This window comes from Camelus bactrianus, chromosome X (assembly GCF_048773025.1).
Source record: "Camelus bactrianus isolate YW-2024 breed Bactrian camel chromosome X, ASM4877302v1, whole genome shotgun sequence".
Classification (NCBI taxonomy): Eukaryota; Metazoa; Chordata; class Mammalia; order Artiodactyla; family Camelidae; genus Camelus; species Camelus bactrianus.
The window spans coordinates 104,042,147-104,113,238 of NC_133575.1; the positions used below are offsets into that span (position 1 = coordinate 104,042,147).

At 44.3% G+C, this 71,092-nt stretch overlaps 3 protein-coding genes and 1 long non-coding RNA gene across 8 annotated transcripts in view; 3 read left to right on the plus strand and 1 right to left on the minus strand.

The window, feature by feature from the left end:
• ZNF75D (zinc finger protein 75D) overlaps positions 1-5,369 on the plus strand; it is a 13,424-nt gene extending 8,055 nt beyond the window's left edge. For all 3 annotated transcript variants that reach the window (XM_074359791.1, XM_010949995.3, XM_045512853.2), the window contains one exon: positions 4,429-5,369. In XM_074359791.1, coding sequence (XP_074215892.1) covers positions 4,429-5,138 — 710 coding nt within the window. In that variant the 3' untranslated portion in view covers positions 5,139-5,369. The remainder of the gene's footprint in view (positions 1-4,428) is intronic.
• Positions 5,370-8,305: 2,936 nt separating this feature from the next.
• On the minus strand, positions 8,306-29,262 carry LOC123615349 (uncharacterized). The gene is made up of 5 exons (XR_006722915.2): positions 29,151-29,262; positions 27,684-27,835; positions 19,035-19,218; positions 18,133-18,230; positions 8,306-17,499 (listed from the first exon to the last, which is right to left on the minus strand). It is a non-coding gene; the product is annotated as an uncharacterized LOC123615349 (long non-coding RNA).
• Positions 28,654-48,951, plus strand: ZNF449 (zinc finger protein 449). Of its 3 annotated transcripts, none has more exons than XM_010949996.3 (5): positions 28,654-29,491; positions 31,683-32,132; positions 33,752-33,956; positions 45,285-45,398; positions 45,588-48,951. In XM_010949996.3, exons 2-5 carry the CDS (start codon positions 31,779-31,781, stop codon positions 46,472-46,474), a joined length of 1,560 nt encoding a protein of 519 aa, XP_010948298.1. In that variant the 5' UTR covers positions 28,654-29,491; positions 31,683-31,778; the 3' UTR covers positions 46,475-48,951. The 3 variants fall into 3 exon arrangements, with proteins under 3 accessions (XP_010948298.1, XP_074215893.1, XP_045368810.1); XM_074359792.1 differs by lacking the exon at positions 28,654-29,491 and adding an exon at positions 29,525-29,961; XM_045512854.2 differs by lacking the exon at positions 28,654-29,491 and adding an exon at positions 30,651-31,052.
• A 15,276-nt stretch (positions 48,952-64,227) lies between these two features.
• The window catches only part of LOC123615351 (small integral membrane protein 10-like protein 2A), a 7,203-nt gene continuing 338 nt past the window's right edge, over positions 64,228-71,092 (plus strand). The window contains exons 1-5 of the mRNA XM_074359230.1: positions 64,228-64,920; positions 66,522-68,909; positions 69,012-69,379; positions 69,782-69,939; positions 70,223-71,092. The exon at positions 70,223-71,092 is cut by the window's right edge and continues 338 nt beyond it. Of these exons, the coding sequence (XP_074215331.1) occupies positions 64,330-64,566 (237 nt within the window). The 5' untranslated portion in view covers positions 64,228-64,329 and the 3' untranslated portion in view covers positions 64,567-64,920; positions 66,522-68,909; positions 69,012-69,379; positions 69,782-69,939; positions 70,223-71,092. The remainder of the gene's footprint in view (positions 64,921-66,521; positions 68,910-69,011; positions 69,380-69,781; positions 69,940-70,222) is intronic.

The window sequence follows — 71,092 nt, forward strand, 5'->3', positions numbered from 1 at the left end:
TTTAGAACAAGGGGAAGAACCCCAGACTCAAGGCCCCCAAGAGTTCTAGGACAATCTTGGGGTAAGTTTATACATCAGAAGAGGAGAAAATTCCTTGATAGGAACCTTTACAGGGGATTACCATTTTAAGGTTTTGTTCCTGAATTTTTTAAATTAAACTTTTTATTAAGATAATTGTAGATTCACTTGCATATTTAAAATGTAGTACAAAGAAAAAGCATGTGCATTTTACCCATTTTCCCTCAATGATAACTTTTGCAAGAGTATATAACATCACAACCAGGATACTGATACTGATACAGTCCACTGACCTTATTCATATTTCCGTTTTCCCTTTATTCACTTGTGTGTGGGTTTGGGTGTGTGTGTGTGTATATTTAGTTCTGTTAAGTGTGATCACATGTGGAAGTTTGTGTATTCATCACCATAATCAAGATACCGGCCAGTCACATTACCACAAGGATCCCTCCTGTTGCCCTTTTGTAACCGCACCCACTTCCCTCCCACACCCGACCCCATCACCAGCCTAGGCCAACCACTGATCTGGTCAGCATTTTTAAAATTTTGCCATTTCAAAAATGTTATATGAATAGAGTCATCAAGTATATAGCTTTGGGGGATTAACTTCTCATTCAGAATAATTCCCTGTAAATTCATCTAAGTTATTGTGTGTATCAATAGTTCATTCCTTTTTACTGCTGAGAAGTATTCCATGATATTGACATACCACAATTTGTTTAATCATTCACCCATTGAAAGATATCTTTGCTGTCTTCAATGTTTGGCTTATTGAGGATAGAGTTGCCATGAACATTCATGTACAGGATTTTGTGTAGAGATAAGTTTTCATTTCTCTGGGATAAATGCCTTAAGAGTACAATTGCTGATTCATATGGTAAATACACATTTAACGCCAAACTGCTTTTCCCAGTGGCTGTACCATTTCACGTTCCCACCAGCAATGTGTGTGATCCAGTTTCCCCACATTCTTGCCATTGTTTAGTAGTATCACCATTTAAGAGATTTTTTTTTTGCCTTTCTGTTAAGTGTGTAGTGTTATCTCAGTGTGGTTTAGATTTGCATTTTTCTAATGGCTAGTGATGTTTTATTGCTTTCCATGTGCTTATTATATTCTCTTCAGTGAAATATCTTTCGCCTGTATTTTGATTAGGTTGTTTTTTAACTGTTGAGTTTTGAGAGTTCTTTATAGATCCTAGCTTCTAGTGCTTGCTTGGATATGTGGTTTGCAAGTAGTTTCCCAAAGTCTGTGTATTATTCTTTTTATCCACTTTCCATGGGTTTCCACAGAGTAAAAGTTTTAAATTTTTAAACTTGATGACCAATTTTTCATTTTTCCTTTTATAGATTGTATTTTTGATATCAAGGCTAGCAGTCTTACCAGCCATAGATCCTTAAAATTTTCTGTTTTTCCTAAAAGTTTTATAATTTTACATTTAAGTCCATGATTCATATTGAGTTGATTGTTAACGTAAGATATGAAGCTTAGGTTTTGGGTTTTTTTTTTGCCTAAGGAGGTCCAATTGCTTCAGCCTCATTTTTTGAAAAGGCTGGCCTTCCTCCATTGAATTGCTTTTGCACTTTTTGTCAAAGATCGGTTGGGCATATTTGTGTACACCTGTCTTGTTGTACTGAGTTGTGTGTCTGTCCCTCTGCCAATATTGCCCTGTAGCGATATAATATAGTTAGCCTTAGTATTTATCAGGTTGAGTGGTTCTTCCCACTTTATTCTTCTTTGTTAAGATAAAATTTTATTTTAGCTATTCTAGGGCCTGTTCCTTTCCACATAAAGTTTAGAATAAGCTTACCTATATCTATAGGAAACTTTGTTGGAATTTTGCTAGAAATCACATTAAAACCTATATATTAGTTTGAAGAGGATTAATATCTTTAGTATGTTGATTTTTTTCGATCAGTGAACACAATGTCTATTTATTCAGGTCTTCTTTGATTTCTTTCATCAACTTTTTATAATTTTCAGTGTACAGGTCCTCTACACGTTTGTTAAATATACATGGAAGCATTTACTTTTCATAGGAGCAATTGTACATGGTATTTTTTTAAATTTTGGTTTCTGTATGTTCATTGTTTTCATATAGGTATGCCACTAATTTTATGTTTTGTTCTTTTATCCTGTGACCTTATTGAACTTGCTTATTAGTTCTAAGAAGTTTATTTTTGTAGACTTATTGGGATTTTTATACATAGAAAGTCACATCATCTGCAATGCCTTTTCTTTCTTTTTCTTACCTTGTTGCAATAGCTCCAGCTTCTGGTACTGTGTTAAAAAGTGGTGAGAGCAGACATCTTTGCCTTGTTCCCAGTTTTATTGTGGAAACGTTAAGTCTTTCGCTATTACGTATGATGTTAGTACAGGGTTTTTTGTTGCTACTCCATCAAGTCAATATAATTCCTAACTTTCTGAATGTTTTTTATCACGAATGGTTGTGAGGTTTGTCACAACCACTCATGATACTTTTTTTGTGTCAGTTAATAGAATTATGATCTTTCAAAGCTTGTTGATATGGTGGGTTATGTTGATTGATTTCAAATGTTGAACCAGCTTTGCATACCTCAGTAAATCCTGCTTGATCACGCTATATGATTCTTACATATTGTTACATTCAGTTTGCCAGTATTTGTTGAGGATTTGTGTATTTAAGTTCATGAGAGATGTTAGTTTGTAGTTTTCTTTTTTAATACTGTCTGTGTATGACTTAGCTATCAGGGTAATTACTGGCCTTACAAAATGATTAGGGTAGTATTTCTTCCTCTTCTCTTTTCAGGAAGAGATTTTATAAAAGTGGTGTTAATTCTATAAATATTTGATAGAATCCTCCAGTAACATTATATGAACATGGAGATGTCATTTTTGGGGGCAGCTTTTTAATTATGAATTTGATTTCTTTAATGGTCAGAATGCTATTCAGATTATCTATTTCATATTGGCTGAATTTGTACTTTGTAGATTTTGAGGAACTGGCCCATCTTTCCTAACTTTTAAAATTCACGAACATAAGTTATTTATAGTAGTCCCTTATTACCTTTTTTAATCGCTGCAGAATGTGTAGTGATATACTCAGTTTCCTTCCTGATACTGGTGGTTTGTGTCTTCTCTCCTTTTATTTTTGTTAGTATTGGTACAGGTGTATCGATTTTATTAATTTTTTTAAAGAACAGGCTTTTTGTTTGATTATGATTTCTGCTCTGATCTTTATTATTCCTTTCTTCAACTTGTTTTAATTTTATTTTTCTTCTTTCTAGTTTCTTGAGGTAGAAACTTAGATTTTTTTTTTGAGACCTTTCCTCTTTTCTATTGTAAGCATTTAGGGCTGTGCCTTTTCCTCTGAGCATTCCCTTAGCTGCATGCCACATTTTTTTGATATATTGTAATTTCATTTTCATTTAACTGTGCATTTTTTAATTTCCTTTGAGACTTTCTCTTTGAATCATGGATTACTTAGAAGTATACTGTTTCTTTTCCACATATTTTTAGATTTTTCTGTTGTCTTTCTGGTTTTGATTACTAGTTTGAGTCTATTTTTGTCAGATTGCCTTTTCTCGCTCAAGTTGTGATTTTTTTTTTTTTTTTTTTGGTTCTAGATCTGATGGGTGATTTTTATTGTACCCTGATCATTTTGTCTGTTATGTTAGGAGAGTCTGGGTCCTACTTAAATATTTTATTTTAATAATCAGTCACTCTGGTTTAGTTTAACACATAGGTTCTTTCCTACTTTAGTGGAGTATGTGTCCAGTGACAGTTTAATTTTCAGAGCCTTTATGGTGTTATTTTGGTCTCCTTGGCTTGTATGGTGCTGCTAGGATCCCCATGTATCTCTGCTGGTACTGCCTGAGGGGGAGGAAGATACTTACCCAGGCCAGAGTGTCTCTCACTGGGACTCTGACCCATAGGGGTGAAGAGGCTTCCTGGGCCCGGCCACTCGTGGTGAGGTCCCTCTTGCTAGTGCTGCGTGCCCACTTTGGTGTCTCCTAACTGGGGTTCTGATGTTGTCAGAAAACTTCCCACTCAGATTGGGGAAGGAATCGGCCTCTCCAGGCAGCCTTCTATGGCTAGGTTGAGGTTTGGAAAACAGTGGATCTGGGTTGCCTTCTTTCTTGGCTGTGGGGGTGTAAGACACCTGCTGTGTTACTTTACTAGGCCTAGGATCCCAAACCATTTTGCCTTCTTACCACTTAGAATTCTCTGTTGGTTGTGTCTTGCATTCTTTAATGGATTTGTTGGGCCTATCAAGGAGCATCAGGAAGAAATGGGTCTATGCAATTTTGTCCAGATTGGACCAGAAATCGCTTGTTCCTGTATTTTTAAAAGAGTCATTGATTTTTGTCTTCATTCCTATAATTTTCTTGTTCTGGTACACAGATGGCTGATTCTTCTGTTTATTCCAACAGGGTTAAAGCTGAAAAATGACACTGGAAATGACCAACCTATATCTCTTTCTACATTAGAAATACAAGGATCAGGATGCAAAGTATTAAGAAAGGCCAGAGTGAAAGTTGCCCAGAAAACACCGGGCAAAGAAAATCATGGTGGTACACGCAGGGTTCGGAAGCGGCATCGGGCTTTTCCAGGGAAGAAGAGAAGGAAACTTTCAACTTGTAAACAAGAGCTTCCAAAGCGTATGGATCTTCATGGGAAAGGCCATGCAGGAGAGAAACCTTTTAAATGTCAGGAATGTGGAAAAAGCTTCAGGGTTAGCTCTGACCTGATTAAGCACCAGAGAATTCATACTGAAGAGAAACCTTATAAATGTCAAGAATGCGATAAGAGGTTTAGATGGAGTTCAGATCTTAATAAGCACTTACTGGCACACCAAGGAATTAAACCATATAGATGCTCATGGTGTGGGAAAAGCTTCAGTCATAACACAAATCTACACACACACCTCAGAATTCACACAGGAGAGAAGCCCTTTAAATGCTATGAATGTGGAAAAAGATTCATTCAGAACTCCCACCTTATTAAACACCAGAGAACCCACACAGGTGAGCAGCCTTATACTTGTAGCATATGCAGGAGAAACTTCAGCAGGCGCTCAAGCCTTCTTAGACACCAGAAACTCCACAGGAGAAGGGAATCATGTCCAGTGTCTCCAGTCTGAAGAAAGTCACCATCTCAAGCTTGCCCCTTGAGGTGACAAAAGAGTACAGAGTGCTGGGGCCCCCGATCCTAGGGCTCTGTCATCAGCCACATTTGGGAGGGGCACATGTCACACTTCACCGAAAGGAATCTAAACTCTCTCTTTTATTCAGCATTGTATCTTCAGTGCCCAGCACTAGACTGATACATAATGAGTGCTTTATAAATAAAAGAATAAAATAGCTCTCATGTATCTGTAGTCAGCTATCTATCTGTATCTGCCTGGTTACTCAGCCTCCCTACCCTCCGGGATCTAAATTTTTCAGGTATCAGGTGCTCAGCAAATATATGATGGCCACAGGTCCTCCTCATTCTTTCTCAGGAGAGATGGAAAATAAGAGTATACAGCTCCTCAGAAGGGAGCGCAGAGACAGCTACTTACTAAGTTACAGGCAGTTTCTATGTCATCCTATCTACATGAACAACCAAGCCCAGAGTTCAGTGAACTTTATTCTGGAACAAGAAGAGAGGGTTGAATGTTTGTCCCAGGAGAAGTACTTCCATTCTAGTTGCCTCTCCCCTGAGCACTCACTATTGCATTGTTTTCCGTCAAGGAATTCCGAGCAGCAAGCAGAGGCCTGAATGCCCACACAGACCTAGGGACCGTGAAAGCACTAGGGACCTTTCTTCCTGCTGATCTCAATTCTGAGGTATTTAGAGTGAAATGATGAAGGAGGATACCTTCATCCAAGTATCTGTCCCTGTAAAAGGCACAGGGCAGTGGTGAATGGCCTTTTTTGACCATTATGTGGACTGGAAGGCTTTCAAGTTGATGTCATACTGCTCTGGGACCTAAAGGGAGACCCGTTTTATGGCTGTTCAGCCACAGCTCCATACACTTGGAGGCTTTGCAGGAAGGCCTGCAGTTTGGAAACTGATTTATTGAGAACAGAGAGGAGAGCCCTGTGGCCTCAAGGCCTCATAGCCTCGGTGAACATTGGATGCCAGGAGCGGACGTCCAGTCAGAGCAGAGTGAGGCCTGTGGCTTAGAGTCCTGGCTCAGCGAGAGCGAGGTCAGACAGACATTTTTTCATGTTGGTGGTTCCTCTTCCTTCCCCACTGGCCTCAGTGAGTGCAGTCAGCCCTCCATATCCACAGGTTCCATATCCATGGATTCAACCAACTGTGGGTCAAAAATACTCCAAAAAAAGTTCCAGAAAGGTACAAAAAGTAAAACATCAATTTGCTGCACACTGGCAACTATTTATGTAGCATTTACATTGTATTAGCTATTACAGGTAATCTGGAGGTGATTTAAAGTATATGGGAGGATGCACATAGGTTATATGTAAATACTACACCATTTTGTATAAGGGACTTGAGTGTCAGATTTTGGTATCTGCAGGGGGGCGAGGGGTGTCCTAGCTGTATCTCCTGAGAAGACAATCTGATGTTAAGGGAATGGCAAGGAAGTTGGAATACATGGGTCTATATCTATGTCAGATCCTAGTTTAAGATGTTGTCCAAGCCTTCTGTATACTTACTGTTTCATAAGTTGTTTCATATTAAACATTAAACAAAACTCCACTGTTACCAAATTACCCCGAGATGACCAACATTCACTCTTTTAGAATAGATGTCATCAGATAGTTTTTCCATCGAGTCCTGTCTAAGTTTGTTTTCATGCTTGTAGAATGGAGAATTACTATTCCTTCCTCTCAGGACTGCTGGGAGGATTACGTGAGACACGTGAGCATGCCTAACACTGACTGGCCACAGAAGATGGTCCATAAACATGTGGAACATTCTTCATCTTTCCGCTGATTATTTTAAAAAATCAGTTTGTCTACTTGTCCAGCTTTTAAGCATCCATAATGAGTTTTTCATAATTTCCAGCTGTTTTTTTAAGCTGGCTAATGATGGTCAGAAGGGTAGCCTTCCGGTCTGACATTCCTTTCTAGAGATGCTACTCTCTAGTCAGTGTTAAACAATAAGCCAGTGTCCCCATTCCGCCAGGTACACTGCTAATGAGTAACAGAACCACGATATACAAGATCCCCTGAACTTGGGATGCTTGAAAAAAGGACAAGTGATGGCTAGGGGTGGAATTTTTGTGGACAGTATTTATGTCATTAGGTATATCCTCAAACTCACGAGAGAGGTGACTGTAGAACAGCCACTAAAAAGAATGAAAGAGCTAGCTCACGGGAGGAAGTGATCTGGAAGAAAAGGAGCCCATTATATTCCTAACTATCTGGGATTGTGCCCTTGGAATTAAAGGGAAATGCAACTTTCTACAGAGGGCACTCTGTGTGAATCCATGTTTTGTAGCACCCATCATGCTACCAAAGGACATTTTATTTGTGTAGCATTTAGGAAGAAAAGATTGACTCAAAAATTGAAGGAGGTACTGCATCAATGGAGCCAGCAGTCACTGCCCATTCAGGAGATTCAGCGAAGTTTCTGGAAACAGGTCAGCCAAAGGGCACTCGGTTTTCCCCAAGCTGCCATCCCCAGTTACAACACCTGTGAGCTTCAAAGCCCATCTTGCAGGTCCTCGTCTATACTGACCTTGCCAGGAGAGGTCAAAAACAGGGAACATGGGTCCTATTTCAGAGGTCAGTTTTTTTAAGGCAAGTGGCAGGAAGACCTTTAGATGTGAATGGGCAGAAACAGGAAGAGAACTGAGGATTCCTGGTTCCAAGTTCAGATACTCTGCTTCCCTTTGAATACAAGGGCTCCAGGAAGAAAGGGCGTTTTTGCCCCCACTGTTGTGGGAAAGGATGGAGATGTCAGGGCTCCTGGCTGACTCATTAGTACCTAGTCTTCCCTTTCAACCCTCATGCAGCCTCTAGAGGCCCCATTCCCCATGCAGCCTGACCACTCATATCAGCCCTCACGAGCTCAGAAAAAGGAGAGATGTGGGCACTAAGGAAAGAAATAGCAGAACGGAATAAAGGGGAAAGATATCATTCTGCTGCGTCCTTGCCCACTCCCTCCTCAGCATATGGAACGCAATGCTCCTGTGAGGACCAGCAGGAACACATCATACAAAAGCCCGAGGACCAGAGAAGCAGCTGGAATATTCATTCAGGGGACAGAATGAAGAGGCAGAAAGCTCCAACTTCAGATCCCACAGGTGGAGACAGCTCCGAGGAAACGAAAGCTGAACCGAGCCAGGTGTGAGGGGTGTGGGCTCATATCCCCGACCCGGGGCTCCTGCCCTCAGTGAGTGAGGGACATTTAGGGAGAAGATGGGCTGAGCAAAGAGGAGGAGATCGGAGAAGGAGGAGGAGGCGAGAAAGCAGAGGGCAGCAGTCCGTTTGCATTCGGGTCTGCATTTGTGATTCTTGAGCTTGGAGGTCAAGGGAGTGTGGCTGCTTGCTGGGGAGGAGACACCAGAGCACGGTGGGCCTGTCCATGCCTCTGTGTGCAGGACCAGGTCTTCATCTTCTCCTTCCCAGAAAACAATGGCATGGCTGCTGCCCACGAGCCTGTCTGGGTCCCTCCCAGCCCTTCCTCTACCCCAGACAGCCTCTTCCTCTTTCGCCGCCTGGCTCCCTCTGCACCAGGCCACCCCTGCTCCTGCCACTTTGCCAATTCTGTTCCCACAGAACAGGAGAGGAAGAGGTGCCCAGGAATGGGGCCTAGTGGGTGTCAAGCGAGTCGGGGAGGCTCTCCCGGGTCAACCATCGTGAGGATATGGGGGGAGGGCAGGAGCCAAGGTGAGGGGAGCAGTGGTGCCCACCAGGACATTCTCAGATCTCGGGGACAGCCCAGGGGAAGGAGGCAGGGAGGGCGCCAGGCTCCAGGTTGGGATTTGGGGAGGAAGTGGAGAGGAAGGCGAGGAAATGCCAAGGAAGTTTTCCCTTGTCTTTCCTTAGGCTCTATATCTAAATTCTTTAGGCAGTTAGGGGAAAGTCACAGGTTCTTCCTGAGTCTTCTAGGCCTTGATTTGTTTTCAGCTCAAAATAATCTGCATGCCAGAGACATTTGGGGGTGGGAAATTTTTGCTCCCTATGTGCACAATATTCATGGCAATATGTTAATGATCACTGAGTTTAGATGCTGAATATTTGGGCATTCATGACACTATTCTTTCCATATCTCTGTATATTTAAAAATTTACATATCATTTTGAATTTAAAAATCAAAAGGAAAATAGGAATATAATCGTGTGAAGGGACATGGAAGTTACTACTTCCCTATGGGAAACTGTCAGCCTAGTGAAGTTCGACATCCTTATCTAACAAGGTGAAAGAAACCAGAATCACACAACACGGGGCTTCTAACTCTGCCGGAAATGATCTGGGCCCCCAAGTTGTTAGACTCAATGGTTTGTAAGAACAAGAAGTGGACTTAATACTGGGTGGAATTACAGGTTAGTTTCAAATACCCTAGGTTATGTAGGGGACCTCAAGTTTTGCACTTGGTTTTCTTGGACCTCATCTAAAATGACCCCAGGCATCTGGCAGAAACAAATGAAAATCCTTTCTGGACTAAGATGCTCAAATTCTAGGTCTTGAATTATTCTTATAAATACATTTGAAATGCAATGGACAGCAGGTGTGCAAGGATACGTGGGCACAGAAAGAAACAAGTCTCTGTGAACGCAAACCCACAGAAACAGTCACTTTGCCCATTTCGAGAGGCACTTGCTGGTAGGTTTTGTTTTAGTCTGTTCAGGCTGCACTAATAAAATATCATAAACTGTGTGGCTTATAAACAACAGAAATTTATTACTCATAGTTCTGGAGGCTGGGAAGTCCAAGATCAAGGTGCCGACAGATTTGTCTGGTAAATGCCTGCTTCCTGGTTTTACACAGGGGTCTGCAGACACTTCAGCTCCTTATAAGGGCACTAAAGCCACTCATGAGAGCTGTATCATGACCTAATCACACCCCAAGGGCCCCACATCCCAGTACCATCACACTGAGGGGTTAGAATTTCAATATACAAATTTGGGGTGGGGGAACACAAACATTCAGTCCATAACAAGTTTGTTTTGTTTACTCTGTGGAGGTCTTTTGCCACTAACATTCTATTTTCTCATTGTGGTATTCTGCTTCTCAGCAAATAATTTGCATGGTCAAAGAAGGAATTACTTTGATGACTAAAGGCTGTTAAAAATGCAAATTTTAAGTAGGTGAACATCAGGTGGATCTGGGTGGGCCATATTCCAGGCCTAGTGAAATCCACCATTAGACAAATTCTAAAGAAGGCGGAGAAGAAAAAAACATTAGGTAATAGACTCCTAATTCCATATTAATTATATGTTGATCATACATAGTATTTACTATACCTGGAAAACATCTCCAAAAGATTTATGCTGTAATGACTGAACAGTACTGATTTGGTTAGTGCTTCCATTTGCAAGAACATATCTCCAATACTAAATAAGATAAGCCTGTTCTAAAATTTTAAGTTATAACTAATATTTTAGGAAAAATTATAGTTGATTATACTTACCAAAAGAACATTTTTCCTTTTGTGTTAAATATGGGAAGATTTAGTCTTTTACCAAAAAAGGAATTAATTTGATCAAAATAATTAATTCCAACCTTCCTTTTAAGAGAAATATGTAGGAGAATCAACTAAGAAATTTAAAAAAACTAAATGATAAATGTTCAAGAAATTCTATAAAGAATTGATTTAATGAATTACATGTTTAATTACTATTTTACTATTTTTTTGAGATTGTCAGGAGGGGAAAAAGGAACAACAGGAGGAAGATTTGCTGAGTCGGGCATTTAAAGCAGGCAATGAGAACAATGATTGGATTTTAAAAATCGCATTGTGAATATAAAATTTTATCAACTCGTTACTCTCACCCTTTCAGGTATATTGAAAACATGTTAAACAGAAAAAAAATGAGGAAGTTTTAATATTTCAAATTTTTAATTGGGTATGAAAGAATATAACAAAAAAGCCTAACCCCCAAAATTATTGCATTCAAAGGCTAAAGGTATGACCAGTATGTGCAGACTGAAGACTCAATGGTCTTTACAATAAGATCTCTACTTTTAGTTTGTTTCTGTGATAATTCATTTTAGCTTTATGGAGATTTCTGACCAAATTGAAGAACTCTGTCTTTTGGGGTTTGTTTTGGGCTATAATCTAGTTTTGTTGTTTCTTGTTGAAAATTTTAAATGTGGCATTTTGGTATTATTTTGTATTCAATGATTTATGATTATGTCTTGTTAATTATATATAGTTATACCAAAATGTTGCTGGAAAATAAATCATGACAAGATTTTTAAAAGCCAATTAAAAAGGAGATGAGAAAACATTAGATGCAGGCAACAACAACAACAAAATAGAATGACTATAATCAACAACTTATTCCAGTAAAGGTACAATACATATTAGGTGACAAGGGAGACAGAATTCTACTCACTTATTTCTCTGGTCATTCAACCAATCTCGGAAGAGCTCCAGTCCCAAATCAGGCGCTGTGATAAGTGCCTTAGGACTCAGTAAACAAGAACAAACACAGGTCCTGCTCTCCCGGAGCTGGCCGCCAATAGGAGGGCAAAGGTCTTTACCAAACATTTATTCAAGTGGGTGTAGAGTTTCAAGTTTTGACACTTCCGCTTCTGACGAACTTGGAGTCATACATAGGGACTGAAGTTAGTCTCTTCCACAAAACAAACGAACAAACAAAATCCAGGTGAAATATACAAAAGAATTCTTTTCAGATATTTATTATCAGACAGTGCAAGACAGTGCTCGCTGAGAGAGGGGAAATAAACCAGGTGAACCCTGGTTTGCCCCCAGATTACTGGCTTGAGAGGATTCCCAAACTGCAGTGTGAAGTGGGGCAACCAAGTAGAGTCCAGTATTTCCTTTGGGCTGAGAAGACAGACCTGGGGGTCTAGGGAGGCCAAAGAGACTAGAATAGGCAGGGCAGAGCAGTGGAGAGGAGACAGCTATGTTTGGGGGGGTAGTTTTAGGGATGTGTAGAGGGTTCCTGTAGAGTCTTCAGTTGAATACTGAGTAGGATATGCATGCGAAGCAATTAAGTCTGATGGACAAAATAACCACACAAGAGGAATAATAGTAACAGTCCGCAGGCTTCACATTGGCAACAGGTATTCATGGGGCTTCCAAGGAGAACCATGGGAACTGGTTCAGCTGAGAAAGAGGGTGTGGGGAGGGCCCCCAGAAGGGAATGAAGGCCACAGTTCCAGGGGCACGTCCACAGTCTGCAGAATCCTCAGATCCATGCTACAGTGGCCTCTGCTGAATCCCAACAGCAAACCTGATCCCTTATTCTGTGTTACTAGTTGCTCAAAGGACTGCAGTTTGTGCTGAACCAAGAGAAAAAAGTCCTGGGACATTTGGAAAAAGACTTACCAAGCACTTAGACAGGCCCTATTCTAGAGAAGAGGCCTCGATTAGATTATGGACCTGCTCGAGACTTAGGTCTTCCCATGAGGCCATGGTCTGTCTGTGAGGAAAGTTTTGGGCTCCCTTTTCACCAACAAGAGCAGTGGAGTAAACCTGAGAAAGTAAACTGCTTGCTGACTCCAGAACTGCAAAAGCACAATCTGCATCCAGGGTCATCTGATATCAAACCTTTGATCACAATTCATTTACCCATGGCCCCAGAGTCCCAAGGTCACCCATACAGGGTTGAAACCCAAACAGGGGTCACCAGAAAATTCCTGGCTGGAGGAAAATGAAATCCTATTCGTGGTTTGGTACAGGCTAACATGGGAACTCCAGGCTCAGTTTCTGGCTGATACTGTGAGGATCGTGAGCTTTGCATTACTCCAAGACCTCTTCTTTGGAAATGGGATGGAGAGGAGGGGAACAGTGCCACTGGGGAGGTCAACTTTGAAGGGATTGAATATACAGTATAGCCAACTGAGACTGAGCCAAATCAGAGAGGTTGGCTGAGATGACCACCATGCTGAATGTTAAGGTCATCTGAGCACTCCCTGGGTGCTAGACACTGTTCTGAGTGCTTTAGAGTCACCATCTCAGTCAATCCTCACAAACTCCTAAGGGAGGAAGTGTTGTCATCCCCACTTCACAGAGGGGGATCCTGTGGATCAGAGAGTTTAAGGGACTTGCCCGAGATTACACAGAACTGGGATTGGAAATTAAACAGCCTGTCTCCTGAGCTTGTACTCCTAACACTTGTGTGTGCAGCAGCATGTTGCTTATGTGGGCAAATGTTAGCCCTTTCACATAACTATTCCCCAGCAGGGTTGGAGTTCATCAAGCCAATTCATTTTGTGATGGCAGATAAAGATGCTACATTAGCTACATGTATCTGAGTGTTTTCCCCAGACCACAGGAGTTATTCTGAGAAGCCACATTTCTTACAAGAGTAACAATTGGTCTGGAAGAGAGAGCAAAGAAGGGGAGAAAAATTTTTCTTTTTCTCCTTCTCCCACTATCTTTCTCTAAGTCCCAGGACCTGATTGGTTAGGCACCAAGAGGAGTCATGGTAGCTCACAATGGCTGTCAGAACCTTGTGGCCACGTGCAATGGCAAGATCTGACAATGGCTACCACCACCTGGGTTACTCCATGATCAGGGCTGAATACGATGAATTAGAGGCACTGGAAGCCATTACCTGGGTACCATTTATGTACCTGTTCCCTGGACACTCAGCTATTTTGTCTCCGAGCCCTTCCTTGGCTTGACAAAATCTCTCTATTAAAAGTTCTCCCAATGGGAGGAATTACAAAAAGTGTCCTAAAACAGTGTTCATTGCATTTCAACAGGTCCACTGGGTAATGTCAGTGATTGTGGTCTCAAGACCCAATTACCCAGTGAAAATTGCAAGGCAGTTCAGTCCAGGTAGGATTCTTGACACTTCCTTGATCTCTGGATCCAGCTTTGGCTATAACTCTCAAACTGTTTTTTAGTAAATACCAATTTGCATAAGTGGGGTGTTTAACTATAGAAAATATGGTTGTGAGTGGTCAAACTTCTCATGCCATATTTCCTTGTGAGTCTCTGATACAGAACAACTATATGGTTAACATTAAAGTGTGTGACCCATGTGGATATTGTTTAGAGGTAGGACATGAATTTTTATAGGATGTCAAAGGATTAACAGTGAGGACAGGGCTTTGTAGGTTTCTTTTATAGTGGTGGTGTTTAAGGAACTAAGATGGCTGTTATGAGGAAATGTGACTTGCCCCCACACTGGCTGCCCCACTCAGTCTCACGTGACAACTGAGGAAATTGAGGCATGGAGGTCTGGGAGAAGGACTCAGGTCACACACTTCCTTCCCTGAGTGGCTGGGAAGGCTCATCAGCCAGGTTTCCTCCACCCCATGTACAACCAGGTAAAGGCACTAAGATACTGTTTTCAGTGCTCAAAACGAATAGAAGGATGGGAATTATTTGTCTTCCACGAGGATCAAGAGGAGGCATCCCGAAGGGGTGGAAGGTCGGGACTCTGAAACCCGACAAATTGGGTTCAAATCCTGGCTCTGTCACATACTGGCTATATGACCTTGAGCCAGTTACATGCCTTTCCTGTACCTCAGGGCCCTGCCCTGGGTAAATGGGTATAACAATGGCACACATCAGATCTGTTATGACATTAAATGAGCTAGTATATGTAAAGGCCTTGGCAAAGTGCCTGGCAGGCAGACTTCCTGAGCGAAAGTCTGGTAATGTTTGTGTTGCTATTCTTATCATGAACATATTCCTGGTAAAATGGGGGGGGGGCCTTGGGGGCCTAAGAGACTGGAGAATGGGTGTCATCACCTTCTCTTTCCCTCTGGAATGAGAACCTCTTAAAGCCACAGACAGGGTAGAGAGTCTTCCCTGGCTCAATCTGTGCTCTTTCCTTGAAACCCAGTTACAGCTTGGTTTGCTGTTTGGTTTGGGGTTTTGATGTCTTTCTTCTGAGCCCCAGTGCTCTTCCCTGGGAGAAAACAGGCTGCCGTCTGGGTCCCCCTGCCTGGGTGTTGGCACCTCTCTGTGTCTCCGGTCTACGCTTCTGAGGAATCTGATTTTATTTAAATAATTTTACAGAATTGACTCATATTTTTACATTTTTGCTATAGAAAATACACGTAAGAATTACATCCATAGAGATCAGTTAATTATCCATCTCCCCACTCCTTTCCTATACTCTGCCATCTTCCGTCCCTATACCAGAAGAACTGCCATTAGCAGTTTGTTGTCACTTTCTCAGACCTTATATTTTGTATTTACTTTTATCAATATAGATGACTCTGAAGAAAGACAAATGGGATGATAAGACAGATACTGTTTTCCAAGTTTCTTCAACTACCATTTCTTGGAGCTCCTTGCCAGGTCAGTACATAGAGACCCCTTCATCTTTTTCAATAGCTGAATTTTTGATCGTATTATTGATAATACTATAATTTATTTACATAAGGAAATTAGAATAATTGCCTTTTGTCTTCTTAAGTGGGTGTCTCTTTAGAATAACAAGTCATTCATCCAGATATTTTACAAAAAGGTAAGATTTGATACAAGTTAAACACATAAAATGGGGTTCATTGTCTTTTTCAGGCTTTCTCGGTTGCGCTCTCTTCCTGAAGCCATCTGTGGTGTCAGTCAGTCATGGATCAGGGAGCCGCTGAAGTCAGTCCCAGCACACCCACGCCCATCACCAAAAGGATAGCAGATAAATACCTAAAACCCACCCTGACCTCCAAAAACGTGATGAGCTTTTTACTCGGCAGGCAACTGGGGAGGCACAGAAATGACTTGGATCTGTCCAAGTGGCTGTGGATGCTGACACGAGCCACACCAGGGTGGAGCTGGCCATTGCCAAAAAGTCATATAACCTACCTGGTTATGCCTGTCCATAATTTTGGAAAGTGCAAAAAAAATGCAAAATAACAAACTCCTCACTGTTTCACCTGTTAAAATAAAAGGTGCCTGTCATGCTTTTTGGTTTTATGTTTTTATGCCAATATAGTTTCCTTAGGTCACACTGGAGAGGCAATTCTATTCATTCTAACAGTCTATACAGGAGCTCTCAGACTTGGAGGAGGTGGTAGATTACACTGCAGGTCAGATTTCTTCCACCTTTAATCTGAGCAACAACAACAGCAAAAAGCAAGGGAATAATTACGTAGTCCCAGGTCACTCGAAGACCCAAGACTCCTGTCCCCTAGGTGTTTTGGAGAGACGTCCACTGTGTTCCCCTCTAAAACCTAGTAGTTGCTTACTCTGGTGAGAAGACATTGTTTAAGAACAGGCCATGAGCCAGAGGGACATTTCAGATACTCTTTTTTTTTTTAAATTCTGATGCTCATGAGAATATCATTTAGATATTCCACAGCATCAAATAGTCTTTGTTGGTTCTATTTAATATTAAAAAAATCATAACACAAGGCATTTAAAAATGGGGACATCACACCCTCAGGGCCTTCTAAAGGTAGTTGTTCTTGTCATTGCCCCCAAAGAAGTGGAATCCCAGGTCCCTTTATTTGTGCCACGTGAAGTACACGTGTTCAGGCCACAGCCGGGTGAAGAGAATTCGCTGGACTGAAGCGAAGCCAGCCCGTAGGTCAACCAGACTGTGCGAGGGCTCCCACGGAAAGAGCCCCCAAGGGATGTGCTGCGAGTGTCAGATGCTCACTGGGAGAAACTGGAAATGGGAGTTACGTGGGAAATGGCATCCAGAGTGAGAGGGAAGCTGAGGGCGGACAGGGAGGGTTAAGAGCCAGGGGCAGGGGGGCTGGCGGTGGGAGAGCCTGACTACCAGTCAGATGTTCAGGTGGAACTCTCGCCGTCTCAGACTTGGCGGACCCCAGAACAACTGGTACCCACCCTCCACCTCTCACGGGGGTGGCCTGACCCTCCGCGGAGGACTGGCTGGTGACGGCGTCATCACACACACTCATGTGAGCTGTGACCACTCACCCTCAGGAGGGTGTGGACTCACGGGGAGTCTGGGTGGGTTCAAGACCAGAGAGGCTGTCCTCACAAAGGCTCAGTGGTGTGCGGGGCTTACAGAGGAAAAGACCCTCACTCACTGGGGGCACGAGGTCTCAAGGTGTCTCCTTGGAGAGACTGGTTTGTCTCTCCCGAAGTCAGAACCACAAAAACAAAATTAAAAAGGGCAGTGGCTGGGTGAGGTGGGGGTGGGGGAGACAGGGAGAGGGAGAGAGAGGAGAGGCGGGAGAAGGAGGGGAGATACATGGGAGGTATATCTGCTGCACAGGACCAGCCATGTCCACACTCAGCCTCCTTAAAAACCTCCTGTCCTTTGGTTTGTCTAGGAGTTCACAGCCCTGCTCTGATACGAGTCCTTCTTGACCAACATCCCCCGTGTGGTGCCGGAGGACCAATACCAAATATTCAGGGAAGATCCTCCGTCACTCCCAAAGGCTCCAGGAGAGAGATGCAATGCCAATCCTTCTTTGGTCTTCCTGGGGTGGGGACAGGAACAGGAACAGGAAGTGCGCATGAAACCAGGACGAGGTGGGCCCCCCTCCCGGGCTCCCCTCCCTCCCCTCCCTTCTTCTTTTCTATTGCCTGCCCACCTCCCCTTGCCCCACTCCAAGATAGGGCCAGCCGGAAGGGAAAAGGAGGAGGAAGGGGCTCCCTGATGTGTTGGGAGGGGGATGGCTGTGCTCTGGGTGATGACCAGAGACCCTCCAGCAGAATCCCGGAGCTGTGCGGACTGTACACGCAGACACTGCCTGTGCATCATGTATACTTACACGTGTGCGTGCGGGCACAGAATACCGGTACCTCTGAGTGCCAAGGAGTCTAAAGCCTGAAATTCTTTCTCTTTACTCTCACATCTACCCCCAGGACAATGGTTATGAACAGGAGGATTGGGGGGCCAAAACACAGCTCCTCACCTCCCCTGCACTCTGCCACTCTTGACTTTCTTGGTAGTGGCGGCACGGCCCTACCCAGCCTGAAACTACTTCACCCAACCTCTTTTTTGACCCCGCATTGAGTCAACAAACCCCCTCGCCTAGACTGCCGCAAGGGCCCTTGACATTTTTATTTCCCAACCTGAGAAAAGAATGTGACTCGGTAAAGGAGCTTACTGTAAGAAGGACCGCTGATGCAGCCGGACCCAGAGCAAGTGGCCCGCGGAGGGACGGAGGGCACCGTGGGTGGAGGAAGGAGCAGGCAGTGACTCCAGCTGGGACAGGGAGCATTTATGATGAGGTCCTGTCTGGGAGAACATTCCTTCCCCTTCTTGCTATGTGCTCCCTTCTCTCTCCTGGTTTCTGCATAAGACCAGTGAGCTTAGAATTGTCACCGAGGTCAGCAGCTGGGGCAGCCGGAGGGCACTGCCCACCTGGGGGCTGTGCCCGTGGGTGGAGTCAGATGGTGTCCATCAGTACCAAAGAGTCCAAAAAATGCTAGCAATTGCAGATACATATTTTAACATTTAACTCAGGTTTTCTTATGTTTTAGCATGGAGGGCTCAGCTTCATGAAATAGCTAATAACTGTTTCATGAAGTTCAGCTATTGAATAAGAGAAACTCTCCAATGGACGTGCAAGCATTTTGATAGTACTTGGAGGTTTTGTGGATGCTGGCACTTTCTAGCAGATTTGTAACTGCAAGTAGTAACTTAGCTGTTCAGAAGCGACCGGCTTTCTTTATATCTCTGTAACTGATGTCACCTGGCTCATGACACCCCATGAATACTGAGGGAGGAAATTATTAAACCTTGCCACTCTAAGGTGACTCAACCCCTTTAGTTTTTAAACTTTATCTCTTTACGACAATTAATTACTTTTTTGTTCTGCATTTCAGTTGTGTGGCAAATCCTGCATCCCGAATCAGGGCTACTCTCTCCTCTCCCCTTCTTGCCTCCCCCTTTTCTCCCCTCCTCCTTGTCCTCTTCACCCCTCCTCCTCTTCTTTCTCCTCTACTCCTCCCCCTTTCTCCTCCTTTCTCTTCCCCCTCTCTTCTCTCCCAGGTTGTCATTTCTGACCTTCTCTTGCCTCGTCCCATCGTCCTCTCAATGGCTTCCTCCCAGAGCTCCAGGTAGATTGTGGGGCCAGGTGTCATTCTGCGCTGGGATCCCCAATCTTTCACGTTTCCTGTCTCAGTCCTCTCTCTTTCCTTTTCCAGCCTCTCTCCGGGACCACTGCGTACAGTTACACGGGTTGTGCACTCTGCAGTTAAGTGAATCCAGTCACACGTGATGCACGCTGGAGTTGTGCAGCACACTGCTTGCTTGGCAGCACTTTTTGGCACTGTGCCCAGCCCCTTCCCTAGCTCTAGAAGGGCCCTCTTCCCTCCCAGGGGAGAGAAATCAGCACTTTATCCCGTCCCGAATCCTGCTTACCTGTGGCTTGAAACGCAAATCTCTAGGCTCTGAGCCCTAAGTTTGGCACCTTGGGGGTCTGCACATACTTCTTTCTTGCAACAAAGCTTGGCTCTTAGGAGCAAAAGTGTTTGCTTTCAAAACTAAGCTCTAGGCAATGGGCTCCCAGAACCTATTTCAGAAACCCAAAACTACATCTTGATTGGATGCTGATTTCTGCTATTCTGTTGAAGAGGATTCCTCAGCTTCAATGAGGGAGGGCTCTTGGGCAGCAAGAATGACTTTGGGAAAGAAAATCTTGGTTTCATCTCCCTAAATATTTTCCCACTGCAAATTTTAGTGGTGGTTGGGTAGGTCTGGATGTGTAGAGCACAGTAAATTCAGAACTAAAATCCTTCCACAAGGTCAAGAACATTTAAAAATGGTCTTATATGCAAGGACCAACCCAAACCACGAGCTTTGTCATGTCCACTCCTCCCTGCTAAAGAGAGGGCAAATAAGGGAAGGACTGGTAGGGACATATTCTTTTAGTCTAGACTAGGGTGGATGTACCCTGTGACCTTTCAGGCCGAGGACCAGGAGGTGGAGTGATGGGAAGGCAGACCCCAGGGAGCTGGGCTCTCCAGTCCCTCCAGGGGCCCATGTCTCAGAGGAGGACCATGATAAGGAGGACCATACAGAGCTGCAGGAAACAAACCTGGCTGTACAGGTAAGTGTTCTGCCACATTGCATGCCACAGCAGAGAGGCTGTTACCCTCCAGACGCATGTGGGAGAAGTCATGTTAATTACAATTTCCTTTCCTCATGGGAAATCTATTAGAAGACGTAAGAGTGGGTCAGTGACACTAAATATTCTGGGCAACTGTAAGAAGTAGGGAGAAGTCTTTTATACATTTGTTTTAAATACGGGGAGTAGGACAAACTCAGTGCATCGACTATTTCATGGACATTAATCATAATGACATGCTGTTGCAGGGAAGTTGAGAAACACTTCATTTGAATTATATTTAATTTTATTCTAGGAAGTACTTTGATTTAGTTTCTTTATAAAACTAGTGAAAAGCACCATACATCTAAGATGGGAGCAGATTAAATAATAGGGTAAGTAGCTGAACTTTGTGTACAAAGACAAGTTCATCCACAGGAATCTGTTATTTACATGATGCTGTGTCTGTTACTGAAGGCAAATTTGTGTGCCTGACACACAGTGAGGCCAAACTGGAACATCAAAGTTTGTAGGAGAGAAAGGTTTATTGCAGGGCCATGCAAGGAGTGTGGGTGGCTTGTGCTCAAAATACCCTGAACTCCTGGAAGGGTTTCAGCAAAGCATTTTTAAAGGCCAGCTGAGGGAGCAGGGCTCGCAGGATATGTGATCAGCTCATGCACAATTCTCTGATTGGTTCATGGTGAGGGCACAGGGTGGTGTCACAGGGGTTAACATTATCAATCCTGAGGCGCCAGTAGGTCTGGGGGCTACGTGCTCATGGTCGTCAAGTAGTTCATTTCTGCCATTTGGTGGGGGTTTCAGCATCTCTAAAACAACTCAGGACATGTGCATCTGATACTATCATCTAGGTACTTCAGAGGGGAGCTACAGCAGAGGATATAGGGGAGGGGTCTGTCCTGGGAAGGCCCCCCAGGGTCCTGCTTGGTTACATATCTGGCTTCATTATTCTGTAAAATGCCTGCTATTTGTGGTCATGTCTGCTTTCTGTTCTGTGCTGTTACACATAAAGTAAGTTAGCAAGAAGTGCTTTGTTTTATTTTTTACTTTTTTAATTGAAATATAGTTGACGTACCAGTTTCAGGTGGACTACATAGTCTAGTAACCATCTGTCCCCATACAAAGTTTTACATTATTGACCATATTCCTTATACTATACATCCCTGTGACTTATTTATTTATTTTATAACTGGAGGTTATTTTATAACCTCTAATCCCTTTCACCTATTTGGCTCCCCCTACCTCGACCTCTGGCAACTACCCATTTGTCTTCTGTATCTGTGAGTTTGGTTTCACCTTCTTTTGTTTGTTTCATTTTTAAGATTCCACATATAGGGGAGGAGGGTATAGCTCAGTGGTAGACTGCAGGCTTAGGTTGCACGAGGTCCTGGGTTCAATCCCCGGTACGTCCATTACATAAAAAAATAAATAAATAGGTAGATACACTAAGTGAAAGAAGCCAGACACAAAAGAGCATATTTTATATGATTTCATTCATACAAAAGTCCAGGATATGAAAATCTATAAGAGATCCTTACTCTTTTTGTTTTGTTTTAAATTGCTTTATTTGGGGGAGGGGTAGTTAGGTTTATTTATTTATTTATTTTGTATTATTGTTGAGGGAGGTACTGGGGATTGAACCCAGGACCTCAGGCATGCTAAGCACACGCTTTACTGCTGAGCTACACCCTTTCCCCGAGATCTTTACTCTTGATCTTAGGGGTAAAGCATTTAGTCTTTCACCGTTAAGTATGATGTTAGTTATACATTTTTCATAGATGCTCTTTACCAGGTTGAGGAATGAACTGAAGCTACTGATGTTAACTGGAAGATTTATCAGGTTTCCTTATGAGCAGTGTGAGCAGTTTTTCATCAGCAACCATTGTGTGACATCATTGAATTTACCTAGGTCATTCTCTCTGCCTCCTTACTGTGTATCACTGTCAGGCAAGGGGGAACCTTACGCCTTTTCTCTTGTGGAAGACATGCATATGATCCACCCTTAGTAAGAAATATTATCAGAGGGAATGAGGCTTCTTTTTAAGAATGGAAGTTTATTTTGAGTCAAAAGTGCTCGCAAGCTAGATTGAGAGCTACAGAATATTTAAAAATAAATGCATTTTGTCCTTCAACTGTTCTTGCAATTCTTGAGCTCCTGACACCCAAAGAAAAGTTAGGAATACCTTCTCCTGCTAATAAATTTGCTAGTAGGTGTTCCTGTAACACATGTTACCACTTAGTTATTTCAACTGTTTGTGAAATATTTAGATATATGATAACTCTCAAAGCTGTAGTGGTGATTTTGCACATTCTAAAAATGTATATGTTGAGGCAGTGATTGAACAGTAATCTTTCCAAACTCTTTTTAAAAGACTGCTCAGTCTAAAACCTCCAATTTCTGATGATGATGGTCAGACACATATGTCCCATTATTACTGTAGTAAAAATTTGTAGAAAAAGTGATCTCTAAAGGGATTTCCTAAAAAAAAATCAAACAATTCAGTGACTATTGTTGTTGCTACAAAACTTCTTCCAAAATTTACACATTGTAAACTGACTATACGTCAATAAAATATATATATTTTATTAAATTTATTAAAAAAAGTAACCACAACTTCTTCCACCATCCGTGCCCTATCTTTGGTACTACCTGCTTTGTTTTTATTGCTACATAAATGTGGTACTGATTCCCCACCCAGGAGCCTCTGCCACGTTCACACCTTTGCTACAAGGAGGTATGGCTCTTGCTGAGGGTCACTCCGCATCTCACAGATCTCCTTTGGTATCCACTCTATCTTAGGGACCAAGGATCCTTATTGTCCCAGCATTAATCTCACTTTTATAGAAAACCAGTTGAAATCCGTTTTGGTTTCTTTTATAGGACTATTAGAACATAAAGGTAGGCATGCACTGTGAAAGGGGGACTATCTAAAAGTATGAACTTGGCTGTCCCTTGCAGTGACCTCATGGGAGCCTCCAGTAAGGGGCTTGGACCTGCTGTTTGAAATCTGACCACAGGAGAATGAGAGGTCATCAGTCCTGCCCTTCTCTAGCAGTTTACTCCCTGAAATTCCTCCCAATGTTGCCTTACATCAACCCCAGTGCCAGAGACTCAGAAGAAAGAAAATCTACCAGTTTTATCTGCCCACAGTTGGTGCAAACACGTGTGTGTACCAGGCACGGTACTAAGTGTTTTACACGCAATAGTTTGTGTAGCATCATCTCATTAAAACAAAGAAGAGGGTAGCTGTGCCTGTAAAGTTTGCTAGAAGAGGAGCGAGACTGGGGACTGGGTGAAGACTCCTGGGATGCCTTTTTAGTGCTGTCGACTGAAAAACAATGCATAACCTAAAAGTTGAGAATTATGTTTTATTCTGTGGCCTTACTGGGACTATAGCCCAGGAAGGCAGCCCCTCAGACAGCTGTGAGGAACTGTTTCAAAGAGGTAAGGGAGGAGCCAGGATACATAGGAGCTTTTCTTGGAAACAAAAAAAACCTTACAGTTGAACATCAACAGATTACTGCTAAATCACACACATACACACACAGAAAAACAGACATAACAAGTTAATGATTTTAGTGCTTTTCTATGTGTGGGGAGAGGCAAGAGTCTGGGCTCATTGAAAACATTCCTTTGATGTTCATCTTAATTAGGGCCAGTATCCCATTTTTCTTCATCCTGAGTTTCCCTCAGGATACACCACTGGGGGTGGTTGCAGGGGCTGACAGGGTTGCAACATCCTTTGTTGACTGAAATAGCAGGCAACAGTCTTTGTCTCCAGTGCCTGGGGCCAAGTATCTGGGACTCCTCATTGTTTGAGGCTCAATGCACCATGCATCAAGTAGGAGCTACATTAGTTTGATGACATCATAAGATCTGCATAGGGGATACTACAGTGGTCCTGGTGGTAGGGAGAGGCTACATCCCTGAGATTTACAATCCACATAAATTACCATCTTAACCAGAGAGAATGATTAGTAATAGTGTCAACTTTACTCCTCCCCACAGATTTTGTGTCATCACCAGACATCAGCCCACTGAACTCATCCTAGACAAGGGGACATCAGATCACAGGATGCCTCCTAGAGGATTCATGGCCCAGCTCAGAGCTGATGTCAGGGAGGAGAGTGTCTAAGGGACAGGATCCTGGTCAGAACTGACCCAGTCTCCATCTCTGGAAAAGAAGTCCGACCCACTGAGTCCACATTCCCATCAGTCTCCCGCACCATGTCCCGTGTCCCTGGAGAGAACCTTCTTGCTATAATCCTGACACACCGCACGCCTCCTGGGAGAAGTACACAGGCACGTCCCCTAAGCACCCAGGCAATGGAAAGAGGACAAGGTCCTCTTCAGCCCCAGGTACATCACGAACAGTTCTAGAAAAGAGCCAAGGGGTGAAGGGGCAAAACGGGTGTGTGGAGAACAGGTTTCATGGGGGAGAAGGGAAGGGGGCCTACATTTGAGATATGGGAGAGGCAAACGAGGAAGGCGGGGCTGACACGTGTGGGTGAGAGGAAGAGGACCCTCTGCAAGTGGCAGGAAGGGCCTGGGAACGGGAGCTCTCAGCGAGGAGGAAGGGCACTAGGGGAGATGGTAGCATCTGCCTTGCCAGCCGGCTCTATCCTCCCCTTATCATCCACGGTCCCCTCAGGAGGAGGGAGATTCATGGCCCAGCTCAGAGCTGATGTCAGGGAGCTGAAAGTCAGGGGCAGACAATGGTGATGGTGACAGAAACCACAATGGCATCAGCATCCCTAATCCCTGGTGCCCCTTGGATTATTACCGCATAGTATCCACTCCCCAAACCCAGTCCCTGCCCCTGGGGACTAAACACTCTACAAAGAGAAGGCAACTGGGCTTAATGAGATCCAAAATGGTTGGGCCACAGTGAGGGGCAGCTGCCATGCAGAGCCCCAAGCCTCCTTCCATCCAGCTGGCCCTCCTTCCATAGAGAAAAGGACTCCCTTCCCCACTGGGTCTGAGGCTTCATCTCCCACCCAGAGAATGCTTGTAACTGGGGGCTCTAGCAAAGGACATGCCACCGGAACCACACCCAGCCTGGTAAATGCTTTCCTACCAGCCATGTCTGAGCCCCCTTCTCCCAGACAGAGACACCAAAAAGGGGGATTCTGCCACAGCAAAGTGCCTACGAGGAAGCACATGCTTCTCCCCTGGGCCTGAACCTGCCCCCCTCTACCCTAGAGACACTGCTGCCTAGAGGCACCAGCAAGCGGAATCAGGCCACAGGGAGTCCAGGCCCAGGAAACAATCCCCACTCCCCACTGGCAGGGGTCCTCCCGCCTCCAGAAGCTCCGCCCACAGCAAGCACTCCTCCCTCTGAGCCAGAGGAACCCCTCCCCGCCCAGAGTCCCAAGGTGGCCTGACCGGGGGAAGCTCCTTCCATTCCCTCAGCAGCACCCCCAGGGCTCCTAGGAGCTCCCGCAGCCAGCGCTACACCAAGCAAACCAGGAGAGCACCTCAGAGGCCCTGACAATCACGCTGTCCTCACAATCACAGCCCCCAGAAGGAGGCCAGGACCTGCACACCAAACCTCCACAGGGGACTGCCTGCTACAGCACCAAGTTTAAACAGAACCCAGTGCCTCCTAACATATTACCCAGAATGTTCCAGACACAATGGGAAGTCAGCCTTCACACCAAGAACCAGGAAGTTCACAAGTTGAATGAGAAAAGACAATCAAGGGACACTAACTCCAAAATGAATTAGATGTCCCAATTCTCTGACAGTGATTGTAAAGCATCGAGCATAAAAATAATTTCAACAAACAATCAAATGTTCATACCAGCTTATCTGTAACAGCCAAAAGCTGGTAACTTCAGTGGGCAACTAGTTCAGCAGACTGGCACATCCAGACCACGGGCTGGCCCTCAGTAATAAAAAGAACGAATGCTGTTACACAGAAGGACTTGGGTAAACCTCCAGGGAATTATGCTGAGTGGGGAAAAAAGCCAATCTCAGAGGGTTACAGACTACATGATTCCATTTATAAAACATCCTTGAAATGACAAAATTCTAGAAAGGGAGAACGATTCGTGGTTGGGGGGGGTGAGGGATCTGGGGGTGGGTAGGAGAGCGGTGGATGGGCGGACGAGATGTGGGGGGGTCTCTAAGAGAGCCACAGGAGGGGTCCCGGCAGCGATGAACTAACTGTTCTGTGTCTGGACTGCATTCGTGTCAAGGCCCTGCTTGTACCTTGTGGTTCTAGTTTTGCAGCAAGTTACCACTGGGGAAGGGAGGGGAGGGGACAGGACACCTCTCTACTTCTTTCAGCTGCATGTCAATCTACAATGATGTCAAAATCAAAAGCTTAACTCAAAAGAGAGGCTCTGCTGAGAGCTTCCCCCCTTCCAGAAAACACCCACCACCATTTCGGAGGTCTTTCACTCCACATTCAGAACCCTGACTTCAGAAGCTCTCTCTCGTTAGCAGCTATGCCCCATCGCACTGGTGGCGGTGAGGCCATTCCAAAGCCCTTCTTCCTCCCAGCTGCCCAGATAATGTCCTCTTCTGTCTCCTGTACGGCTGGGGGTCTCCTTGGGAGCTGAGGCCTAGAGTCTCATGCAGCTTAGAGCCAGGGTTCCCTGAGTGTCCCTTGGCTCCAGCTTAAAACTCAGTGACTTTCACAATGTGTCTTGAGGCAAAGGCTCCTCCAAAAGCCCTTCTGTCCCCAGCCCCTAGTTTGTGGCCCAGAAGCCAAACTGCTGTCACTTGTCATCACACCAGGGCCCAGCAGCAAGGGAGATTATTACAGGAATGTGAGGGCAAACCCTCAATAGAAGATCACGGTGTGTCCCTTTGGACCCAGCAAGAGAAAAGGATGGTTTAAATTAGAGGGGGTTTGATGCCCTGTCCATGAACAAATGTGACTGTATGTGACGGTGGGGAGGGTGTGGGGAGAGGGTCCTCTGCAGTGTGCACCTTTCCCCAGCAGATCTCCGGATGTACTTCATTCCCCCTCTCCTTCCCCTTCCTTTTTCATGCTCTCTTTCCTCCCTGCTATATGAGTTAACCCTGGGGGCCCTGGGGCCAGTGACTGCAAAGCCTCAGTGCCAAGCAGTTTTCCCAAGTTCACCATTAACTGAGTTCCAGCTCTGCATAGGGGACGAGACTGCTGACTCTAATATAACAGCTAACAGTTTTGTTTGTAGAGACAGGGTCTTGCTGTGTTGCCCAAGCTGGAGGGCACCAGCGCAAGCAAGATACGGCTTCTGATCAGCAGAGCAGTTCTGGCCTGCTCCATTTCAGACCTGGGCTGGTTCACCCCTCCATAGGCAATGTGGTGGCCCCCTGCTTCAGGGAGGTGACCATATGGAAGCTGAACTTAGTTATCTGGGCACATTACAGCCCAGAAGTCCTGAGCTCAAGTGATCCTCCTGCCTCAGCCTCCCGAGTCGCTGGGACCACCAGCGTGTGCCACCACGCCCGGCCAGCTAATAGTTTTCAGCACTGACCAAGTACCAGCAGTATCATCAAAATGTCCATGCTGCTCTCCCTTTAATCCTCAAAACAATCCCAGGAGCCCTTTTACCCAGGGAGAAATTGAGGCCGAAACAGGAAAGTAACTTACCCAAGTCACGCAGCTAGTGGGCAGCAGGCAGAGCCAGGATCTGAACCCCTTTGATCTAACGCCAGAGCTGACACTGACTGTTGCAGAATGATGCTGCCTCCCTGTGGAAACAGGCACTCTTCACTGTTTCCTCTGTGGGCTTCGGGGAAAACCTACAGGATGAATATTCGAGACTAAACTACAAAGTCACTTGCCCATATAAGATCTACTCAGGGCAATCAAGAACATCCTAGTGAGGAAGTCAGATACCGTGATGTCCCAGTTGGGGGCAACCAAACCACAGATAAAACCTCCCCTACCCCTCTCTTTCACCTAATCCCTCAGTCTCATGAGCCCTCTCTACGTGTGTTTTAAAAGACTTGCAGCTTCTTGGCAAGCTCTGGGGATGCAGCTTCTGCACCCTGCTGTGGATCTCCTGGACAGGATGGTCAGGAGCAGCTCCAGGATCTGCTCCACGGGGTGCATCTGAAGCCAAAACCACCTACCCATGGCAAAGCTCCAGAAGCCGCCTGAGGGTTTCTGGGGACCTGCGGCAGAACTCACAAAAATACGAATGAGAGGCCTCCACGCTAGGCTTAGGTTGGAGCTACTGGCTCCAAGCTCAGGGACTGCTCTGGTTTCACAATAAACAGTTTTTTCCCCTGGGAGCTGGGGCGGGGGTTAGGGAGGCGCTAAAAGCCAATCACCTTGGCCAGAAACCCTGGTGAATATGCCCAGCATCCCAGGCCACAATATACAGAATCCGCAGGACTCGGCATGCCCGTGGATCCAAGTCCCAGTCCATAAGCCCAACTCCAGCCCACGCGCAGCTGTTTCAAGTGCCTTGGCCTCTCTGGGTTCGGGACGGTGGGGCCCCTGCCCCCTCGTCTGGTTTCCATCAGGGCCTCTGGGAGGCACAATCGCAGGCAGCTCTTTCCTCTCTGTCTTGGCACAACACTAAAGTTTGGTGTTCAACAACCAAAAAAAAAAAAAAAAAAAAACAAACCCAGAAAAACAAAAAACAATAAAACCTAGCTCAGGACAAATGTGCGGACTACACCTCCCTAAAGATAACCATCGCCTCTGGCCTGGTCACAACTCACCGCTGACCACCCAGAAGGGAAAATTTGACTACAGGGGCGGGACCACCAAGCGACTAATTGTAAGACATGAGGCGGGGCCATTGGGGCGCACCCAAAGATCCAAGAGCCCTCTGCTGGCGGCCGAAAGCGCAGAGTAATGTACCGGGTAGCTTTGTCGAAGCTCCGGCCTCTAAGCGAAGAAAATACAAAGAAAGTTCGAGACCGCTGTGACCCGCAAGCGGAAGATCTGAGTCATTATACCCAGGAAAGGTTATTAAAATGCGAATTCTCGAGCTCATGCGAGATCCAATGCGTACCGGTGTCCGGGTAGAGCACAGAAATCTGAATTTTTAACAGGTTCTCACAAGAAATTATTCCTACACAGAGAGGTTTGAGAATCACTGACCCAGTCATAACAGATTTAAGGAGGTCCCCAGCCGCTCCGGTTTCTCTAGGGCTGATGGGAGAGAAGCCCTCGCTGGGATCTGGAACCGGGGCACGCTCCACCCAATCCCCTGGAATCTAGACGCGCTTAAGACCGGAAATGGGATCGCTTCCAAAGCGATTTCAGGCCTGGTGGAGGCCAAGGAAAGTCCCAGCCCCTCCAGCGTCAGTATCCTTAGGGGCCAAGATCTCTGGGCGAGTGGCGAGGAGCCTGCCGGGAGTTGTAGTCCGCAGCGCAGCCATGCGCCTGCGCCCTGGTCAGCTGCACCCGGTGAGCCTGGGAGAGCCGTGGGCGCCGAGGCGGTGAGTCCCGGAGCGGCCAGAGGGCGTGGCCATCCCTGGGGCGCGGGCGCGGGTAGCGGGGCACCCATCCCGCTCGGGCTGCGCAAACCGGCCGCCTCCAGCCCCGATCGGGCGGCGGGCGTGCGAGGGAGTGACGGGCGGCGGGTCCCTGTCCGGCCCGGGTCCCCGCCGCCGCTCCCTGCGACCCGCCCGGGCCTTCCCGAGCTTCTCCCGGGCGGGGAGCGCGCCTCTGGGCGGCGGAACATCCTCCCCAGGAGCGCGCTGGGGCCGCGCCGCCCCGCAGGCAGCCGATTTTCAACCGGCTTGTAGACTTGCCTGCCTTGCCTTTCCCCGAGTGCCCTCTCTTCACAGCCCTCTTCACCCACGGGCCCTGTGGGCCCGGCTCATTCAGGAGGATTTAGGGACAAGCCATCAGCCCCGAGGTGGAGTGAAGTTTGCATCCGAAAGGGCCGACGGGGGAGTCCCGAAGGGTCAGTTCCCTGGTGGACGTGGTGGAAGGTTCGGGTCGGTCCGGGGAAGGCTGCCCAGCTGTGAGGCTGGAGCTCATTAAAGGCGGGTCCGCAGCCCAAGCAGCACGGTCCCTGGATGCCCTCCAGCGACGGTTAGGTGCCTTGGCGGGGTTGGGGGAAATAGAAGCTTCCTAGGAAATGACCTTTCCTGAGCGCTTGCTCTGTGCCAGGCACGCTGCTGTTCCTTTCCGTGCAGTGGGATCCGCGCAGGAACCTCTATGAAGGAGATGCTGTGATTCTTCTCCTGTTACAGACAGAAGCCCTGGGCGCCAGGGTCCCACGGCTAGCAGGTTATCACTAGATGGGTGTGTGGCTCAAGTCCAGGCTACGATCTAGATAAAGGGGGACATGGGGACAATGTCCATTTGGCATGACTGGCTGGGAAGTCATGAGTGTTCTTTTCCTTGTCCCACTCCAAGGGAGAGGTCAGCTACAATTGGAATTATGCTGGGAGTGGGGTTAAAGGCCACCAAATCTATAGGGGTTTATCTAAGGTATCTGCATCTCGGCAAATGCAGAGAGAGGAGCCGCAGAACACGGGCGGGTACCAGTGTTGAGACTTGTGGGGACAGCTATGTGAAGGCCTCTGTGACTTCAGAGGTCGCATTGAGAACACTGGGATGTTTTTAGACACGAGCACTGCAGGAATGTGCCAATTCTAACGTCCTCACCATTTCCCTCTGGCATTTATTTGCTCTGTGTCTTGGGACAAGTTATTCAGTCCTCCTAAGCCGCACCTCCGTCCCCTCATCTGCATTCAGGGCCTAGCACTAGAGCCCGGCTCCTAACGCGGGGTGAGGGCTAAAGGAACGAATAGATGTGGGAGGCTTAGATCACTAGCCGCGGGCACAAGGCGTGATGAATGTGATGGATGTCCTTGGTTATTATTGCAGCCCCAGCTCCTGCTGGCCTGCCCTGTTGCCATGTATTTTTCTCATGGGAAAGCCACTTAGAATGCTAGTGCAGGACGGGGGTCACGGTGATGTTGCCTGAACTACACATACCCTCCAGAGGAAAGGAATGAGGGATTGATCGTTTGCTGACTTTGCAAGGTATGGCCCTGGCTAAGATGCCCCTCTGGTTGAAGGTGACTAAGGGTTACTCAAAGGTAGATGGACGTTCAGGATTATTCACCACTGGAAGTATTGCTCCCCCATTTCTTTTGTGGCCTAGCTATATACAGAGACACAAGACAATTGGAATTATGCTGGGAGTGGGGTTAAAGCCCACCAGATCTGTAGGGGTTTATCTAAGGTGAGGGGTTTTTAGCCTTGGTTGGTGGAATTCTAGAGCAGAGCTATCCAATAGAACTTTTGACTGAGATGTCTTATGAGCACTTGAAATGTGACTAGTATAAATGAGAAAGAGAATTTTTATCTTTAATTAATTTAAACTTAAACTTCCACACGGGACTACTGAATACCACAGTGGATAGCAGAATTCTGGAGGGTCTGTGGATGGTCTTGAAGGTTTTGTCAACTTTTTGAAATTGAATGCAGATTTGGATGTGATGCATATTTTTGTAGAAATGAACCCATGGCTTTCATCCAATTCTCAAACCCTCCCTCCACCAAAAACATGATCTGCTGCTTTAGGGCTTTGGTGAAAAGTAAGCAGTTTAGGGAGGTAAGTATGCCCTCTGGTAACCACTGCTGTTTCTCCTTTCTCATTTTGTCCCTCAGCTTTTAGGTGGCTCTACCCAGACGACAACATAAAGAGAGAAATTAGAATCTGCCACTTCTGGACCCAGATAAATTGTACACTGCTGGAAGGGCGCGATGGCTGTGGCCCTGGGTTGTGCAATCCAGGCCTCCTTGAATCAGGGCTCGGTGTTTCAAGAGTATGATACTGACTGTGAAGTCTTCCGCCAGCGCTTCCGGCAGTTCCAATACAAGGAAGCAGCCGGGCCTCATGAAGCTTTCAACAAACTCTGGGAGCTTTGCTGTCAATGGCTGAAGCCAAAGATGCGTTCTAAGGAACAGATCTTGGAGCTGCTGGTGTTGGAACAGTTCCTAACAATTCTGCCCACCGAGATCGAGACCTGGGTGAGGGAACATTGCCCAGAGAACAGAGAAAGAGTTGTGTCACTGATAGAAGACTTACAGAGAGAACTTGAGATACCAGAGCAGCAGGTGAGAAGAGTTTGGGATCTTAGTAATTAGATCAAAAGAAGTAGCAGAGGCAGCTGGGACTGGCTCAGACTTTCTGTCTGATACCCCAAGATTTCTCCACAGTGCTTTGCATTTTTTCCCTTCTGCTGGAATTGGCGTATGTTTCAGTGATTCTCAATACTTAAACCAAACTTGTCTTCTTTAACAAATATTTGGCAATGTCCCCTTTACTATCCTAAAATGAAATTTATAGATAATATAATCTACTTATATATACAAAATTAAAAAAAATCAATATAATAACTGCTCTGTGGGCCAAATATTGCACAAAGCCTGTTTTTATACAATCCATAAGCTAATAATGGTTGTTACCTTTTTGAAGAGTGATTTAAAAAAAAAGAAGAGTAACAGAACAATATGACCCACAAAGCCTAAAATATTTACTGTCTGTCTCATTACAAGAAAATTTTGCCAACCCTGAGTCAGATAGAATCTAGAAGGAATATAAAGGAAAAGGAACATGGTTTCTTATGAACTATAGTAAGCATTTCAGCATGCACATATTCGGGCTTGTCTGCACCAAAGCTTCATGCAGTTGTCATTTGCTTGAATTTATGCCTAGATCCACTGGGAAGGCAACAGCCAGAACTTTTAACTGATATGATACAGCTCAAACACTGTGAGCAGTGTTGCTGCTGGTCATGTGATTTCTCAAAGTAGTAAGCAGCTCCTGGTCAGTCTGAACAATAAGGAATATCATCTTTCTTTGATTTCCAAAGTGACACTTTCCTGGAAAATCCAAGTCATGCTAAAATATACGAAAATATTTTGTGTTTATATGACCAACAGGGTGAGTTTCTTGAAAGGTTCTTTTTAACTCCATGAGTGTTTGAGGGAACATTCCTAAATTGTGTGGGAGGGGGAACCATTCTGCCCTGTGAATTAGGCAGACTGCCATCTCTGCTTCACTCCATTCTGATAGCCATCTTGTCTAAAATGCCCCATGGAGGTGGTGGCACTGGCCTCTGTTCAGAGCCATTGACTAAAACTCATAGCTGAGCACAGGACAGAATCTCTGGGAGAAGGGAGGAAGTGCTTCTGGGTGGGCATTAGGGGCACTTCAGCCTGGTATGTGATGGGGCTCTGTGGCCAGCCTGCCTGGACAGGAGTCGTCCAAGGTTCCCTGCCCTCCTAGGACAGAGTGAACTTATGGTTTCCCTTCTTTTCTTTGTCTTCTTGGCTTAGCTTACCATATCAGGTTTGATGTTTGTATGGTCTAGTCGTACACCACCCAGCACAGTAACCACTAGCCAAGGGTGGCTCTTGAGCAGTTGAAATGAGGCTAGTGCAAATGGAGATATGCTGTTAAGTGTGAAATGCACACCACATGCCGAAAACTTAGTATGAAAAAGAGTAGGTGTAATATCACATGAACAGTTGTTTATATTGATTACATTCTGAAATTATGAGAATTGAGATATATTGGGTTAAACATTACATATTATGAAGACTGACTTTACCTGTTTCATTTCCCGTTTCATATGGCCACTGGAAAATTTACAAAGACATGGGTGGCTTGCATTATATTGCTACTGGGCAGGGCTGGTCTGGACTTGAGTGATGGTTCTGACTTTCCCCAGATCGAGAGGCAGGAAATGCTCTTGGAAGAACTGGCACCCGTGGGAATGGCACCCATACCACCAAACATCCACCTGGAGTCACCCCCACTCCAAGTCATGGGACCTGCCCCAGAGGTCCCAGTGGCAGAGGCGTGGATCCCACAGGCAGGGCCGCAGGAGCTGAGCTTTGGCGCTGCAGGGGAAGGCCAGCCCTTTCTGGACCCTGGTAAGGCAAGGGTTTCATTCCCTTTCTTTGGTTTTTGTTTTGAGAGCTCAAGAGCTCTCCAGGGTTGGGGTTGCATTAGAATACCAATTATGTGATGGAAATGGGCCCTCTGATAAAGAGTAGAAAGAGGAGGTATCTCTCTCTCAGAACAGCTGGATACAAAACACCTTCGACTGAATGGGATTGAAAACCCCTTAAGCTACTGACCCTCCTCAAGAAGCCTATTTCTCTCTTTTCATTTTTTTATTGTAGTAAAATACCCACAACCTAAGATTTACCACCTTAACCATTCTTATGTGTACAGTTCAGTGGTATTGAATACATTTATAATTTTTGTGAAGCCATTACCACCATCTATCTCCATAACTATTTTTGTCTCATAAAACTGAAATTCTATACCTATTTAAACAATAACTCCCCATTTCCCCATCTCCTGCCCCACCCCAGCTCCTGGCAACCACCATTCAACTTTCTGTTTCAGTGAATTTGACTACTTTATGTTCGTCATATGGATGGAATCACATAGTATTTGTCTTTTTGTGAGTGGCTTATTTCACTTAGCATAATGTCCTTCATCCATGTTGTAACATGCGTCAGAATTTGCATCCTTTTTAAGGCTGAATAATAATCCATTGTATGTATAGATCATATTTAGCTTATCCATTTTGCATACATGTATACTTGGGTTGCTTCTACATCTCAGCTATTGTGAATAATGCTTCCATGAACATGGGTGTTCAAATATCATTTTAAGACCCTGCTTTTACTTCTTTTGGGTATATAACCAGAAGTGAAATTGCTAGATCATGTGGTATTTCTGTTTTTAATTTTTTGAGGAACTGCCATTCTGTCTTCCACAGAGGTTGTGCCATTTTACATTCCCACCAACAGTGCACAAGGTCTCCAGTTTCTCCACATTTTCACTAACACCTGTTATTTTCTTTTCTTTCTTTTTTTTTTTTTTTTTTGATAGTAGCATTCCTAATGGGTTTGGGGTGGTATCTCATTGTAGTTTTGATTTGCATTTCCCAAATAATTAGTGATGTTGGCCATCTTTTTATGTGCTTGTTGACCATTTGTAAACCTTCTTTGGAGAATGTCTAGTCAAAGAATGTCAAGTCTTTTGCACATTTTTAAATTGGTTTTTTTTGGGGGGGGTTGTTGTTGAATTTTAGAGTTCTCTCTATATTCTGGATATCAGTCCTTTATCAGATATATGATTTGCAAATATTTTCCCCATTCTGTCGGTTGCCACCCCGGGGTCTCTAGTATGCAAGACAGAACATCAGTCCCAGGCATCCTGGAGCTTCAATTCCTGTGGATAATTCAGTTATGTAAATAGGACTGTAAGATGATGTGTTGAGGGGGAGTAGGATGTTATGGGAGCCCATAGGACGGCCACCTAACCAGCTTTGGGCAGAATGGCAGCCTGTGCAAAGGCTCGGAAGGGTAGAGAGCATGGCCTGCTTGAAGACTTTTTGCTGCAGCGTGAGGGCACAGAGGAGGAGCAGAGGAGCCAGAGTGGCACTAAAATGGCTAGAGAGAGAAGCAGGGTCCTAGATCTTGAAGAACTTTGTGAGCCTTGTTGAGAGGTCATGTTTTATTCTCAGGGCACTGGGGAACTACTGGATGTTCTTAAGGGAGTGATATACACGGATTTGCATTTAGAAGGTCACTCTGGCTACAGTAAGAGAGGGAAGACTAGGAACAGGTGTCCTACAATCATCCACCTTACAGAGGATACTTTTCTGGACTACGATTGTATCGGTGATGATGGAGAGAAAAGGACCAATTCAAAAGATATGGAGGAAATAGAAATTATGGGACTTGGTGATTGACTGGATTTTGGGTGAGGAAGAGGAAGGGGTTAAGGATGGTATTCAGGTTTCTGGCCAGTGAACTGGGAAGATGGTAATATTATTCACTGACATAGAGAACACAAGAAGAGGATCAGATTTGGTGGGTCAACGTGAGTTTAGATTTGATCATGTGGAGTTTGAGGTGTTTATGGGTCTCTAGAACATTTTGAAATAAAGGTGACAAAAAAGAGAAACCTACAAGTACATATGTATGCATGTTATGGTCAAAGGAGAACTATATAATGTTGTCATTTTTGTTCCAATCTTTACATTACCTATAGTTTTCAGTCTGTTAAAAAGGTTTTAAAAATCTGTACTTTTGTATGTATGCCAGCAACAGATAGTAAAACTTAGCTAGTGATACGTCTCTGCAAGTGCACTCCCATGCCTCATGTTAATTTGCTCCTGTTAGCAACAGTCACAGGTACAAAGATTACAGATGACACTGAGCAGCAATATTGCTCTTCATTGTCGTACTGTATTCTCTGAAGCATAGGAATGTCCAGTGTATTCAACAAGGAAGAGATAGAATGAATTAAACGAGTAAAATATACCAATTTGAAGGAGAGGAAACTACCCCTTTCTTATCACTCTTAAGGTGATATATTATGCTTTGCAAAATGATACAAGACTTATTGTTCCGTAATAAAGGTTACTTAACTTTTACTGTTTTTTTTAAAATGAAAACACCTTAGGTATATTGCATGAAGTACATCCTATTGAAGGCTGAATGGAAAGCACAGAATGCTGACAGAGTAGAAGAAGAAATTTAAAAATAATGGAAGAGGTCAATTGATTTTACATTAAAGTTTGAAATATATCCCCTGTCAGCAAAACATTAATTTGTTGGGAATGAAATGGAAAAATATGCACGTATATACACATACATATATATCCATCTAATGATACTCATTTGATGTAAGTGGATACAGAGTGGGCTGGGAAGAGAGAATAAGAGAGAAATAAAAAAAGAATTTAAATGGAAAATGTAAAGTGATCTAAGAAACACATAAGCTTTAAAAAAATTCCTTATTTGAATTCAAGCCAGACACACCAGATGCTAATGGTAGGCAAATATATTAGAATGTCTGCAATCAGAAAGAACAGATGTGATGATCCTAAAAACATAAAGGATATTATGCTTATCTTTGAAAATGTGGAGTTCAAACTTAGTACACCAAATTTGGAACAATTTTCATTTGCCAAAGTTTAGGTTTTTAATTTAAATTAATAAGCTTACACTAGGAAATTGTATTCAGGATGTCAAAGATCGCATATTTTGGTGATGCAGGATATGAGAGATGAAAATTTAAAGTAAAATGTAGGGCAAAAAATGCTGTCTGTCAAGCAACAAAAGAATCTTGTAACTTAAATTTCTTTAGATTATTCTATTATACTAAAATATCATTAGCTAATATCTAGCCCTAACCAGAGTAATGATATTTCTTAGTGCAGTGGAGACTTTATGACACAGTCTTTGATAATGGGGTTTAATGAAGTCATTCCCTGAGCCTGGGGTGGTGGGGGGAACATTCATCAATTAAGCACCTTCTTTGTTAACCTCAAATTGCTTTTTCCCTCTTTGTATTGGATAGCTATTGCTGAATAACAAATTACTCCCTGTAGCTTAGCAGCTTAGAGGAAAAAGCATTTACCGCTTCACAGTTTCTGAGAGTCAGGAATTTGGGAGTGGTTGACATAGTGTTTCTGGCTCAGAGCTTCTCATATAGTTGCTGACAAGATGTCAGCAGGGGCTGGCAGGAGACCTCAATTCCTTGCTAATGGCTCTTCTCCATAGGCTGCCTGAGTAGCCTCAAAACAGGGCAGCAGATTTCCCCCAGAGAAAACGAATAAAGCCGAAGCAAGGGGGATGCTACAATGTTTTTGCTGCTACCATTTCCTATTAATTGGAAGAGAGTCACTAAGTCCAACTCCCATTTAAGAGGAGGAAAATTAAACCCCTTAAAGGGAAGAATATCAAAGAATTTGAGGCCCTATTTTAAAACAACTGGCACCCATGCTTCCTTGTCCCTACTAGCCTTTTACTTTTTACTTCAGTCTTTTAGGTCAGAAACTGATCTTTTAAACTGAAGTATAGTTGATTTGCAATATTATATTAGTTTCAGGTGTACAACATAGTGATTCAACCCATTTAAAGTTATTATAAAACATTGGCTATATTCCCTGTGCTGAATATTACATCCTTGTATCTTTTTTTTTCTCTTTTTTAGTCAATTTTTCTTGAGTAAATTTCTTCAGTTAATTAGGTCAAATAGAATATATCCATGATGAGTCTCTTGGCTATAGCCACAAGATGAATTTACCATCCTGGACAACACATTATCATCACTTGGAAACTAATGTTTTAGACTATAACCTAAAAGGCAGAAGACATGATTGAATTTAAGGTAATAAGCTTCGGTTTCTATTTGTAGAACCCTCCCTTTTATACCAACTGACTAGCAATTGATGTTTCCCCTGTTGCTGTAAAATCACTCATCCAGTGGTAATAGTAGCTACACAGACTAGTCTGCATTGAGGGTCAAGAGAAGAGCCCCCTGGGAGAAGTAGGCATTAAGGCCCGCAGTTCTGATCGCCATTCAACAACGACCCAAAGCCCTGGAGCCAAGCTACAAAACACACACTGAGCATCCTTCTATGGGCATGTGTTGGTGGAACAAATGTCCAGAATAGGAATTATTGGTTAGTGGGCATATGCATTTAAAACTTTAATAGATACGGTCAAATGACCTCTAAAATTATTGTTCCAATGTACCCTCCCCCCAGAGTGTGTGAGAGTGCTGGTTTCTGCTCCTCTTCACTCAGCCCAGGTGCCTTCAGATGGTCTAAGCTTTGCCTTGTGATGAGCGCCATGGCTGTTTTCCCCACATTAGCAAATAGAAAGAGGGCTGATACCTGTGAAAACCTCTCAGTCAGTGTCCAGTTCATTCAGCATCCATCATGGTATTCTATGGAATGTATAAGAGTAGAGGATGGGACTGAGGTCCAAAGGGTGGGAGGTGGGTCAAGGGGAATGGTTAGTGGCCTCAGCTGACATGGGACTGTGAGCATAGGTTGGGGAATGCAAACTGGTGAGAGAGTCCAGAGCAGGGCTCTGGGAGTCTGGGAAGTAGATGCTGAGTGCACTGGAGGCACCAGGATCTGAATGTTACACTGGACGACCAGGCGAGTAGGAGGCGGGGTTGGTAGATAATTAAGAAGGGCATGAGGTTAACATCCAGGAAGAAGCTCAAGTTTGAGCACATGTTCTCTGTATCCAGGGGTGGTGTAAGGGGCAAAGTTAGGTTACTGAGATTTTTCTTCCTCTTTAATATAGGCATTCATAGCTATAAATTTCCCTCTAAGCACAGGTTTTACATCCCTAAGTTTTCATTTTCATTTATCTCAAAATATTTCTAATTTCCCTTTTGATTTCTTCTTTGACTGATTGCTTAGGAGTGTGTTGTTCAATTTTTATATATTTCTGAAGTTCCCAGTTTTCTTTGTTATTTATTTCTAATTTCATTCCATTTTGGTAGGGGGCTATGCTTTGTAATTGTGAGCCTTTAACATTTTTGAACATTCGTTTTATGGTATAGCATCTCGACTGTCGTGCAGAATTTTCTCTGTGCATTTGAGAAGCATGTATACTCTGCTGTTCTTGGGTGGAGTGTTCTATAAATGTCTGTGATGTTTAGTTGGTTTATGGTATTTTTAAAGTCTTCTCTTGTTGAACTTTTGCCTAAATTTCCTATCCAATAGTGCCAGGAGGTATTGAAGTTTCCAACTATTATTGTTCAATTGTCTATTTCTTTTACTATTTCTGTCAATTTTTCCTTCATGTATTTTGGTACCCTATTATTAGAGTGCATATATGGTTATAATTGTTGTTATCTTCTTGATGGATCAATCCTTTTATCATTATGAAATGATTCTCTTTATCTCTAGTAATTTTTTTGTTTTAATGTCTACTTTGTTTGATATTCATATAGTTACTCAGACTGTTTTCTGGTTGCTACTGGCATGATACATATTTTTCCATTCCCTTATATTCAATCTATTTGTGTCTTTCAATCTGAAGTCTGTCTCCTATGGACAGCATATAGTTGGGTTTTTTAAAATCCAGTTTGACAATCTCTGCCTTTTGATTGAGTTGTTTAATTCATACCATTTAATCTTATTTTTGATATGGTTGGATTTATATCTGCCCTTTTACTTTTTGTTTTTTATATGTCTCATATCTTTTTTTGTTCCTCTATCCCTCATTTACTGCTTTCTTTTACACTAAGTAAATATTTTGAATGTAACATTTTACTTACTTTAATGAATTTTCACTATTTTTAAAGTCATTTCCTTAGTGGTTACTCAAAGGTTTAGCATGTACATCTTATCATAATCAGCGTCAGATTTATACTGACTTAATGTCAATGAGATATAGAAGTACTTCTCCTATATAACTCTATTCCCTTTTTGCCCTTTTTGGGTATTACTATCATACATATTATATCAAAAATGTTACAAGCTCAACAATACATTGTTATGGCTATTGCTTTATATAATTTTAAGACTTTTAAAGGAGCTGAGAGAAGGAAAATAAGTATATGTTATAGCTTTTGTTATGTTAATATTATTTCTTATTTCTTATTTTCTTCATTTTTCCTGAGGATTCAAATTACTGACTGCAGTCATTTCTTTAGCCCAATACAGCTGTGCTCCTGCCCACTTCATTTGTGCTGTTACTGGCAAATATATTATATTTCTATATGTTATATACCCAACACTGTACTATGTACATATTGTTTTATATAATTGCTTTTAAAATCTTTTAAGAAAAGAAAAAGAAATTTGTATTTATACTGTCTTTTATAATGAAATAATTACCCTTACTTGTGTCCTTTGTTTTTCCATGTGGATTCAAAGTACTGTTTGAGATCATGTGCTTTCAGACTGAGGAACTTCCTTTAGCATTTCTTGTTAGGCAAGTCTGCTACCAGTGAATTTTCTCAGTTTCTGTTTATCAGAAATGTTATTTCATAGTCATTTTTGAAAGATAGCATTTCTGGATATAAGATTCTTGACAGTTTTTATTTTTCTTTGAACACTTTGCCTATGTTATCCCACTGTCTTCTGGCTTCTGTTGTTTCCAGCTTTTCATCTTGTTAAGGTTCTCTTGTAGATGGCAAGTCATTTTTCACTTGCTGTTTTTCAAGGTTTCTTATTTTTATTTGGCTTTAAAGATTTTTACTCTGATAATGTCTATTTATAGATCTCTTTGTACTTATTGTACACAAAGTTCACTGAGCTTCCTAGATGTGTATATTGACATTTTTTAATATGTTTGGGGACTTTGGGACCATTATTTTTTCAAATATTTTTTCTGCTCCTTTCTCTCACTCCTCTCCTGGTTTTCTCGTGATATATCTTTTCTCTGAGACTCTCTGTTTCTTCATTCTTTTTTTCCTCACTGTTCTTTTGATAGCATAATCTCTCTTGATCTGTCCTCAAGTTCACTAATTCTTCTAACAGTTCAGATCTACTCTTGAGCCATTCTAGTGAATTTTTCATCCCACTCATTGTGCTTTTCAATTCCAGAATTCCCACTTGATTCTGTTCATGAACCTAAGTTTGTATGGCCCGTGCACAGTAAGGTGAAACAAACCGAAACATCAGAGTTCGAAGTGGACAAAGGTTTATTGCAGGGACAAGAAAGGAGAATGGGCAGCTCGTGCTCAAAAGACCCAAATTCTCTGATGGCTTTTAGGGAAGAGTTTTTAAATGCAACATTTGGAGTGAGGGATGCAAAGTGTATGACTTTCTTCTGATTGGTTGGTGGTAACGTAACTGGGTGGTGTTTCAGGAATCTCAGTCATCAACTTTCTGCTTCTGACCAGTCGGGGGTCTCAGCATGTAGTTACCATCCTCCACCTGGGTGGGGGCCTTAGTTCCTGCAGAACAGCTCACAGATGCATGTCAGATTGTTATGTATATCCCCTGAGGAGGAAGGAGAGCACTGTCTTATCACTGAAGTATTATTTCTTGACTGCTGTTCCTTTGTTTCTGCATTTCCTCACTTCCCTAACTAGTAGCTGCTTGAATCTGCTCTTTGGAACTCCAGGAAGGACTAGGAGGCCAAAGCCTTTTTCTACAACCAAGAAACAGAGGGCAGAGAGGGTCCTGCTCAGTTTCAACCACCCCTTTTCATTAGTATTCCTCAATCCTGAAGGGAACAGGTGTGGGACAAGAAAGGGAAAAAAGTTTTAAATAGAAAAGTTAATCATAAATTCAGCAGAGAAACTCAGTTTTAAGGGGACTCAGTTTCAATTCTTTTTTATGATTTCTATTTACTGATATTCTCTATTTGATGTTATATGATGTCATCATAATTTACTTCTTGAATCATGATTTCCTTTAGTCCTTGGTACATATTCATAATGGTTACTTTGAAGTCTTTGTTAAATTTGATATCTAGTCACTCTCATAGGCAGATTCTGTTGCCTGCTCCTTTTTTTTTTTTCCAGTGTAGGGGTCATACTTTCCTGTCCACATGTATGTCTCATTTTTTGTTGGAAACTGGACATTTTAGATAATATATTGTAGCAACTCTGTGTCCTCCTCCCCCCTCCCCAGAGCTTGTTATTGTTATTTGCTGATTTGTTTGGTGAGTGGCTGGATTATTTTAATGAACTCTAGCCCACCCTGCAGTGTTAAGCATTTGACGTTGCCCTTATGGAGCACAGCCTTGGCTGTGCACACAGTCGTCCCGGAATGACAGTAGTTTTTTCAGGGCTTTCTTTGGTTACCACTTTCCCTGATCAGAGCCGGCTATTAATTGCAGCTAATCGCTCTATTGTTTTCAACAATGCCCTGGAGCAGAATTTGCTCTGCAGACTAATTCAGTCTAATTCAGTCCCCTTAGATAGGCTAGTTCCTGAGGTCAGTTTTTCAGATTTGTTCTGATCCCAGGAGGGCTCCTCCCAGCTGTCTCTTTCCTAGTTCTCTTCTGCAAACTAGCCAGCCTACAGTTTAGTGTGTATATTCAGTAAATCCATCACTCTTTCCAATTGCCTTTCATTACAGCCCCCACTCTTTTTGAGAGTACCCTTAGGCTTGAACTCTCTCTATTGGAAATGAACTCAGTTTCTTTGAGAAAACTTGGAGCTACCTCTTTTAAGGCCTGCTTCTCCTCCCAGGCCAAATCACTGATACATTGCTCTGAAAATGGAGATGGGGACGATGGTGTGCTTATCTCTGAGTGGCATTGCCACTTTAGGAGCTGAGCACTAGACCTGAGCCTCAGGCCTCCTTGGCTTGCCCCTGCAGGATTGGAAACCACTGCTTTACAATCACAGTCACCTTATAAAACTACAGTTGCTTTAAAGGGACAATCGGGGCCCCAGTATTCTCAGCAATACCACAGCCAATGCAGAGCTCCATCCCACCAGTGGAGAGTGGGGAAATAAAAGGAGCGCCCACCTCCTTTTCTGTCTCAACAATAGATAGCTAAAGGTAGGAGGAAAAATCCTGAGGTCCTGCCCCTCCCAGGAAGATAGGCCTCTGAACTGGGGCCCGGGAAGGAGTGCCCGAGGCTCTTTACTCTGGCAGTCACGAGTGGAGCTGGGAGGGGGACTAAAGAGAACAGTTTGGGTTTAAACACTTAAGACTCTCGCTGTTCTCTGTGAATTTTAACAGATTTTAAAAAATAGATATTTCTTGGGGGAGGGTGTAGCTCAGTGGTAGAGCACATGCCTAGCATGCATGAGGCCCTGGGTTCAATCCCCAGCACCTCTTTTAAAATAAATAAATAATTCCCTCCCCCTCCAAAAAGAAAAAGATACCAAAAAAAAAAAAAAAAAAAAAGACGTTTCCTAATTTTCTGTATGCCCTAAAGGCCATTTTGAGAGGCTTTAAATGTTTCTTTTATTATTTTTAATAATTTTCACCAGTTTCACTGGGAAATAGATCTGCAGAGGTCCCCGTGGTATCGTGCTAGAAGTCTGCCTCCCTGCATTTAGATTATAAATCAGTATTTCACACCTAGGCCTTTGCTGCTCTCTGCTTATTTCAAGTTTCAGCTTGCTCCCACTTTTACTCAATGGCAGCTTTCCTTGGATCCATGACCTCCAGTTTTATTTGACCTTGGTCTCATTACACTCTCATCCTGTTCTTAGTTTTGAAACCCAAACAAAAGCAAAATAGTGAATTTAAACAGAACGTGATTTGAAATACATCTTTTTAAAATTCCTGCTTTTTATTGAAGTGTAGTCGATTTACAATGTTAATTTAAGGTATACAGCAAAGCAATTCAGTTATACATATACATACATATAAATATATATTTTTCAGGTTCTCGAAATGCTTTTTTGTTTCTTAATCTTAAAAGGTCTTTTTTTTTTCCGTGAAAATATAAAGTAAGGTATTTTAGTCCACTTCCCCTGTTTTGATAGAATGTTTTATTTGTTTTTTTTGGGGGGGCGGTTGTTTGTTTTGGGGAGGGGAGTAATTAGGTTTATTTATTATTATTATTTTTATTTAATGGAGGTACTAGAGATTGAACTGTTGACCTCGTGTATGCTAAGCACTCTACCACTGAGCTGTACCCTCCCCCCTAGAATGTTTTAAATTTTAAATTTTCATCAAATTAACTTGCTAACATCATTTTAATAATGCTAATATTTAAACTTAATGCTGCATTTCAATCTCAAATGAGCCACTTCCAACCCACACTTTATTGCAAACAGGTTAACTTGGCCAGAGCTGAGGAGGAAGACAAGGAAGAGGTGTGGAAAGAGAGTGTGAGCCAGAGCAGCTCTCAGTGAGGAGAGTGCGGGGGTCGGGGGGATGGACACCGAGTGTAGACACTTCTCCTGCTTGGTCTTCGCTTGACAGTGAGAAACACTCTTTGATGGTGATTTGGGTTAATTTCAAGAGAATCCACTTCTAGACTTTGGCTGAAACAAACCAAGACTGCTTTTGTGGGTTGCCAACCTAGTCAGTTTCCATTATAATTTGAAAATCTCAACGGAAATTATCCCAGTAAGCACTTTCATGACTTCTAGCTTTACCTTTCTCTCTTCACATAGTACTCAATAGCAGCATTTCTCAGTTTTAATATGCCAAAACTTTATGAAGATTTACTTCATATTTTGGCTCTAACCTAGATAAATCTATTATCAAAATAGATACAGTAGCAATTTAGTGTATTGATTTCAGCACAAAATTGATTCATTCCTCTTCCATTCATTAGAGGAGAATAGCCTTGAATTGAGCACAAAAGGATGTTCTCTCATTTTTGTTTTGTTCTTATCTTTCAAAAAAAAAAAAAGGACTCTTGTAAGAGATTCCAGGTGAAATAATAGTAATTGAGGAGGAAGTAGATATTGAGTGGTCATATGTCCAAGATAGCAGCCTGAACTCTGGAAACATCTTTTATGACCCAGACTATTATGCTTCTTATCTTTCTTATGGCCAGGATATCCGATACCAAAACTTGATGTGAGCTTTCCATTGGAGCATAGAGAAGAGGCCTGGGTGAAGGAACTACAAGAGTCCAAAGAAATTAAACAATTACTCGATTCCAAGTTAGGTAAGTAATTGTTCATTGATCCCAGAGAAGAAAGAAAACAAAAAACCAACCTTAATCAGGGTAAAGAGTTTTGAATTCAACTTAGGAATTTCTATATTCCTGCTGGTGGCTTAATAGAACTTTTCATTTTCCCTCATGTTCTTTTCTCTGCGGGACACAGTGACATCTGTATTCTGTTTCTCCTCTCAGGGTTTGAGATCGGGATAGAAAATGAAGAAGATACTTCAGAAAAACAGAAAAAACTGGAGGATATGTATCCATTTATTGTTACTTTAGAGGGGAATGCTCTTCATGGTCCTATTTTGCAAAAAGACTATGTACAGTTAGAAAATCAATGGGAACCACCCCCAGAGGATTTACAGACAGATTTAACAAAGCTGGTAGATCAGCAGAACCCGTCTGCAGAAGAGAAACCTGAGAGCTCCAGCTTGGAAGAACCTCTCAACCCCAGGCCTCAGAAGAAAAAGAGTCCAGGAGACAAACCTCACCGATGTTCCCAGTGTGGGAAATGTTTTGCTCGGAAGTCCCAGCTGACAGGGCACCAGAGAATTCATTCAGGAGAGGAACCTCATAAGTGCCCGGAATGTGGGAAAAGATTCCTTCGTAGTTCAGACCTTTACAGACACCAGCGACTCCATACAGGGGAGAGACCCTATGAATGCACTGTGTGTAAAAAGCGATTCACTCGGCGGTCACACCTCATAGGGCACCAGAGAACCCATTCTGAAGAAGAAACATATAAATGCCTTGAGTGTGGGAAAAGCTTTTGTCATGGATCAAGTCTTAAAAGACATCTGAAAACTCATTCGGGTGAAAAACCTCATAGGTGTCCTAATTGTGGGAAGAGTTTCAGTAGGCTGACAGCTCTGACTTTGCACCAGAGAACTCACACCGAAGAGAGACCTTTTAAATGTAATTATTGTGGGAAAAGCTTTAGACAGAGACCAAGTCTTGTTATTCATTTAAGAATTCATACAGGGGAGAAGCCGTACAAGTGTAGTCATTGTTCTAAAAGCTTCAGGCAGAGAGCAGGTCTTATAATGCATCAAGTCACTCACTTCAGAGGACTTCTTTAAGAATTGTTAAAGTAAACAAGTCCTACAGAAATTGACAGTAACTCAAAAAAAAAAATCTTAAACCTGCAGCAGCCTGTTTGTCTTGGAAGAATCTTTCTTCCTTTTTTTTTTTAAGGGAGGTGCTGGGGATTGAACTCAGGACCTTGCACATGCTAACCACGTGCTCTACCCCTGAGCTATACCCATCCCCAGAGAATCTTTTTGTTTGAGCTTATAAGAACAGCTTTTTTTCCCTACTTTAAAAACCCATCTTCCAAGACATACGAGTTCTAGACTATCCATCTACTCTTGCAACTTTCCTAGATTTGATTTATCCTGTCTCTACAACTCTTTTTTTTTATTACATTGAACATTTCTGTGAACCAAGCCAACCATATCATAAATGGAAGCATAAAACTGATGGCAATCCTTTGGAGTGTAGCATTAATATAATGGATAATCATATCTATCTGACATATCTATTATAGCAGCACCATAATTCTGCTGTCATTAGTAAAGGTAATTAAATTAGTCCAAAGCTTTATGTGTGCCCCAAGTGGCAAGAAAGGAGACAATGTATTTTGTCAAATAATAAAAATGTGTTAGGAACACGTGGATGAAGAGGATGTCATTTGCCTGGTATGAACTGGGTTCTTTCCCTTGAAAATTTTATTTTTCAAGAAATGTAAATTTTAATCTTTACTCTTGAACTTTGCAAAGTTTGCTAGTCTCCTCAGTTGGCAGTCTGGGATGATGCCACTTAGAGCTGAGTATTTGATGATTTATATTGTCCCCAGAATGAGTCAGCTTCTGGTGGAAGAATCCATTTGACAGTTGAAGTCATACAAGTAGAATCTCATTTAATTTAGATGGACTGAGGAACCAGCGTCCATTGCCTTTTACTCTCCACTGCTATTTCAACCGTGTGTCTCTCAGTGCTTTTAAATTTTACTCATTCTTTAATTCAGTGTCTCCCTAAGTGTGTGTCATAGAACATCTAGTTCTAGAAGATGTTCTGCCAATAAGTTTGGGAGTCCCTCCTGGCTGTCTCCTCTTTCTAGACTCACAGTGCTCATCAGCATATGAGAATTCCAAGAGGTCCTCCGGTAAAGGTGGAAAAAGCACCTCTTTTGGCTCAGTGTTTTACAATCCTGTTTGACCCCAGAACCCTTTTTCATGTATACCCAGTAATAATCCACAGAGCTAGTATTCTGCAAATATTCTTTGGACCACACTGCCTTTAACAAATATTTCTCTAACTATCCGTATAGTCTTGTTGTTCCCAAGCCTAGTTATCTCCAGTTGCTTCAAGGATGTTATGAGAAACTCTTTAACACACACATCATTTCAGGAGGTGAGGGTCACTAATTCAGATATTTATAAGTTGCTCAGTGATTCTCAACCTCTTTGAATTTTACTTATAATCTCTCTCTCTCTCACACACAAACGTTGCTACTTATATAAATGTTCTCATATAATAGCAGTAATGACTCAAGTTCCTATAGCAAGGGAAGAACTCTCTTTGTCAGTTAAAGCTGTTAATACATGAAAATATTCATTCAGCCTAGTTCCTGTTATAAAATACAAGAAATAGGACATTCAAGTATTTTCTCTTTATGAAGATACCAGTCATCCTTTCCTTAAACTAGTGTTAGGGAAAGTATATTTTCTTCTATTCCATTGAAGTTCTTGGAAATGATATTTAAGATGAGTATTTTGGAGGTATCTACTATGTGCCTAACTAGTCCTGTTCAAGGCTTAATGGAAACTAGTAAAGAAATTAATTCATAAAGGGTTTATCATATGCTTAGTTAAACAAGAGTTGGGAAGCAAATGGAGAACAACGCAAGAGAGTTTGTAATTAAGTGCCAAATCATATCAAGTGCTAGAGCCAGGGTGTGTCTTTAATTTTTGTCATCCAGGTCCCAGTCTGCTGCTGCTTTAAGTTGGGGGATACAACTGAGATCCCAGTAGCAATAAACATGGAACTTGGGAAGAGTCTGAATGTAGAGATGAAAACTACCGAATGTAACGGCTTCTCTTTTCTCTCTTGTGGAATTGCATTCAAACCAGAACAGTGCCTTAGAATGGATGTGCCCAACTGCTCTGTATCTATGCAATACTTTAATAAAGTGGAAACGTCTATGCTCTTCCTGCTTCAGTCACATGAACTAATTGTTGGAAGAACTTAGAGATGCTTACCTGAGCAGTGGCAACAAGCACCACAGTGGACTCCTGCCCCCAATCTAAGTTGGAATCGCTTGACTCCCTGCAACCATGGTGCTCGGTTTATGCATCCGTTTTAGCATTTCATGCAGTCAGTTTGAGCTAGTAGGGTCAGTTGCAATCATAGTATGAGCTGTATCCTCCCCCTCATCTACATCATAAACACATGTGACTGGATTTTACAGGGTAGAGAATATCTATTATTCATTCCTTTGTCATAGTGTCCTGTATATAATAAGCACTAATAAATATGTGTGACGTTGAATCAGGAATTATGTGAAATAGTTCTTGGAAACATAGCATAGTTACAACATTGTGTGGATGTGCCTAATTATACTTCTGAGCATTTCAAAAAGATAAGGGCAAAATACAATACCTACCTCCTGAGTATTATGAAGGGGAAAAAAGAGTACCCACCTCTTAAGTACTATGAAGATGAAATGAAGTATATTTTGTTCAGGTCCTACACAGTGTAAGCTTTCAGTAAATACCCAGCATATTGTATTTTAAGTATTGTTTAATGATAAAAGCATTTAAGGCTATGGATTTTCCTCTAAATATTACTCTAGTCACATTCCATACTTTTAAAAAAATTAACTATTTTTAAAAATTTTTTCTTAATGGAAGTACTGGGGATTGAACCCAGGACCTCGTGCATGCTAAGCACGCACTCAACCACTGACTATACCCATCTCCCTATACTTTTTATATGTAATGCTTCTATTAGCCAGGATTCTCCAGAGAAACAGGATGTGTGCGTGTGTGTATATATATAAAATATATAATATATATTTAATATATATATTATATATATTTTATATGTATGTATAATATATTATATATATAAATATACATTATATATATATTTAATTAGATTTAGATTTATTACAGGAATTCACTCATACAGTTACGAAGATTGACATGTCCCATAATCTGCCATCTGCAAACTGGAGAACCAGGAAAGCTGGTGGTATAATTCAGTCCGAGTCCCAGTTACTTCCATCTTTAGCAGTGCCCTTGGTGTTTGTGAAGGGGCAGTAACTGAGGAGACACTGCCTTGTTCCCCATTCTGCCTCCCTGTAATTTTGTACTCCCCATACCCTTGGTAAGAGTTTTATTGGACCCATTTTATGGATGCTATATAGCAATTGTGAATAGCTGCTCAGCTATCAAGACTGGCAGTAAAAACAGGAGACTAAAGGACCTCGAGAAACCCAGCCTCTCCAAGCCAGGCTGAGAAAGCACTCCCTTGGGATTCCACAGTGGTCTGTCCTGAAAGCAGCAAGAAAACGCGATGGGCACTTCGAGGTTTTTGCAACAGTGGCCCTCCTGAATCAGCAGGGATGGTTTCCTAGTGTGCTGACTAGGTTGTCTGGGGACCACACAGGTGAATCAGTGCCCAGGTGGCTCACTGTCAGGTCAGGGAGCAGAGATGTGACACTTTGCCCTCTTGCACCTGTGGTCACCATGACATTCTGAAGAGAAACAGTCTTGGACACCTCCAGGAAACTGTATGATCTTTCTTTCTGCAGCCCTCTCTCATTTCTCACCCAGTGTATGGGCTGGACATTCTTACAAAGAACCAAAACTCACACTACGCCTCGGGCAGCCCCTGTTCTTTTCTAGTCCTTTGTGACAGATACGGAACAGACAGGAAGACAGCTCATCTCTTAATCTTTCCTTAGCATTAACAATCAGCTTCCCAAGCGCTCCCCCACCCCCAATTCTGCAATTGTAACGACAGTGATTGGGGATTTTTCTCACCAGAGCGATGTATAAGTTAGTCTCTATCTAGCCTTTTCCAGCTTGCATTGTCAGACAGGACTTCTCAGAGGTCTGGCATGGCCTAAGTTCACAATTTTTAAGGAGCTGAAGGTGTTAAAGCATTATATATCTTTCCTCTGAGTGAGTGAAAGCCATCACATTCTCCAGATGATACACTGATTTTCAAAAACACAATTTTCTCTGCAAGGATTACCTGGAAACCAGATTCATATATTAGAGAACCAGTTTACATTCAAAAGATACATAACTACTGAGTCACTGAAGAATCGCTCTATATTTTTATTAGAAATAAACAATATCAGTAATCCACGTTGATTGCATGCAACCACTTACTGCCGTGCTCAGAATTTCAACTTGGCCGTGGTGGAGTCCATCCATCCGCGGTCTTCCGTCTCCTGGATATCCTACTGCCATCATCACCTTTCAGCATAGCCTGTATTTTGAAGTGCTTTCGTGCTAGAAGTAAGACCGTCCAGGACAAATAATACTCTGTACTTCACACCACACTCTATATCCCTTCAACTACTGCTTCTTCATATTCCCTTTCAAAATAAAATACCGTTTTGCTCAGTCTTAACAAAGCCTCTGCTCTGAGCTCTACATAAACAGACCCAGATTGCATGCATCTAGAGAAGTTAAAGGCATGAAATAGAGATACCAGACCGCCCCTCTACATGCAACTCCAGGCTTAGCCTTCAACGGCTTCTGCTGCTGAAGACCTGTAGGAGTTAAATACATCTCCCAGTGTTCTGTCTGCAGCACCTTCCCTGAGTGTTGAGGCTGCTCTGTCCTTCTTCCTTGGCCAGCTTCGGGTTCCATTCAGACCTCCTTCTCCACGCACTGAGCTCTGAACAATAGAATCTCCAAGCTCTGGAGTCTATTTTTCCTCTTGGAGGGCATTATCTTAACTTTGCCACACCACTGCATTCCAGCTCACCTCTCTAAAGGCCCCTGAAATGAAGAGCATCAACCAGCTCTTGGATTAATATCGCTGTCCCAAGACCCATATACAAGGGGAGGGGCCACCCATATCGGTAAAGGTGGGACTGAAAGTTGAATTCTTCTGTGTGATGCCAGGAAGCCTTTTAGCACAAGTCATTTGTTCAAAGTAAAAGTGTATGTCACTGCTGGGTTTAGCTGCCTAATAACAATACTATGGAGAAGTTGATTTGCCCTCAAGAAAATGGCTCACTCTCCTTTTGTCCCTGCTAAAAGCCTTTGGCTGTTGGTCATCTGAACCCACTTGTCATATTGGCCTCCTTGAAGGGGTACCTGCATTGCCTCCAACGGGCTTGGCTTACCAGAGCTTTATCTGGGAAGCCTCAGACAGTCCTCTGCCTTCCCCTTAACAAAATTAATTCAAGGTTTCCCCTTCTTCTCTGCACCTTATGGTGTGATGACCTTGCTCCCCCAAGGAGTAGACAATACACGCTTTAAAGTGGACTTGTAGGATTTGAATGTCTTACTTTTGATTTGAAACCACATCAAATCAACTTGTACAGGGGTCGTCTGCTTCTGGGTCACAGCCTAATGGTTCCTGGGACAATTATATTTGAATGGAGCATCATGTGATTCAGGGATTTAGTACTTGTCCTGATAGCAAGCCTGTGCCATCTCTGTAACCTAACCTTTTCCTGCCTTTGAGGCAGCCGGCAGGTATTATGTGTTCTTAGGCATTGAGGAACAGTAAGGGTTAAGCAGCTGGTCTGGAGACCTGACCTGGGAGAAAGCCCAGCATCTGTAGATCAGCATTAGGATTCAAAGTTCACCAGCCTGGAAAAGGGTAAGGTTCACCTTAAGACAGCATGAAGCTGACTTTGAGATTAAGTTTAAGTTAAAAATGAAATAAGTATAAGGGTGTTCAGTGGAGTAAGTTTAAGGTCTATTGTGAGACAAGAATGATGATGATACCTGGAACTATTACTGGTCAGGAGACAAAAAACATTAAGACAAAGGTGTTAATGTTGATGTCTAGTGCATGGCAACAGCATAAAAATGACTGCTGCAGGTCCTGGCTTGGTGAGAAGGCACAGCTGCACAGCAGAACTGAGGACAGGCGACAAGGGGCCACCTGTGCCCAGTTGCTGGGCAGTGGCATAGCTCCCAAGGGGCAGCAGGCTCATCATATCCACCCATTCCAGTCTGTAATCACTGACCAGGTTTGCTGCAGAAATCACTTCCCTGCAGGATGAACGAAAAAGGAACCGGGGAAGGAGCAAAACATTGATTGCTAATAACTTAGTAATGAGCAAATGTGGCAGAAAAAAAAAAAAAAGTCAAATGACCATGGAAAAAGTTGAATCCCACAAGGATGGAACAGATTCTGTGTAACAGATTCTGTAACAGGTGTAACAGATACTATAGCAGAGAGTGAATCTGATCATATGCAGTCTCAGACTGGTCAAAATTCAATCCCTGCTTGAGCTCAGGTTTCTGTACCTGGATCAGGCACCAGAAGAGGCTCCCTGGCTGTCACTCTAGTGCAGTTACCTTCCTGCCAAACTGTATATGCCCAAGCAGTAATAATTGAGACCATCCACAGCCATCAGTATGCAGTCGCTACAAATCCCAGCTGTTCAGACAATCCCAAATCAGTGATTTCAGAGACAGATGAATCTGAAGAATTGAGGTGGGAAGCCCCATTTAAAAAAAAAGAGAGACCGGCAGGACCCCCAGGCAAGGCCACTACTCTCCTGCCAGCACCATCCAGTTCCCTGGCCCAGCGGCTTTATCTCACTCTTTGCCTTTAAAACGGCTTACTTCTAGGAAAGTGAAACTCACCCCTAAAATTCTACTGGTTCCCTGAGCTAACTCCTGATTGGTCCATTTGTAGTACTTTATTTGCATGGAGCTCACTCCTAATTGGTTATTTCTCTCACTCCTGATTGGTTCATTTCCCTCACTCCTGATTGGTTATTCCTCTCACTCCTGATTGGTTATTTCTCTCACTCCTGATTGGTCCATTTCCCTCATTCCTGATTGGTCCATTTGTAGTACTTCATTTGCATGGAGCTCACTCCTGATTGGTCCATTTCCCTCATTCCTGATTGGTCCATTTGTAGTGCTTCATTTGCATGGAGCTCACTCCTGATTGGTTATTTCTCTCACTCCTGATTGGTCCATTTCTATAAAGTTTGTTCCTAATTAGTCAACTTTTGTTATACCTTATTTGCATATGATGTTGCAAAGTGTAAACTGGCAGCCTATAAAAGCCTGTGTAAACCTACAGTCGGGGTCCAGACCTTGGAGTGTTAACTCTTCTGGACCTGCTGGCATAATAAACCTGAGTTCTCCAGCTTTCTGAGTGCTGCTTGATCTCTCGCCCAGATCCAGGTTGTTGTCACAACAGAGCTGTAACACTGAGCTGTAACACATTTTTCTGCAACAGAATTAGAAGGTGTAATCAAATTTCATAAAGTAGAGAAATTATAATAGAAAAGAACAAATCTGACTCTATATTAGATCTGTTCCTTTAGCTTTAATCACTGTGCCCTGTTTTCTAGGCTTAGTCTTGCTAGCTCTGCACTCACATAAAGTTAAGTTTCAGAATAGAGAATAACATTTGTTGGAGGTTTTGCAGGAGCATCATGACCAGGCCTATATGGACAGCTGCAGGAACAAAGGATTCCTACACCAAGAAGTTTGCAACAACCAACCACACCCCTCCCTGTTTTGTTTGTTTGTTTGTTTTTTTGTGTATAAAAGAAGCCTGTATTCTGACTGGAGCAGGATGGTTCTCCAAGACATTAGTCTGCCATCCTCTCAGTCTGCCGGCTTTCTGAATAAAGTCACTATTCCTTGCTCCAACACCTCGTCTCCCAATGTATTGGCCTGTCGTGCGGCAAGCAGAACAGGTTTGGACTCAGTAACAAAATCATTTCATGAAGACCCTTTATAAAAAAAATACTGAGTGAACTTTTCTCTGATGTGTCTGGTGTTCCCAGAATTGAAGAATAAAATTCAGAGGACCAAGGCATGCCCCCTAACCTCACTACCAAGGCAGTACAGACTAGCATGCATCAGACTAGACCAGGACAATACAGTGTGTATGATACAGTGTTAGCTTAGGCATCATTAATACCTAACCAGTGTATTATAAAAGTAAAAGTGAATGTTAAGGTGAAAACTTTGTACTGATAGCTGTCATATATTTTGAAAAGTAAAAATAGTTTATCATTGAATATAGAACAAAGTCTGGGGTAAAAATAAACTAGGGACAATTAGGAGTTCAAAATTTGCAGATACTGACTACTAAATATAAAATAGATAAACAATAAGTTTATACTGCATAGCATAGAGAACTATATTCAATATCTTACAGTAACCTATAATGAAAAAGAATATGAAAACAAATCTATGTATGTATATGTATGACTGAAATATGATGCTGTATACCAGAAATTGATGTAGCATTATAAACTGACTAGACTTCAAAAAAAACCTAGGGACAGTTTTTTTAATGTTTATATCTCTCTCTTGTAGAAGTTCAAAACATGCTTTATGTTGTCTTTATGATACATGCAAACATGCTAAGATACAAATGTCTGTATTTCATTCTTGTTGGCTTTTAGTACCAACAATTATGTATCATATTTCCTAACCTAAAATAAGTACACTTCTTTTCAAAATTATGTTTTAAATGTAATTCTGTTTTCACTACTTTCTACTGAGTTAATTTGTGCTGCAGTTTTTTTTCCTAAGAGGGAATGGAAACCTGATTTATTTTTTAAACTATAGCAATTGGACAGATCATTTTATATTAAATGTTAAGCACGAAACAGTTACAGTCAGGTTTACTTTTTAAAATGACTTACATGAATTATATTAAGGTTCAGAGTGAGACAAGCATAAGTGACTCTTGGAATAAAGTTAGGGCTTAGTGTTTGAGAACAGGAATGTAGATCTTTGATACTTCAGCCTGAAACAATGCACATGAAGATGACCACTGGAATAAAGTTAAGATTCAGGCTGAAACCACAAGCACCAAGATGACCACTTGTTCATTGTGAGACAAAAGCAGGAAATTGTCACTGGGAAAAGGTTCAGTGTGGGAAACAATTCTGAAGATGGCTGCTGGATTGGGGTCAAGTTTCACTGGGTAACACAAGCAATTAGATGGCTGTTCAAATAAGACCATGTTTCAGTTTAGCACAACAAGCATAACAATGAATGCCAGCATGAATTTATTCTTCAGTGTGAGACAGAAAGCATCCAGCCGACTGCTAAATGAGGTAGGTCTGGCATGTGACAAGAAAGAAGATCACTAGGGGAGTAAGTTTAAAACTCTGTGTGCCACAGCATCCCTGAACATGACTGCTGGAATCAAGTAAAGGCTTAGAGCAGGACAACAAGCTAGAAGGTCACTGCAGCAATAGGATAATGTTCAGTGTGACACAACCACCAAGAAAATGATGGATGAACTATGGTTAAGGATCAGAGTGAGACAAGAGCATGAAGATGACTGCTGGGAGAAGGTTAATGCCCAGTGTGAAACGCAGTCATAAAGCTAACCACTGGATGAAGGTGATTCTTCAGGGTGGGACAAAAAGCTACAAGTTGAGTGCTGGAACAAACTTATCATCAACGGCAGAAAACAAGCATGTTGCTGACTGCTGGAATAAAGGTATGGTTCAGTGGGACCTGACAAGCACGTTGATGAGTGCTGGAAGAAGGTGGGGTTCGGTGTCAGAAGACAGAATGAAGATGACCTCTGGAACAAGGGTCAGTTCAGGGTGGGACTAATTATGAAGAAGACCACTGGAATATGGATAAGGTTTATTGAGAAACGTCAGGCATGGAGCTGACCGCTGCTTTTAGTCTCTTGTTCAGTGTGAGTCAACAAACCTGAAGATGACCACTGGAATAAGCTTAAAGTTAAGCATAATGAGGTTAAGGGTCAAGCATGGTCAGAAACATGATTGCTTGAATAAGGTTAAGGTTGAGCATGAGATCACAAGCATGATATGATGGCTGGAATGAAGTTAAGATTCAGTATGAGACAAAATGCATGAAGATGACCAGTGGACTCCTATCTTGATTACATGGGCTATCAAGCATTCAGTTGACTGCTGGAAGAAAGTTAAGGTTCACCAAGCCAACACAAACAAGGTGAGTGGTGGAAAAGGGTAAAGTTCGGTGTGCCCCAATAACCATTAGCATAGCCCCTGGAATCAGGTTAAGATTTGAAGTGTGTCAGCAATCTAGAATATTACTGATGGAACAGGGTAAGATTCACTGTGACACAACTACCAAGAAGATGCCTATTGGAATAAGAGCAACATTCAGGTGAGATGCATAAGGTTTGAAGTGTGTCAGCAATCTAGAATATTACTGATGGAACAGGGTAAGATTCACTGTGACACAACTACCAAGAAGATGCCTATTGGAATAAGAGCAACATTCAGGTGATGCATAAGGTTTCAATCAGCATGATGCTGATGGCTGGAAGATTAATGTTCAGTGTCAGATAATGAGCATGAGGATGATGACTGGAACAGGTTTCAGTTTCCGTGTGTGTATGAACCCAGGCTTGGTGATTAATGCGTGCAGAAGGCAATTATTTAGTGTGAGGCAACTGGCACGAATATGACAACTTCAAAGGAGTACACTGCAACGTGAGACCAGAGTGAAGATTCCCATGGCAATAAGGTCAAGTTTTCAGTGTGAGACAACCAGTGTGGTGAGGACAGCTGGAGAACATGTAAGTTCAGTGTCCTTAACAAGAAGACTACTAGAAGAACCATGGCTCCTGGCATATGGTCACAGGTCAATGTGAGGCAGCAAGCATGATGTTGACCACTTAAATAAGGATAATGATCAGTGTGAGACAACCAGCATGCTGATGACTACTGAGATAAGATTCAGTGCCAAATAACCAACCTGGTGAGGAAGGCTGGGATAAGGTGAAGGCTCAGTGGAACTCAATAAATATGAACATGGCTACTGGGACGATTTCCAGACTCAGTGTGAGACTATGAGCAAGAAGATGACTACTGGAGAAGGGTAAGGGTCAGTGCATGACAACTGAAGATGACGATGGTAGTAAGGTGCAACATCAAGTATGATCATGAATGCTGGAATAATCACTTCATCTGTAAAACGGAAATAAAAAGTAGTGCTTGCAGGATTTTTGAGAAGTTTAAGCGACAGATGAAAAGAGCTGAGGACAGTCCTTGGTCCTAGTGAGCTTTAAATCATGGGTAGCTATGGCTGTTTTCTTATGATCATCACCCTGACCATCACCACCAATAGTGCCATCATCACCATCATAATAGTCAGTTCCAGCAAGTTAGTGCTTCTTGCAAAATGACTGTTGCTGCCTGGGTTCCTCTGCTGGCTGAGTGTGAGAGGAACCCTTCTTCTCTCAGGAAAGAATACACACAGCTACACTGTCTTCAGTGGCTGATGTCTCCCATCTGTAGTTGGAACCTAGGCTCTAGAAAAACAACAGAGCTACTAGGAGGATTGAAGGTGGCATTTAAGGTGAGGAGGACAGGCCTGAAGCTTTCAACAACAGGGGGTGAAGGGAGGATACCTTTTCCCTATCATAATTTTTTTAATTAGGGCTTCTCATGTGACACACACACACACACACACACACACACACACACACACACACACACACACACACACACACACACACACACAGAGGAATACTACTTGGCCATAAAAAAGAACGAAATGTTGCCATTTGCAGCAATAGGGATGGACTTGGAGGGCACTATGCTAAGTGAAGTAAGTCAGAGAAAGACAAATACTGTATGGTATCACTTATATCTGGACTCTAAAAAATACAACTAGTGAATATAATTTAAAAAGAAGCAGATTCACAGATATAGAGAACAAACTAGTAGTAGTTACCAGTGGGAAGGGGGGGGAATACAGGGGTAAGGGATTAAGAGATACAAGCTCTTACATATAAAATAAACTACAAGGATGAATTGTACCACATGGGGAATACACCCCATATTTTGTAATAACTGTAAATGGAGTGTAACCTTTAAAAATTGTATAAAAATTTCAAAATAAGGCTTCTCTTCTATTACTTGCACATATCCTCATTTTACAAGGATTCTGACAGGCACTGAGCAGCCAAGGTGGAAGCAGCGAAAAGAATGAACTGGGTCTGCTGCATCCATAGTACATTTAGAGAAGGAACGAAGCTACCCTCTGAGTGGGAGGCTGCGCAGGTTCGTTTGTGCACTGGGAATGGTCCTACTTCTCTCTCCACTCCTTGCCCATCACGCTTCCAGCTGGCATCTCTTACCTGCCTCCTCTAGTGAAGTCCTTGGCCAGACCTCAGTCAACAAGTCATCAGATAGAGAAGAATCCAAAGCAGGTCTGACTCTGGGAGAAGAGCTCTAGCAGAAGCTCACATTTCTTCTCTTTGAAATCTAGCAGTTACTAGGCTATTATGTGCCACTTTAGGCAACAGTACAGCAGAGACACCTAGACCTTCTGTCCAGTCTAGTCAGGGAGATAGGGAAACATAACAAGAAATACACTAAAATGCTAACAGTGTGGGTAATTCTAGGTGGATGAATTTTGGGTGAGTTTAAATGTCATTATACACTTCTGAAGTCTCTATAGACCTTCTACAAAAGCACATGTTATATCTATAGTTTAAAAAGTCATTTCAAAAAGAATAAAAATTGAGCACATCCAGCCTTTTTTGTATGCTGTGGTTTTTCATCAAGTACTAGCAAAATGGCCTCCTACATAGATGAACCATAGAGTTTAAGTCAATGGCTTTGCTCCAAATTGTCAAAAGTCTTCACCTGATCTTCAAGGCATTAATCACTGCCCAGAAATGAAGTGACTTGATACAGGAAGTGAAAGAGCAGAACGCTCTCTGGCGCTGCCAGTTAACAGGCACCCTCTGGCCTGCACAGGGTTCATGTGCCAGAAAGTCCTCACAGGTGCAGGTGCTGAGGCACATCTGCCTCCACGTAAGGAGTCCAAGTTGACCAGAGCAGGAAAAACCTGGGGTCCCGGGTGGCCTTTTGTTTCACTGTAAGATGACATAAGTATGGTTTCCAAAGAGAAGTCCATGTAATCTCAGAGGAAACTTGCTGCCCTTAGAAAGGAAACAAACAATGAAAGGAAATGACGACAAAGTCTAAAAAGCTTGGATGGAGGAGGGGAGGGGATGAAAGATGGGAAGATAGTCAGGAAGGAAGAAGTGCTAAACCAGGCACCAAAATATTCTGCTCGAAAATATGGTGTAAGGATATGGGATACTAGGTCCTTCAGTATCTCCTTTGTGCTGGGCACTTTACAAAGATAATCACACTTGATCCTCACAACATCACTGATAGCAAAGTATGATTCCCATTTTATGGCCGAGGAAACTCAGGCTTGAAGAGATTTAGTGAGAATGAGCCAAAGGTCTTTCTGACTCAGATAATGGAGACTCATGAATGGACATAGTCCATGGTCTCAGCAATGTCTGTAAAGCAAGAATGGACAACAGTGTTTCACAGGTAAAGATGTAGAGTAATACTGATGTATATATTATTTTGATTGTTGGGCTATGATTTCAGGACCCCTACCATATGCCTACTGCACCACTGCAGGGAGAGACTCTCAGACCACCAGTGCCTACTTCCCACTAGGTGCACGGGTCCCATCTTCCCCCTTCTTCCTGGACAGAGCTGGCTTTAAACAACATTCAGATCCATATTCTCACCCCTGAAACAAAGGCACCTGAGCAGCACTCCTATAATTCCACCCAGTCCCTCTTCATGCTATGGCAAGGCTTTCTAAAAAAAAAAGGATAAAAATAAAAATCAAAACTTTTGGTGCTTAAAGGGTTGAAATTAGGTTTATTTCAAATGGGAACCATCTAATAAAGTCAATGTGTCTGTTACAGCGGCACCCGCAGTGGGTAGAGGAACACAAATAAGGACTGGAAAAAGATGTCTCTGACTAGTTATAGACATTGATTATAGACACTGGCTCTGAACCATGGAGCAATCAGCAGTACCTAGGAGTGACCCTGACACTGCTGGTAGTTCCTGTCTCTGGAGACCCAGGGAAGGGGTTTCAACACCATCTTTAATGATGGCACAAGGGACAGGAGAAAGGGGCTGCCCTCTGCCCAGTACCCCTCACCGCCTACTACATAGAGATGCCCTACTTATCTGGTTGGTCATGACAATTAGTTCTGGTTCCACTTTCTTCCCAAGTCCATAGGCTGACCAGTATTGAACTTTCTCCGTCAACAGGTCCTGAAAAAGTGACTATTGTCCATGCTATGTACATATGACTATCTCTATATGCTATGTGTCCTAGAAGGCTGAATCTCATAGACTGTATTACCTGAGCTCCCTTGCCCTCTGATGGGTTTGACCAATGGTAAGCAACTTCGTGAGATCCAGGATAGGGGGAGAGAGGCCAAGGTGCTTACTCCCCTACCACAACCTGGACTTGGCATTGTGTCTCTGGCAGTGGCTGTGTCCCTCCATAATTGTAGCTCCTGGTGAGTGGCCCTTCCTCTATGAATCTATAATGATAGAAAGTAGATCAGTGGTAGCTTAGGTGGGGGAGGCAGGAAAGGATGGGAAGAAGAAATTACAAAGGGGCATGAGGAGGCCTTAAGGTGGGGGTGGATGTATTCACCTGATTGCACTGATGGTTTCAAGTGTGTATACCTATGCCAAAACATATTAAATTATACCCTTTAAATATGCTCCATATATTGTATGTCAAATATACTTCAATAAAAGGTATCTAAAAAATAAAATGAACAGTGACTCTTATCTCATGCCACATGCACACACACACATTTTTTTTTTGGCCTGAGCAGGCAAATTCTCTCCTGTGCCCTGACAATTCCAGCAGGTCCACCCTCCTACTCTCTTGACAGTCTTTTGCACTGTGAGCCAGAAGTGCTCAGTCACAACTCTGGCTGGGCAGAGGAAAATCAAAAATTACTTTGAAATGGGTAACAGATCAAAATGCAAAACCAAAATTATAAAATCTCTGAAATAAAGCTTAGGAGGTCTTGGCAACTTTGTGACAGGCATTTCTTTGTGACATTTCTTACACAGGATCAAAAACCATGAACAATAAAGAAAACATTGATAAATTAAACTTCATCAAAGTTTAAAAATTCTGATCTCTGAAATACTTTGTGAAAATTAAAAGGCAAGCCTCAGACTGGGAGAGAATACTTGTAAAACATATATCCCCAAATATGAAAAGGAATATATCTATCTATCTATCTATCTGTCTATCTGAATCAGTGCACTGTACACCAGAAATTAACACAACATTGTAAATCGACTATACTTCAAAAATATATATATCCACAAAAGGCTTGGTATCTAAAATATATAAAGATCTCTTACAACTCAATAATAAATAATAACTTAATCTTTTAAAGGGAGTGAAAGAGTTGAGTGGACACTCTACATGAAAATCTGAACAAAATGGATAGATTGTGTCAATATCCTGATTTTCATATTGTATAGTACTGCAGTTTTGAAAGATGCTACCACTGTGGAAAATTGGGTAAAATGTACATGGGATCACTCTGTATTTTGTCTTGCAACTGTATGTAAATCTACAATTATCTCAAAATAAAAGTTTAATTAAAACTCAATTGCAGTTCTATATACTAATAAGGAACATCTGGAAACCAAAATTAAACACACAGTACCACTTACAGCCACTCCAAAGGAAATGAAATAGATGTAACTCTAACAAAATATGTACAAGGTTGCTGAGTAAGTACAAGGAGGTAGCCCAAAGGAGTTCTTTTGTGGTGATGCAATATGTTGTATCTTGATTTTAGTGGTGGTTACATGAATCCTGACATGAGATAAAATTGCTAGAGCTGTACATGTGCACACACACAAATTAATGCAGGTTAGAAAAATGGTGACAGCTGAATTGCGCCTATAGTCTAGTTAAGAGAAATATACCAATGTCAATTTCCTGGTTTTGATATACTGCATCTATAGAAATTGTCTCCATTGCAGAGGCTGGGTGAAAGGCTTAAGGTATTTTTTGTGCTATTTTTGCAACTTCCCGTGAGTCTATAATTATTTCAAAATGGTAAAAATAAATGAGATGAAGCCAAGGAGAGATTTCAGAAATGATTGGAGGGAACAGTAAATGAATGAGGCTGGATCCAGTCTGGAACAAAGGGTTTATATGTAGCTTAGGTCTATATTTCTGTGGCCTCTTCTTTTTCAAATAATTTTTTCATTGTGTTGAACAAATAATACTAAAGATATACATATGGATATACATACATATACACAGAGAATAAAAAGTATATCTACCTTCCTACTGCCTTAACCAGAGGTAAATAATGTTCAGTAGTTCGATATATATGTGCCATGGAGTTTTTTATGCATTCATATCCATGTGTAGTTATATCGTTGATAAAATCATGATGAACACAATAATCTAGTGTCTCCGAAACTCACTTTTCTTCTGAACCCACTTGTTTTCTGAACTCACTTCCTGCAGACAGCTTTCAAACAGTCATGATGAGGTGGGAAGCCCCATAAAAAAGACCGGCAGGACCCCCAGACAGGGCCACTACTATCCTGCCAGCACCATTAGGTTCCCTGACCCAGCGGCTCTATCTCACTCTTTGCCTTTAAAACAGCTTACTTCTAGGCTTACCGCTAAAATTCTATTGGTTCCCTGATCTAACTCCTCATTGGTCCATTTGTAGTACTTCATTTGCATGAAGCTCACTCCTGATTGGTTACTTCTCTCACTCCTGATTGGTCCTTTTCCCTCACTCCTGATTGGTTATTTCTCTCACTCCTGATTGGTCCATTTCTACAAAGCTTGTTCCTAATCAGTCAGCCTTTGTTATACCTTATTTGCATATGATGTTGCAAAGTGTAAACTGGCAGCCTAGAAAAGCCTGTGTAAACCTACAGATGGGGTCCAGAGCTTGGAGTGTTAACTCCTCTGGGCCCAGTAGCGTAATAAACCTGAGTTCTCCAACTCTCCGAGTGCGGGGATCCAGGTTGCTGTCAAAACTGAGCTGTAACACATTTTTCTGCAACAATGACCATAATGAAGCATGTGCATTTCAATAGTCTTGAAAACATGATGGGATTTGGGTTGGGTTGGGTTTAGAGAAAGATTAGATGAAACCACGAAAGGGCTTTTAAGCCCAAAAGCAAGAAAAAGACCATCAATGAGGGCAAATGAATACCTGAGAGGAACTTGCAGTATCTACGGCAAACATAGACTAAGAGGAGTGCTTAGAAATCACTGTGGGGTGAAAAGTAAACACAGTGGGGCAACAGAGGAATTCACGAATAAAGAAATACACATGGCCAGCAAAAATACCAGAAAGGAAAAAAATGAGCTTGTGGGTTTCATCAGACTCCATAGTGCAGAGTTATCAGAGAAATTCAAATTACAGGTACAATTGTTGACTCTCCCGGTTTTCTGTGGAGACGGTGGGCGAAGGGACAGAGCATTCTGAGTGGGCCTTCGGTACAGAGGCCAAATAGCGGTCCAGAGCCTCCGGGCCTCCACGCCCCTGCTCTAGGGCATTCTGCAAGAGGATCCCTCACCTCCTTCCAGTGCGCTGTGGCCCTCTTGCTCTCTTCTAGGGAGTGCGGGAGAAGGTGGGTCCTGCGAGCGGGTTGGGTCCAATGGATGGAGCTGGCCCAGTGGCAGCAGCTCGGAGGCACTCGGAAAGGGGGCGTGGCCAGGCTAGGGGCGGGGTTACGCTGGTGGCTGCTGCTCTGGGAGCGGGAGAGGGGGCGGAGCTCTCAGCCACGGAGGAGAGACCGAGGGCGGGGTGGGCGGCTCGAGGCCTCGCATCCACCTAACCGGCCCCTTGCGCTGCGGTCGGCCGGCGGGGCTTGCGCGGGTCCGGGCCCATGGCGGCGTCGGCGGCCCTGTCTGCGGCTGCAGCGGCGGCGGCCCTGTCCGGGCTGGCGGTGCGGCTGTCGCGCTCAGCTGCAGCCCGCGGCTCGTACGGCGCCTTCTGCAAGGGGCTCACGCGCACGCTGCTCACCTTCTTCGACTTGGCCTGGCGGCTGCGCATGAACTTCCCCTACTTCTACGTCGTGGCCTCCGTGATGCTCAACGTCCGCCTGCAGGTGCGGATCGAGTGAGCACCCGCGGCCACCTCCAGGCCGCGACGACAGGGTTGCAGGCATGAAGAACGGCGGGGCCCGGGGCCGGCGGGACGCGGCCGGGAAGGAGGAGGAGCGGCCGGGGCCCCAGAGCCCAAGATCTCCGCGGAGGACAGGGCCACTGAGCACTCGAGCCCCCGAGCCCCGGCTCCGGTCACCCACGTCGCGGCCGGTGACAGACTGCACAGAAACTGGCAAGAACGGGACCGTTTCGTCGAGCTCCAGAAAATTATTTGATTGCAGCCGACCTGTTGCCTCACCTTGGCCGAAGGCGGGGAGCAGAAGGAAGAAATTCTGCTGCAGGAACGTGAATGACTGGCCCTGACCGAAAAGGTAGGAGGCCAAAGGTTGGACTTGCAGGCTGGAGGGAGGTGGTTGCCATGACATCTAGACGTCCAGGCCCCTTGGTGGTTTGGGGGAGATGTGGAAGGGACCTGAGGAAGCCAACCCAGAAAGCTTCCAAGCCGAGAGCTGGAGAGGCAGAGCAGCTGCAGGTCTCTGGACTCACTTGTCCGGTTTCCAAGATGGGGTGAGGGGCGGTGGCCTCCGCATCTCGGAGGGTCAGCAGTTCACCTGCGGAGGCCCTGGCGTCCCCACCTGCCCATGGCCCCAGTGGTGTCACTTGAACACTAGGTCCGGGGAAGGCCCTAGAGTAGAAAAGATGCTGCCACCCTTCCCCTCCACCCCTGGGAGGCAGCCTGGAAGGATGGTTGTGTTCTGGGCCAAACCCCAGGTCTGTCTCCTCAGCCCTTCTCAAAACCGCCTCCTGCTGGGTCTCTGCTTCTGCTGTTCCTGTTGCTCCCCTCCCCGCTCTCCGAGGGCTTCCTCCAAAGCTCTGCATCTAGGGACAAGGAAGAGTGGGAAAGACACGCTCCTCCCTGTTCCTCCCACCGTCTTCCTCTTCTGCCATCTCAGCCACGCTCCCTCCAGCTCCTGCCGGTGCCCTCCGGGTGCCACAGAAGCGGTCCTCCAGCCCTGACAGCCTCCAGCAGCTCCCTTGTCCCAAGGATCTGGGAAAATGGGGATCTCCCTGAGTGGAGGGCAGCTCTCAGTCTGCGGAGGGAGAGCAGGTGGAGAAGGGGCTTGCAGAGGAGGTGACGCTTGGAGAGACAGGGACCTCTTTGGGTGAGGAGGCAACTCTCAAATCCCCATCTCTTTCTTTCAGGAACTGGTGTTTGTAGGAGGTGACCCACCCCTTCTCTGGTCTTGTCAAGAGAGTCAGATCCCTGCCCTGGGCACCCCTGGTCCTAGAGCTGCCTGGGTAGCAGCCTAGAGAAGGGACTGACCCAGGAGAAGAGGAAAGGCCTTCCAGGCAGAGACCCCGAGTGGGGTGGCCCAGTGGTCCAGTCCTGGCATGGGGAAGGAAGGAGGGACTTAGTGACACACACTCTGGGCAGCTCTGTTCTCCCCACGTACTGACTGGGGAAGCTGGGCTCTGGGAGGGAAGAGCTCTGCCCTTGTGACACATGAAAGAAGTGGGGGAGCTGCATCTGCCTCTAGGCCTGCACCCCCCCACACACACCAGTCTTCTGGAAGTGGGGTGGGGGAGGGGAGCAAGGATCCCAGGGGACCCAGAGAGAGCGGGGCCCACAGAAGAGAATGTGGCGAACTAGCTTTCATTAGGGTGTACGGGAGGCCACCGGGAAGGCCAGGGGACAGTCTGAGCTGAGGTGGGCATGGGAGAGATGAGTCCCAGGACCCCTTCGGGTGCTGGGGTCCTCGCCCACAGAGCCTGGCCTCCCCACCACACCCCACCCCAAGCTTGACCAAGGGCTCCTCAGTGAGGAGGGGCACAGGCCTCTCAGTTTGGGTGGTGGGGTGGGGAGGGAGGGGCTGTTGGGTGGCTCCTGGGATCATGGTGTCACCAGGAGAGGAAGGGTAACCTGGGTGGGATGGGCTGAGACCCAAGCGTGACCCCATCTTTCTATCCCCAGGGCAGCCCCCATGCTGAGGATCACACAAGAGAGTCTCCTCTGGATGGGCTTGGATTGGTCGTGGCTGCGCGACTGACTGCGGACTAGGAGCAGGGCAGAGGGGAGCCAGGAGAGACGCTCACTCGTGCCTACCCAGTCCCACAACTGCTCTGGCAACTGCTTGCTCCTGGTCCACGTACCTAGTGTTCCTGGGACTGAGAATCACGGCAGCCTGGTGGGCCCTGGGGACAGAGTGGCCGATCCTCCCACCATCTGCCCTCCTCAGCTGCCCAGCTGGAGCACAGGTCCTGGGTGAAGATCTCTGCCTGCCCCTCCCTGGGGCCTGAGGCTGGTTGGAGACCACCACGTGCCCCCTGCGGATTCCACAGATGGGTCCTGATGGCTTCCTTCCTTGTGCCAAGTGGCCTGGGAGCCCCTGGTCCTGGTGTCCCCTCCTCCACCCCAACCCTGTCCCCCCAGGACCACTTCTGGGAGCTCACTAGCCAGCTGACTCCATCCATGGATCTCCACGGACAGCCTCTGAGAGACTGACATGGGGCTACGTGGGAGGAGAGGGGCAGGGGATGAGAAACCTTGGGAATGATACACAGATGTGCCCCTTTTAAGCCCAGGTCTCACCCTCTGGGAGACTCGATCCCCAGCTCCAGCCTCTTCCTGGGCCAGCCAGGCAGGGAGGAGGAGGCTGAGAATGGCATGAGAAAGGCTTTTCACTGACCGTGTGTGAGAGAGTGGGTGTGAGTGTGAGTGTGCCCGCGCACCCACTAGTGGCTGGGCATTGCTGCGGGAATGGAGCCATTGAGCAGGGTGAGCTGCGCTGAGTGCCCTGTCCTCCCTGCGGAGCTGCCTGGGGCCCAGGAGGCCACTTCTCAACAGAGAGAAAGCATGCTGGAGCCTCAGGGGCCCCTGGCCTCGGAGCCCCCACCCCTGCAGAGCGGCTGCACCCCGTGGGAGGGGCAGGGGAGGTCCGCGGGGGCCCTGGCTGGGGCTGTCTGGGCTCCAAGGGACTGTCCCAGGAAGGTGAGAGTTCCTGTCCCTGCTTTGCTTACCGTTTGGCCTTGAGTCATTAGCTGCTTCTGCTTTCCCGCCTCTTCCTTGTGCCCCCACTGGGCCCTTGCTGCTTGATGGGCCCTCCATGCACTTTATTTATTTGTAGTCTGTTTTTCAGGCAGTGAAGCTTCTACAAAATCAGAGACACCGACTTGAATAAGATGACTTTCACTTTTCTGTGATTAACTGGGCACCGGTCAGCACAGTCAGGGCAGAGAAATGTTCTTGTTTCAGGTGTTGTCAAATCTTGTTGTCTGTCTAAGTTAAGAAAAGAGTCCTTTGAGTTCAATACAATAAAATAAACACTGGAGGCCTCCTGTTTCCAGTTTGGCGCAGCCTTGGAGGAGAGAGGGGCCAGTGGGGAGAGCGGCCCACCCTGGTGGCCAGGAGCTGGGGGAGGGGAGCACCCTGAGGGCTGTGAGAGGGGACTGGGGCCTGGTCAGAGGAGGCTCTGAGACTGGGCTTGACCTGGACCTCTGCCCCCATCAGGAGAAGTCGGCAGCACAGGCCTGGCCCAAGAGGTGGCAGGTTGTCCCAGTTTGTTCCAGTCACAGCTTTTATTTGAATCACCTAACACCTAAGTCTTTCCTTCATTTTAGAGCCTGGTGTTAGAGAGCGCTTAATTCAATTGAACCCCGAGGTGGGCTGGGGGAGGTGACGTGGAATGGACTGTCTGCAGATCATTTTGTGTCACCCAGAAGCCTGTCTGCAGGAGCAGGTGACAAGGTCCCCATCCCTCCCTGCCAACCGGGTGGTGCTGAGTTTTGGAGATGAGCCTTCCCTTCCCTGACCTTAGGCCCAGGCTATCCAGTCAGATGCCGGGCCAGGGCTCCGAGAGGGTGCAGGGGGGAGCTGGGCCGGCACGCGAATGCAGCCCCCGCAGCAGAAGGATGGCGGGGAGGACACAGAGGAGGCATCCTGAGGACACGGGGTATGGTGTCACCCTGGGGTACAGCCTAGGGTAAAGGGCCCTGGGGCACTCCTTACCTGTCACCAAGAGCTCCCCAGGGGTCAAAACACGTTGACAAGAGGGCCTCTTCCACATCTGCCACCACAGGAAGGAGGGGTGGACCCCAGTCCCAGCCAGTGCCCTGAGTTCCCACCTCCATTGTCCAGATGGTTCTGTACAGTCCCTGCTGGTCCCATACACACTTCAGAGACCAGTAGCCTGGAACAAGCAGATGGGAAAGGATGAAACAGCGCCCAAGGGTGAGAGACTGATGAGAGAGGACCCCGTCCTCACTAGGGAGGAAGGCAGGCTGGCTCATCACGCTCTGGTCCAGAACAGCGCCTGGGAGACCAAAGACCTGCGCCCTGAGCCCAGCTCCTCCGCTGTCCATGGTGGGGCCCCAGGCCAGCCACGGGCACTGGTGTGTTCTCGGAAAGGAGCCTTCAGGGTGGTGTGGGCCTTAAGTGATGATGTTTATTCCACACGTGTCTCAGGTCGCAGCTGGAGCAGCCCTGTCACCATGAGGAAAGAAAACCACGTGAAGGGAAGTGACAGGTGATGAAGCCTTAGGAGCTGTGGCACCTGCTGGGTGCTTTGCTTCCCTAACTTCATAATCCCCACCTACGGCCACCTGTTGGAGGAGGTCACCGAGAGGATGTCACCACAGGCTGTCCCGCGAGCTGGCCCCGGGAAGTCAGAGGGTCCTCACCCTCTCCTGTTCTTGGGATACACGGTCCACCCACTGTTCCCACAGCTGGAGCTGTTTCAAAGACGCAGCCTTGAGAGAATGAGAGAGGATCTGGCCTGAATATGTGACTGAATCCCGGGAAGGTCTCTGTGCAGACTTTTGAGACTCTGGCAGGTGGGTGAGGAGATCTACTTGTCTCGTGCGCCCAAGACAAGCCTTGTCTGTAAGTTCCCTGCTTATTAACCTGGTCCGCCTCCCAGTCTGGAGTTGTCTCCCCTTGCCCTCCGTGTAAGGGCCAGTTTGCAAACTAACACTACCATTATCCCCATTTTTCGGAGACACTGAGGCTTGGAGCCCAGTGTGAACTAGAACCCCCAGCAGAAGCTCTTTTCCTGAGGCCCCTGTGCCCCCTGCCACGCGGGGAATGGGGCTGGAGGGGTGATGGAAGGGCGGAGGCTGAAGATGACCCTGGGCTTTCTGAGCAGGGGCCAGGGACAGGTAGGAACCCGAGGGCTTGGAGGCAGAGCTGGGGGCCCTCAACGTGGTGGCCCCACCCATCACCTCCCACCGCTGCAGGCTGACTGCGCTCCAGGCAGCGGAGTCCTGGCGGGGAGGGCGGAAGAGCGGCCGGGAGGGCGGTTCCAGGAGCGCTGGGGCCAATAGCGTCAGAGCCCGAGAAACAGAAGCCGCGATGAGCCCCGCCCACCCACCCCAAGGGGCACCGCTGAGCTTGGGTGAGCTTTCACTTTTGTGTGTCTTTTATATGTGGGAAAAGAGGAGCAGATGACTTTTTTCACTCTCTGGCCTGAATTCTTCCTGCTTAGCTTACTGTGTGGTTAAGTCAGTTTCTGCTTCCAAAGCCGCACGGTATCGCTCTTAGGAAGGTTTCATCATGTACTTCGCAGTGTCTTTTGGTTGTTTTCCTTTGTTGTTGTTTCTTCAAGGGGTGAGTTTTGGTCTGTTGTTGGGTTCTGTTTGCTTTTGTTGCCTTAATTTGTTTGTTTGTTTTTATCAAAGATGCGGGACCGATGTCATTATGGATAAACGCTGTGGTGCAGTCACGATCGGTTTCTTACCCTGTACTCCTGCAGGTGGACCCAAGTGTGTGCAGGCCTTAGGGGTCTGACACCCTCCAGAACGCTGGTGCCAAATCCTCTACTCACTCCACTCAAGGATGAGAGTGTTTTCAGAAAAGGGTGTCAACTTTGGGTCACAACACATGTTTTAAAATTTGTTCCTGCTTTTCGTTGCCTCAGGGTGGGTGCATGTCTCTCCCCTCAAGATTAGTATAATCTTTCATTTAAACCAACATCTCCCTAAAACCCTTCCTTCCCCGTCATCCCCAGTTCACGGCTAGAGGTAAATCCAGTCTCCAGGTGTCCTGGGGAAAGACAGGCCTGGCTCCTTTTCTTTTGCTGCTCCCCTTTACCAGAGTGAATCTCATGACAGGTTTTAAATCTCTCAGTTGGATAAGCCAAATAGTTTATTTTGATATTTTATTTTGCATGCACGTCAAGATTAAAATGTTCCATGTGTCCATTGGCTATTTGTACTTCTCTTTTCAACTGCAGGGGATAATTTTATATTGAGGTATAATTAACATATAAATTGTATACGTTTAAGGTGTACATATCTTGGTTTTATATATTTATGTATTGCACTTTGATTACCACCGTAGTGTTAGCTAACACCTCTGTCATATTGCATAATTATCATTTCCTTTTTGTGGTGAGAACAATTAAGATCTAGTCTCATAGCAGCTTGGAAGTTTATAATGCAGTATTGTTGATTATCATCACTGTGCTCTGCATTACGCCTCTCCGGAACTTATTCGTCTACCGGTTGCCAGTTGATATCCTTCAATAACCTCTCCCCAGTTCCTCCACC

Coding starts and splice junctions, on each gene's coding strand:
- ZNF449 (XM_010949996.3), top strand. CDS start 31,779: ATGGCTGTGGCCCTGGGTTGTGCAATCCAGGCCTCCTTGAATCAGGGC. Junction 33,957..45,284: donor CCAGCCCTTTCTGGACCCTG/GTAAGGCAAGGG, acceptor TCTTATGGCCAG/GATATCCGATACCAAAACTT. Junction 45,399..45,587: donor ATTACTCGATTCCAAGTTAG/GTAAGTAATTGT, acceptor TTCTCCTCTCAG/GGTTTGAGATCGGGATAGAA.